The 72089-nt window shown below is 38.8% G+C and overlaps 2 protein-coding genes and 2 long non-coding RNA genes across 5 annotated transcripts; 1 reads left to right on the top strand and 3 right to left on the bottom strand.

Moving 5' to 3' along the window:
• Positions 1 to 9435: 9435 nt before the first annotated feature.
• Positions 9436 to 11412, bottom strand: LOC116800596. The gene is made up of 2 exons (XR_004361499.1): positions 11205 to 11412; positions 9436 to 11053 (listed from the first exon to the last, which is right to left on the bottom strand). It is a non-coding gene; the product is annotated as an uncharacterized LOC116800596 (long non-coding RNA).
• Positions 11413 to 12345: 933 nt separating this feature from the next.
• LOC116800626 lies at positions 12346 to 12891 on the bottom strand. Of its 2 annotated transcripts, none has more exons than XR_004361521.1 (2): positions 12684 to 12891; positions 12346 to 12601 (listed from the first exon to the last, which is right to left on the bottom strand). It is a non-coding gene; the product is annotated as an uncharacterized LOC116800626 (long non-coding RNA). The 2 variants fall into 2 exon arrangements; XR_004361520.1 differs by having other exon boundaries at positions 12346 to 12624.
• A 41038-nt stretch (positions 12892 to 53929) lies between these two features.
• LOC116800432 (asparagine synthetase domain-containing protein CG17486) lies at positions 53930 to 55749 on the bottom strand. Its single transcript, XM_032715362.1, has one exon. It carries the CDS (start codon positions 55680 to 55682, stop codon positions 53988 to 53990), a length of 1695 nt encoding a protein of 564 aa, XP_032571253.1. The 5' UTR covers positions 55683 to 55749; the 3' UTR covers positions 53930 to 53987.
• A 5900-nt stretch (positions 55750 to 61649) lies between these two features.
• Positions 61650 to 62617, top strand: LOC6620707 (craniofacial development protein 1). Its single transcript, XM_002044873.2, has 2 exons — positions 61650 to 62322; positions 62385 to 62617. Exons 1-2 carry the CDS (start codon positions 61688 to 61690, stop codon positions 62473 to 62475), a joined length of 726 nt encoding a protein of 241 aa, XP_002044909.1. The 5' UTR covers positions 61650 to 61687; the 3' UTR covers positions 62476 to 62617.
• The last annotated feature ends 9472 nt before the right edge of the window (positions 62618 to 72089 follow it).

Raw genomic sequence — 72089 nt, forward strand, 5'->3', positions numbered from 1 at the left:
AAGAATATGGATTGGTCTTTTATCGTTATAAATAAAATCCAATCTGGAAAGAATTGCTTGAAAGTTTAAAACGGTACCATGGTTAGTTAGAACAAAGGCACTAGAATAGCAAGATGCGTAACGGCCATACATTGTGGTTTGGCACTATGCAGACACTTTTGGTGACGGTCAAAATTGCTCTTTTTCCGCTCGCTTACGCTGAGAGCGTAAGAAATCTAAAAATAGAATTTGCTTGCTTGTGTGAGTAAAAACAAAAGACGAAAACGTGTATATGTGTGCTTACATGTACAAGAAGACGATTTTTGGGCCGAAACCAATTCTGATCCAAGAAACGAATTTACATGTTTGGAGTTTTGGCCAAATTCGTAGCAATATGATATAATTGCGCGCCTTTTAAAAATTTAAAATTGGAATAGAGCAAAATAAAACTGAAACTGAAAAACAACTGAATATAATGCGCATTTTAAATAATAAAAATGGATCATTTACATCCATCATATTAAGTCAAATGACTTAATAAATATACTAAATAATTAGAGCAAATACAAAGGAAATTATTATAAATACTGTAATTTAAAACATAAATTTTCCAAAAAGAAGACATTACATTGAGAAATAAATATTTCATAAAAATAATACGTAGTAGAAAATAAAAATTGATAAAATAAATAAATATATGAAAACTGTTTATTGCAAAAGTCATATCTCAAGGCGCGAAGTGCGGACACAAGCACTCAACAATCATTGCCTTATTAATTTTTCACACGTCGCAAGCTGAATACTCTTATGACAAATATTCTAATATAAAGTCATTATTGAAATTTTGTTCGTAATATTATGATTCGGCTATTACTATTTCTAAGCTTTATTTAAATAATAATAACGTTAAGGCAATTGATCAAAAATAATATAGATTTAAAGTCTAAGCACTTCTAAGGTGAAGGGCATATTTTGTAAAATTTACAATGCATCACTGTATGGGTAGAAAAGAGCTGTTTGCTGTAGCGCTCTCCGCTCTCTCGCTGTCGAACAAAAACTCTAGAGAGCCTGGAGCCACCTCTAGAGCCACGGCGAAAAAATCGTGTGCCAAAAAATCGTATGGCGTTACGCATCTTGTTATTCTAGTGTCTTTGGTTGGAATACCATGTGCTGCTCCCATGATTTTATTACGTAGAATTGTTAAGGTGATAAAATATAGTTTGCTTTGAATTTTATATAGACTCATGCCAGTTTCTACCTCTTCTCTCCAGCCATCATATAGGGTTATTTCACCTGTGAACTTTGGTAAGGATTTAACTACTTCTAGGGTGGTTTCGCAATTTATGGTTGGGTCAATTGTTTGTATTTTATAATCCTCCACTACATTTCTGCTAGCGTTTAACTGCCCTTCAATCCCTTCCATTTTTCTGGTCACTTCACCCAATTGTACATTTATAAATAGGTTAATTAAGGTTGGTTAAGGTAGACTAGGTTGGTGCTGAACATCCGGTTGCCATTGTTAAATTTAAATTTTCCAAACTATTTATTAACTTTTCCAGATTGTTTTTTTTTAATTGATTTTATAATATTTAAATGTAATCTTTACAGTATTCCCTATATCTGCTCTTATTTTATTAAAAAATTTTGGTTTTAAAGACTTAATATTATGTTCAGCTCATGATAATTTCCGTTGGAGTCTTCCTTCCGTTTAGTTGTGCTTATTACTTTCTGTTGGGATCTTCCTTCAGTTTAATAGTCCTGATTATTTTATTTTGGAGTCTTCCTTCAATTTTTTAGTTTTTAGCTGTAGCGAGGGATTGCCCTCAGCGCTTCCTTCCTTCTTAGTGTTGATTTTGTTTAATATTTTTATATTTTTTTTTGGTTATAGATTTTGGTTTTGTTTCTTGTTGAGTCTGATTTTCATTATTAAAGGTGTCTTGTAAAAGTATTCAGTCCACCTTTTTAAATATTAAATTCTTAATTGGATTATTGCTCTAATTAATTTCCAATTACGTGTTTCGAAGATCACTGTCACAGTAGTTAGATGGCGTTGGAATAATTTTTTTTTAACTTTGTTTTCATTTATTGAATTGTCTTGAATAAGTACTAACAATAAGCTTAAAAGTCTTAACTATTAAAAAATTGTTCTAAACAGTTGTTTTATTTTCTGAGATTAAACGTCTCTAAAAATGGGTTAGTGGTCCTTTCGTCGGAGACGGGAACAACAGCTGAGCTGTGTTAGATTTCTCGTTAGGTGGTTGAGGTGCGAGGAAAGCTTGCTATGCATTCTGATGAAATATTTAAGTCTCTTTGGATGTTTTCGTTGTGAACGTACCACGGTGCCCCAGTGAGGGTTCTCAGAATCTTTGATTGCTGTATGATGACAATATTGCTGTTACTGGAGCTGCCTCATAGCTGTGCGACATAGGTCCAGATGGGTTTCAATACAGAATTATAGAGTAAGACCTTGTGGTCCAGGCTGAGGGGAGAGCCAGCGTTGATGAGTGTAAGTTGTTGGCTTTGAGTTTAATATAGGTTTTTTTAGCTTCAATGTGCCTACGCCATGTGAGTCTTCTGTCAAGGTGTAGGTACGTTACATCATCTGCTTTCGGGAGTGGTATGTTGTTCAACAAAAGTGGTGGGCAATATTGTCTGTTTAGCGTAAATGTCACGTGCTTGCATTTTTTCTCGTTTACTTTTATTCGCCAGTCAGACTTCTCAATGTCTATGAGGTGCAATACCAGCTGAGTTGTAGGTTGAATTGGGGACCTTGAACGGCTAAAGATAGCTGTATCGTCCGCAAACGTGGACACTGTTAGGCGACTGTTTGTAGGAATGTCACCAGTATAGATGACGTATAAAGTAGGCCTAAGACCGCTGGGCGACACCAGCCTTAATTTCGTGGTCAGTGGAGCTGTTAGGTAGCAAACTGCAGAATGATGAATCGATGATCATCTCTCCGGGGTAATAAGGTCGTAGCCGGGGGATTTTTTCGGGCTGAGATTTTCTTGGACGAAACACAATTGGGGTGTGTTGCTGGTGGTAGTTTGCGGTTGAAGAAGGTAGCCCAAATGTGCTAGTAGCCTCTTTTACCGTAAATACATTTTGTAGGTGAGCGGCAAATGTGGTGGCTCTGTCTGCATCAGGACTGCCTTATGGGCAAAATGGTTTCAGTCGGTGAGCGAAGAGTTGGGTGGGCTCTCCACAGTGACTTATGTTTAGTACCTGTTGGTGAAAGTTGCTCTATATATCGGCTCTGAGCGTATTCTTCCTCTTGTTTCAGAGCGTTAGTCAGCTTCCGTGTGGCTATTTTAAGCTTTTGTTTTGCAGATGGTGATCTGCAAAATTGTCATTCTCTACGTAAGCGTCGTTTTGCGTGGACAAGTTGCTCGATTTGTGCGTTAGTCTAATTCGGATTAATTGTAATGTTTGTGATTTTAGGTGTTGCATTACGAGCTGCTTCCGTAAGAATGGATTCCAGTGTACCTGTGCAGCTCTCTATATCAGATTCTGTATTGAGTTTTGGGCTTAGCTCAAGGCGTGAACTAATATATTTCTTATACCTGAGCCAGTTTGTTTTGTGCAGGCGAGTGATCAGATGACAGGTCTGGAAGACATTCAGCTCTAACCAACCTGCGAGAAATATTTTTCGTGACTGTCAATAAAGTCAGTCAGCTTATTGAGGTCTGATGGCCAGTATGTGGACACAGTATGTGTCCCAGGGGATAGATGATCATATACGAATACGGCCGTTAGAGTGAGATGAGTGTTGTCCTCCAGCTGTATATTGATAGATGTGGCCTGAAGATAAATTTAAGCAAACTCTGTATAAAAGTGGTGCTTCATACGGTTCCTAATTCGAATCCCACCGTGTGCTTTACCATCGGGGTGATTTGCACCATTATTTGAAAATTGTATTTGCTTGTAAGTTGAGTTTCCGAAAGAAGCATTACGTCGAGTTGCTTCTCATGTAGGAATTGAGCTACCTCAAGTTTGCACTGTGAAACGCCATTAGCGTTCCACGTAGCTATGCGTAAGGTATCCATTACTTATTTTGATTGTTGGAAAACAAGCATTTGTATTAAAAGGTTTTGATTACGCATCATGTCTTGAATGGTGGTTCGCATAAAGGTCATGAATTCCATAATGCTCTGTTGTAAGGTTTGCATCATAGCTTTAGTTTTCGTTACTTGCTGCTCAGATGGCCTATAGTTTTGTTGTGTGTCCAATTTTATGTGTTCTTCTTGGAGACGGGTTTTCAGCTCTTTGTAGATTGTGTAAAGATTTATAAGGCTAGGGTGGTGTCATGAGATATTCCAGGACGCACGCGCGAAGGTCCAGCTGCTCCTTGTCAGTTATATGGGGTAGTTAGTTGAATCTAAACCTAATTTCTTTCTTCATATCATCAATGTGGTTGCGTGCTACGACAATTAGGAAAAGGGCGGCAAATCGCCATCTACGACACAGACAACGGACAGAAAGATTTTTTACCCTACAAACTTCTGCTCGATCCTCAGGTGTGGTGGAGTATCGTGTTATGCCCGCCCTACCTTGGCCATTCTTTACCAAAAATCACAAATTATTGTCATCCAGAATGTCCCCTTCGATCGCAAAGTTTCGTTTTTTAAAACATTATAAAAAGGAATATATTAGAACGAATAAAATTTCTAACAGCTATCATACATGTTAATTTAGACCTAATATTTACAGTTTTCGATTTCCCTTAAAATAAATACTTAATTTAATGAAATTATTCTAGGGGAAGACACAATTTTGTACCCCAAAAATCAATTAAAAATAAACATATATTTCTTTTCGGACATATGTGCGTGTGCCAAAAATTAAACGGGCCAAAAAGAAACAAAGAATAATACCGCTTTACGCAGACAAATATCAGAGAAAAATTTTGCCCTTGAAAACAAATTCCACCATTTCGGTCTGCTAGAGACCTTGGCCTTGTAAACGATACTGATTCCACTAATAATTGGATAAAAATATTGATGCGCCTTGCGCACCGTGGGACCAGGACCGCTTTTATCTGAATTTAATTTCACTTATTTATCGCATGCTTTTTCTTTAATTAAATAAATCGGTCAAAAAAACTCACCCATTTTTGGGAATTCACCGACGAAAGCGCTTCCGGGTGATTTTCCTGTGGAATTCAAGGTTTATGCAAGTAAAAAGTATAACAATTAAGAAACAAAATAATATGGAGACATGCCGCGCCACTGGCGATCGCAGCTCGATCGCCGTGTTCTCATCCCGAACCGTTTGGAAGCTGGGCTGGAACCGGGAATATCCGCTTCTCTTAAGTTCTCTTAAGCATGTGCAAACTCTTTGCGTTGCATTGAGCCAAAAATTGCGGTAGGTCGCGAATTTTTTTGGCGAACTTCTGAGACCGGCGGTTCGATCGCTATTTCTTTCGAACTTTCTAAAAAAATTTTCTAAAAAAAAAAACAACGGCACATGCCATGCATCACAAATGCATGCCAGTTTTCCGTAATTTCATTTATATTTATAATTTTCATTTTCTCGGGCCGTCCTGGTTTCCCGCAAAAACAGCCGCCGCCCTTCTATTTTCGCTTGGTGATCCACTCCAAACGACTTCGCCTTGCTCACTTCCGAGTCCCAGTTGATCTCGGGCTTAATATTTCGGCAGTGCGTCTGCATTATATTTAAATTATGTTTAAGATATCTGTGGGAACCGGTGCGAGAGGAAGATGAGCGCAACTCACGCTCTCCCGATTAATCTAAAATAAGCAGAGAGACGAGCGATCGGGCTGGAGAGAGAGAGAGGCAGTCGATCAATGGAGTTGAATGCGAACACACGTATTAGAATAACCATTGTAAACTAATAATAAATAATAAAACCAACTGTGAAATAAAGTGTATTGAAACGAAGACTAAACTACTGAATTATTACATTGGCGACGAGGTAAAAAAAAAAAACAACAACTTATAAATTAATTAAAATAAGAAAAATTCAGTGCAAACCGGCATATGCTGAAATTAGCACGCAACAGTCCCGTTAGTTTGTTCTGTTCGTTCCCTGGCGTTCTTCGTATATATTCATATGAACGCGCGGGCAAATGCACGCTGACGAACTAATGTGATGAAGAGAAGAAAGAATGAAGGAAAAGAAATAAAATATAAGAATGCTCCCAGGCATTTCGTATGTAAAAAAAAAAAACACAACAACAATAAAAGAATGAAAAATAAAAGGAAAGAGAAAACAACTGACAAATTACAGTGACAGTGTCAAGAGACACAGATTTCATTATTGTTCTAACTGACTTGGGTCAGGGGCTGTACTAAATGTACAAGCCGAGTAAATAATTTTGAGCTGACTTATGTCAGGGGCTGTACTAGATGTACGAGCCGAACAAATAATGATAAGCTGATTTAAGTCAGGGGCTGTACTAAAGGTACGAGTCGAATAATTAGATATGAGCTGATTTGGATCAGGGGCTGTACTAAAGTATCAGTCGATAGTAGACCTACAAGCAATGGCAGAGAGCGTAATCAGGCCGTTTCTTTGCGAGACGATTGAGAAATCCCTGTTGCATGTGGAATGGGAGAAATGGCTTAGAGCTTTCGAAATATATGTGCAAGCTGAGGAGATCATCAGTTCACCATCCCGGAAAAGAAACAAACTGTTACATCTTGGCGGCCCTCAGTTACAAACGGTAGCATTTTCACTGCCCGGAGCCGTGATAACGGAAACGGCGGCTGGAGACCAGACCGACATATTTCAGACGTTAGTCGATAAGTTGAATGCGTTTTTCTCGTCGAAACAGAACTCAAGCTTCGAGAGACATCTATTTAGGAACCTTTCTCCTGCAGAGGGGGAGACATTTGCGAAGTTTGTATTGAGGCTGAGGTACCAAATTCAAAAACGCGATTTTGGATCCACTAAAGCCGAAATCGAGGAGATCTGTTTAAAGGATAAAATCATCGATAGCTGCGCCAACATAAGCCTAAAACGGAAACTTTTGGAAAAAGAGTAAAATTTATCGGAGATAATAAATCTCTGCCAAATGGAGGAAGAAATCAACAAAGAGTCCGAGATAATGCGACCACAGCTGAATCTGGAGGGAATAAACAGAATACAAACGAATACAAAATCGTCCAACAGGCAGTGGGAGTGCAGCAGATGTGGTCGAAAAGGTCACAACCATAATAGCCCCAATTGTCCAGCCTTAAAACAACAATGCAATAAATGCACACGGTTCGGGCACTTTGCAAACAAGTGCCGAACCAATTTAAAGCGACCAGGAAACCAGAACAACAGCAATGCAAAAAAACGATAACGCTCAAACGTGATCCTGGTAAATGAAGGGGATGAAAAGAAACCGGCAAATAACTGTTTTAAAATTCTAAGTGACGACGAAGACGAAATAATCAAATGCCAAGTGGGTGGCCAAGAAATGCCTTTCATCATCGACTCAGGATCACGTTTCAATCTCATAAGTCCGGAGGATTGGTCAGTTCTACAAGATAAGAAAGCAACAATTTTCAACGTCCAATGGGACTGCTCGAATCATTTTAGAGCATATGCTTCAGACGAATTACTGCAAATAATCTGTTGTTTTGATGCACCTGTATCCATTGGATCTAACCCGGAGGTAATTGCTCCATTTTTTGTAATTAAAAAAGGAAAACAATCACTACTGGGCAAGAAAACGGCGATAAAGCTACAAGTATTACGACTCGGTTTGGGAGTCCACAGTATAGAGAGCGTATCTCCATTTCCAAAATGGAAAGGATTGCCAGTTAAACTATCCATTGACCCAGACATCAAACCAGTTCAACAACCGATGAGGCGGATTCCAATAGCGTTGGAAGAGAAAGTTATTGGAAAACTGGAGGAAGCGTTAGCCCTCGATATCATTGAACCAGTAATGGGACATTCTCAATGGATCTCACCAATGGTCATGACATTCAAAGAAAACGGGGATCTCCGCATCTGGATAGACATGAGACTAGCCAATAAAGCAATTTTAAGGGAGAACTATCCATTGCCTATCTTCGAAACGTTTATGACCAAACTGAGAGGAGCGAAATATTTTTCTCGTCTGGATCTCCAATATGCATATCATCAATTAGAATTGGACGAGGCTAGCAGAGCTATAACAACTTTCATAACTCCTCGTGGGTTGTTCCGGTATAAGCGATTGATGTTCGGGGTTAACTCTGCACCCGAAATTTTTCAAAGAAGACTGGAGGAGCTACTGGCACCGTGCCGAAATGTCCTGAATTATATCGATGATATCATCATATTCGGAACCAATGAAAATGACCATGATAACGCCGTAAAAGAAATAAAGGATATATTGGAGAAAAACAATGTCCTCTTGAATGTGGAGAAATGCATTTGGAAGACGGATAAAGTTAAATTTCTTGGGCATATCCTGTCAGACAGAGGAATTGAAGTTGATCCGGAAAAAGTATCCACAATCCTTTCATTCAGAAGTCCCAAAAATAAGGAGGAGGTCCGCAGTTTTCTGGGCCTTGTCACTTATGTTGGCAAATTCATACCGGATTTAGCAGACCGTATATTTTTTTTTTTTTTGGAGTAACTAATTCTATTTATTAAGATTTCAAAAGGAATCGTTCAGTAATTCCTCTGAACTTAACCTAATGTGTGATAAAGATAAATGAGACCAAGTGGTATCTTAATTATAAAGTACAAAAGAAAATGTAATATGTTATGTTATCCTCCGGGTAAGGAGATCGCTGGGGTGTACCCTCTTCAGTCTTCGGAGAGAGATGGGATCAGCTAGGATAGTTGCTAGTCGGTTCGGGTGGGCCATAAGCCTGTCGGCATAACGGCTGCTGTGGAAATTAATCTGATCCCCAAGAAGGGTAACTTTCAGATCTCTTTCGATGACTATGTTCGTCACGTACCAGGGGAGCCCAGATGCGTGACGTGCAGCTCTTGACTGGACCACACGGAGCCTATTAAGCTGGGATTTGGCGGCAGTTCCCCACACCTGGATGGCATAACTCCACGTTGGAGCGAGAATGGCTTTGATTAAAAGAGCCTTAGAGCTCATTTGAAGTTTGCTGGAGTGGAAGAGCCAGTCGAGCTTTTTTAGCTTCGCCAGTGACTTTGATTTGACCGACGTGATGTGGGCCCCCCAGGTCAGTCTCCGATCTAGATGAACTCCTAGGTAGCAGTGCGATCTAGCATTGGTGATAGGGCTTCCATTGAAGGTCAGACCGTATAGAACCATTAAGACGTTTGCTATGAAAGGATTGCAAATTTAATTGGGATAAAAATGAGGAAAAAGCATACGAGGACCTAAAATCTCATTTGGCCAAGATACCAAACTTGTCCTATTTTGACCCCGATAACACTACACAACTGATAGCCGACGCCAGCCCTGTCGCGCTCGGAGCTGTACTATTACAGTTCACTAGAGACAAGGAACTAAAAATAATTTCGTTTGCTAGGCTGGATTAGAATTCGAGCTGGTGACGGATCACAAACCACTGGAGGCAATATTCAAACCAACTTCGAAGCCTCCAGCGCGAATTGAAAGGTGGCTCTTACGCATACAGGCGTTCAAGTTTAAAGCAATCTACAAGGCGGGAAAAGAGAATATTTCAGACGCTCAGTCTCGACTTTGTGAACTGTCTGCGACGAACTCTTCCTGGCGAAATGATGAATATAATGTCTTTCGGGTCATCGAATACTCTGTTCCTGCAGCGTTACACATATCAGAAATATCCCAAGCAAATAGTATGGATGAGGAAATCATTGACGCCATGTCCTTTTTGGAGACTGACACTTGGGATCCATGTACATCAAACAAATTTTACCCATTTCGATATGAACTTTCGACGCTTGGGAAAATTCTGCTTAGAGCAACACGATTAGTCATTCCGGCAACACTTCGAAATAGAGTATTAGAACTTGCCCATGAAGGTCATCCAGGCGAGTCTGCAATGAAGCGGCGTTTAAGGTCAAAGGTATGGTGGCCACGCATCGACCGAGACGCAGAGAATTTTGTAAAAGCATGTAGAGACTGTTTAGTAGTCTCTCAACCTTTAGGCCCAGCACCATTGCAGAGAACACCATTTCCAACAAGCGCTTGGATGTCGATAGCCAGTGATCTTTTGGGTCCATTGCCGAATGGAAAATATGTCCTGGTCTTTATAGACTATTTTTCAAGATACATGGAGCTAAATATTATGCAATCGATATCCTAAACAGCTATTATTGGGGCAATGAAGGAAATATTCTGCCGATTAGGGTTTCCAAAGTAGCTGCGGACAGATAATGGTAGACAGTACGTTAGTGAGATGTTTGAAAATTATCGCAGTTTGAATGGCATTACCCTAATACGGGCTCCACCATATTGGCCTCAGGCTAATGGTGAGGTGGAGAATATAAACAAGTCCCTAGTAAAAAGACTAAAAATTGCACACTTAAACAAGAAGAACTTGGAGCAGGAAATTCAGGATTTTCTTTTAATGCATAACGTCACCCCTCATGGTACTACTGGAACAGCCCCTTCAGAGTTAATGTTTAATCGTTTGATTCGAGATAAAATTCCTAACATACAAGATGTTGTAGGGGCTTTTAATGACTCGGCTGAAAAAGATAATGACCAGATACAAAAGCATAAAGGTAAAGTAGCTGGGTATAAAAAGAGAGGGGCAAAGGATGTAGACATTCAGGTAGGAGGTCAGGTCACTAATGAAAAACGTAATATTTCCTAGTAAGCTGACACTGAACTTTGACATAACTGAATACCAGGTCTTGGAGCGAGAGGGAAATATTGTTAAAGTCTCAGGGGGTGGTAAGACACGTCTTAGGGACGTTAGCCATCTAAAAAAGATTCTGTCTCCACCACGATGACGTTTCCGGCTTCCACCACGAACTTGGAGAAACACAACCAACACTCGCTGGCCAAATCATCCGAGGAAAACGATACGTCTGCGGGACCTGGGTTGAAGCTCAAGCTGAAAAACATAGGAGGGATGTTGGAACCGGTGCGAGAGGAAGATGAGCGCAACTCACGCTCTCCCGATTAATCTAACATAAGCAGAGAGACGAGCGATCGGGCTGGAGAGAGAGAGGCAATCGATCAATGGAGTTGAATGCGAACACGCGTATTAGAATAACCATTGTAAACTAATAATAAATAATAAAACCAACTGTGAAATAAAGTGTATTGAAACGAAGACTAAACTACTGAAATATTACAATATCTAACCTGAATTTCCCCCGCCACTCGCTTAGCCTTTTTTCGAATCCAGTGCCTCAATGATAATGTGAATCTTATTTTCCCACTTTTTGACGGCCAACCACAAAAAAAACTTTTCACTGCTTCGTCAGACCGTCAGAAATGGAATAAAACTAGAGCTGGAAAACCATCGATACTATCGATGGTTTTAAGTTTTTTCAAACCATCCATGCTTTTCGAAAACAATCGGAGGTTTCTCCGCAGTGGCGTCACTAACACTGTGATACAGAGAGAGAGACATGAGAGACATACAACTGAACATCATTATCCTGATTTAATTCAAATAATAAATATTTGACAACAAGCTAATATGAAAATCTCTCTTGAAAAATCTAAATTCTTTAAATTAGAAACCGCATTTCTTGGTTATATTTTTTCTCACAATGTAATTAAAACAGATCCGGAAAAAATTGTCCACAATTATGAAGTATCCGACTCCACAAAACATTAGAGAGCTTCGAAGTTTTTTAGGCCTCATTGGATATTAACTAAAATTTGTCCGAAATTACGCGAAAATTGCCGAACGTTTAACCAAATACTTAGGTGGAGAAAATGGTAAAATTTCTAGGAGAATGTTTACAAAAATAACAATACAGTTAGATGACCCAGCTGTAAAAGCCTTTCAACCAGATTATAATAAAAAATGCACTGTGACAACAGATGCATCAGATGTAGTTATATGAGCGGTTTTATCACAGGATAATAAACCAATTACTTTCATATATAAAACCTTAAATAAAACTGAATAACTTTATGCCACGAATAAAAAAGAATTGCTTGCGCTCTTGAAAATTTCAGAAACTATTTATATGGAGTAATCGGTATAGGAGTACTAACAGACCTCAATCTTTATTTTTTACAATTTCAGATAAAACCCGAACCTAGAAATGAAAAGATGGCATTCTTTCATAGAAAGTTTCATCCAAAAATAATATATAAGCCCGGAACAACAAATGTAGTAGCTGACGCTTTATCTCGAATAAAAATAAATAATATTAAAAACAGCTGCCATCAACTAGATCAAAAAGGGGAATAAATGAGTTAGGCACTCTTTGGAAATGGTTAGCTGGAACTCCGGATCACGATGACTTCATTAAAATACAGAATAAAATAAATTTTAAAAACATTTTTATTGATCAAGAATTGCCGTTAAAAAAACATTGTTTACGATTGTTAATATTCGACTTTCACATAATAAATAATAATAGGAGGGATGTTGGAACCGGTGCGAGAGGAAGATGAGCGCAACTCACGCTCTCCCGATTAATCTAACATAAGCAGAGAGACGAGCGATCGGGCTGGAGAGAGAGAGGCAATCGATCAATGGAGTTGAATGCGAACACACGTATTAGAATAACCATTGTAAACTAATAATAAATAATAAAACCAACTGTGAAATAAAGTGTATTGAAACGAAGACTAAACTACTGAAATATTACAATATCTAACCTGAATTTCCCCCGCCACTCGCTTAGCCTTTTTTCGAATCCAGTGCCTCAATGATAATGTGAATCTTATTTTCCCACTTTTTGACGGCCAACCACAAAAAAAACTTTTCACTGCTTCGTCAGACCGTCAGAAATGGAATAAAACTAGAGCTGGAAAACCATCGATACTATCGATGGTTTTAAGTTTTTTCAAACCATCCATGCTTTTCGAAAACAATCGGAGGTTTCTCCGCAGTGGCGTCACTAACACTGTGATACAGAGAGAGAGACATGAGAGACATACAACTGAACATCATTATCCTGATTTAATTCAAATAATAAATATTTGACAACAAGCTAATATGAAAATCTCTCTTGAAAAATCTAAATTCTTTAAATTAGAAACCGCATTTCTTGGTTATATTTTTTCTCACAATGTAATTAAAACAGATCCGGAAAAAATTGTCCACAATTATGAAGTATCCGACTCCACAAAACATTAGAGAGCTTCGAAGTTTTTTAGGCCTCATTGGATATTAACTAAAATTTGTCCGAAATTACGCGAAAATTGCCGAACGTTTAACCAAATACTTAGGTGGAGAAAATGGTAAAATTTCTAGGAGAATGTTTACAAAAATAACAATACAGTAAGATGACCCAGCTGTAAAAGCCTTTCAACCAGATTATAATAAAAAATGCACTGTGACAACAGATGCGTCAGATATAGTTATATGAGCGGTTTTATCACAGGATAATAAACCAATTACTTTCATATATAAAACCTTAAATAAAACTGAATAACTTTATGCCACGAATAAAAAAGAATTGCTTGCGCTCTTGAAAATTTCAGAAACTATTTATATGGAGTAATCGGTATAGGAGTACTAACAGACCATCAATCTTTATTTTTTACAATTTCAGATAAAACCCGAACCTAGAAATGAAAAGATGGCATTCTTTCATAGGAAATTTCATCCAAAAATAATATATAAGCCCGGAACAACAAATGTAGTAGCTGACGCTTTATCTCGAATAAAAATAAATAATATTAAAAACAGCTGCCATCAACTAGATCAAAAAGGGGAATAAATGAGTTAGGCACTCTTTGGAAATGGTTAGCTGGAACTCCGGATCACGATGACTTCATTAAAATACAGAATAAAATAAATTTTAAAAACATTTTTATTGATCAAGAATTGCCGTTAAAAAAACATTGTTTACGATTGTTAATATTCGACTTTCACAACATAATTGATACTATTACACTGGCGAAAATTGATGTATTTAACACAAAAATGTTAAATAATGAAGACATTAAAGAAATATTAAATAGCCAACACAAGCCTATAATTATTGCAGTTCTAATGAATATCTTCGTATTCAAAATTGTACTACATAACGAACTCTTTATTATTTATATCAAATACCCTGTAATAGTAAATAGATGCGAAATTTATTATGCCAGATCCTTTTCACATAATAATTGAAAATTACTAATAATTTATCAGGTCGCAAAATGCGAAAATACTTTCTGTGTAATATTTAATTTTAAGAACAAACTTTTTAATAACAATGGTATTTTAAAAAAATGATAATATTGTTTTACCCGCTTACTAAGTGGAGAGAAATCAATTTGCACTAAAAAAAAAAAAAAAAAAAAATAAGAATATATATATCATTCATGAAGGTGCCATTCTTATAAATGGAAATAAAAACGTAAACAATTGTCATTTAGACGGGTCATATTTAATAACATTTAACGGCACAACCACAATAAATAATATTTCATACACTAATTTAAAAAACAAAATACTTTAACACATAACCACTATCCACTTTAAGAATCTGGAAATATCAGATTACATAAAACCCAACAACTCAGAACTTACTCTTGACAAAATTAATATTTTAAACCCATTTATTGAAAATTACAATTGAAAAATATCAATTTCATTTATATTTATTTATTTCATTTATACTACACTAATAATAAAATTCAGTTCTATTATATTATATTTGTAGTTTGGTAATTCCTAAGAATATTTCTCCACCCTGTGATGTTAAGATACGATATTATGATGTACGGACACTTCACTTAATAAATAATAATTCAAAAAAAAAAATTATATTTGTAACCAAACAAAAACAGGCAGAACTAGAAAAACCAAACACTGAGAAAGAATTTTTAACAGAATTAAGAGAGCGTTTAAACGAAATTCATAATGAAGCGGGGCGTGTCATTTTAAAAGGGGCAGAGTTATCCAACCCATAAATATAGCAATCTGCTCCAGTTGATAAACAAATTTCAAACTTCAATCTCAGCAGCATTGCCTTTACGCTTGTCTTTTTCGCCAACACTTAGCCTGCCTTTGCCCTTGCTTTTGTCGCCAACACTTAGCCGACCGATAAATAACCAAAATTAAAGTAAACTCAACATCCACGTGGAGACCAAGCCATGATCAACTTATTGCGCTTCAATCAAACTTCATCAGTCAGGACATTTCAATTTCACAATGCAGTGAAATAACTTCAGCATAAAGCTTTTATCGTAAACATAACTGAAAGTTCAAAAAGTTCGAATGAAAAGCTTCTGGCCGAGGTTGATTGGATTAGAATTAAGAATTAGAAGATCAGTCTGAATCGGGACGAGATCGTTAACAGCTTCAAACCAAAGATAAGCTAGTAATAAAGTGTCTTGTAATAGTATAAGTGAAAAAGTCTATCACCGAATAAATATTAAATAAAACTATAAATAATAATACTATAAATAATAATAATACTAAAAATAATAATAAATAATAATAATAATAAAAAATAAAAACAATTTTTTTTAATAATTATGCTTATGCTTAATCTCAACTCTAGCTTTTATAGTTACTAAGATCTCGAAGTTCATACGGACGGACAGGCCCAAATCGACTCGGCTATTGATCCTGGTCAAGAATATATGTATTTCATTTTTATGGTCGAAAACGCTTCCTTCTACCTGTTACATACTCTCCAACATATCTAGTGTATCCTTTTAATCTACGAGTAATGGGTATTTGTTCCTTATTTTTTTATCCCGCGCAAATGACCTAGGGGCGCTACCATGTATAGTACAGATCGATTCGCGAGAAGATAGACGCGTTATAGAAAAGAGAACAGAGGCGAGGAAACGAACATAATGTTAAATAATAAATAAATATTAGTGTTAGTAGGATCTAATTATGTACTAAATAAATTAAAATTGATTGCGTTAGGAGCGGCAGAGAGTCAAGATTAGGATAAAGTCTATTATAGTCAGAACATAAAACTCTGTAAGCGTCATGCAACTCATAGTTAGATCTACAAGGATTTAAGATACGGGGTATATAGTTTCTAGTTAGTCTCCTTGGAACCGAGAAGTTAAGCCGACTAATCAATCGGGACTCTCAACATCCCCACGAATAAGCTTACAAATAAAGACTGTTCCAAGCATAGTTCTACGGTTAGCTAGGGAAGGTAAATAAATTAAAAGTAGTCTACTGGAATAAGGAGGTAATATACGGTTTGCATCCCAATTTAGGCGCCGCAAGGTAAAAGAAGAAATTTTTTTGGACCGATTGAATGCGGTCCGAGTGGACTACAAACAGGTGATCCATATTCAAGAATCGGACGGACTAACGGAGTAAATAAGGTCTTAGTCATGTAAGGATCATCAAATTCCTTAGACCACCATTTTATAAAAACAAGCAGACCCCTGGCTTTATTGACAATAGTCGATATATGGTCAGAAAACCAAGATCATCAACCCGTGTTATTCTGTCCAAAGGGCACCCACTTAGAGTGTAAGTCGTGCGTATTGGGTTGGCACGACAAAAGGTCATAACTTTACACTTGGAGCCATTTAAGTCTAATATGTTATCACGGCACCATATTTGAAATCGGTCTAGATCGGATTGTAAGTCCAAATGGCAAGAAGTGTCCTTGTACTGGAGGCATAATTTAACATCGTCTGCGTACATAAGTACACGCGAATGTTTTATTACTAAGGGGATGTCGTTAATAAATAAGGTAAAAAGAAGCGGACCAAGGTGGCTCGGAGAATACAATATAGAGAATTTTTAAAGAGGACCTGTTGCATCCTGCCATTCAAATACCTTAAAATCTAATTTAGAAGATCAACAGGGAAACCTAATAGAACAAGTTTCGTTACTAGAAGGTAATGATTAACAGATTCAAATGCTTTACTAAAGTCAGTGTAGAAGACATTTGATTGAAGATTATTTTTGAAGCCCTGTACTACGAAAGAAGTTAGCTTCAAAAGGTTAGTAGTTGTTAGTCTGCGGTTCATAAAACCGTGTTGACACGGTGATATGATTGATCTACAAAGGTGCTGCAAATGAGGAGACTCAATGTGCCCTTGTGGTGGTAAAATAATCGGGACAGGTGGAATCAGTTGTTGGGAAACCAGTGCAGACAATTCGGAATCTTTAGCAATCCCAGGGTGGGCTCCCTGTACAGCGGATTGATCGGATAGGCAGCCTATCACTAGCCGCTTTTTTGCGCTTTGGAGATTCCTCTTATAGCTTAAGGCCATTAAACTGTAAATTTAGCGCGGAAAGAAGATCATCGGCTCGACGAAAAATATCTCTAGCTATGCCAAAACTTTTGATCAGTTCTTTCAAGCCACCTTTAGTTTGGCGCATAAACGATTTCATCTCGTTCGCAACCACAAGGCAAGCATCACAACAGTACTTTAGATTTTGGCCCTTTGCTTTCACTTGTTCGGCCATTAAAGTCAGCGCACTTAGTATGCACCATTCTATCACATAGCCAACAAATCATTTTTGGCTGCTCAGGTTTTAAACCCAACCCCTGGTAGCATTTTTATAAAAGCGGACAACATTTATTGTTTCCATGTTTGTCGAAAATCAGACCACTGTGCAAAACACACAAGATCAAAACATTCAAGCGAGCTGTTAAAAAAACCACAAGAGAACAGTCTGCAGGCACAGAAATTTTAGATTTTGTGTGGGAGAGCGAGAGAGTGGGAGCGAGAGAATAGGTGCACAGTGCAGTTTATTTGCATACAAAAACAACAACACTGCGAACAACAGACGAAAGGGATAGTAAACAAAACATAAAGACAAAAAATGCAAAGTTTAGTTTATTTGTTTAAATTACTGCACAAATCACAAGGAGTCACACGCGAAGAGAACGGATCTTTAATAATTATGTTTTCAATATATGATAATAAAAAAAAATTATTAAAAACGTCGGTTGGTTTGACAAGCACAAAATAAAAATCGGAGCGGAAAAACACGATCGTTCGCAGTAATGGCAGTAAAGACACTAAAGATATTTTTTGTCGCCCAGATCAAATTTTAGATCGGATGATCAAAAAGGCTAGTAGGATATCAGTGAACAAGGAAAGGCTGGACTCGTTAATTGACTTTGCCCTTGAAGTTCGCAAAATCTGTGCTAGTTAGTTGGCCATTTATCTCGACGCCCATTTAAGCAATCCTATGCTTGTAAGGGAGTTAGTCGACAAGCTTCCAAATCAATAAAAGCTGAACTAGGCAATGCGCCCAAAAGATGTAACCGTATCAAGAGTAATGGCGTTTACCGATTGACTGTGTACTATTGGCGAGCAGCCTCTATCGTAGTTTCAACTTCAAATGCAAAGCCAAACAATGTGCACACTCACACCAGCTAAAATAACAGAAATCTTCTTCATTATTTAAACGAAATCGAGCACGTCTTTCCTTGTCTGTCGTACATAGGAAAGGAAACTAATCGTTCGCGATAATCGCTTGTGCTTTAGGGCCCTAAAAACACACCGAAGAAGATGTCTTTCAACTAAGGCCTGTGGAGTTGGAGGATGTGAATCGAGACATCATCCTTTACTTCATAAGGTAACCAAAGTTGTGACTTTTCACCAAGTCAATCCCGCTAATGGTGAATAATATTTTCGGATCGTGCTCATTTCGGTTCGAAATGACCAAATTACCGTCGACTCCTACGCTTTCTTGGACGGTGGTGTGGTGTGCGTATTATATATTTAGAGTACATATTTACATAGAGTACAATGTACTCAGAATACTTGCATAAATCAACAACATAATTACATAGGCATTGGCAGTGCTAGCATAAGCAATAATGTTCAAGTGGAAGCGTTATATGATCGCCTGCTTATGAAGCACACTGCAAGTTAACACAAGCAGTTCTCACGGAGTGAGACTGCCGAATTGCAAGCTGTATCCGGTGGCCTGCACGCGCAGCGAGGATATTGCTGATCGCGCATTCCAAGGGCAATTGCCCGGAGTCCGCACGAAACACTCGCGGGGCGAATGATCGGCCGGATACAGGAGTGCTGACTTAAGCGCTCTGCCGAAAACGCTGCAACAAACCAGAGGCCTGGAGTTGCAGCGAGTTAAGATTTTAAGTTAGTAACAAATTGTACTCCGTAGCTTACGCTACGTACTGTAACAGAAATTATTAAAGACCCTCGCCCTAACGGGAGTGCGGTAATAAAATAATTAAACCTAAACACCGAGACTTATAATTGTCGCCCAACGGCACGAACCCGCCGAGAAGTTCTAATTGGGGATATAAAAAACCTCAAAGTGAAAAATCTAAAACAAGCTCTTAACAGAGTTGGTCAAATTGATAAAAATCATCAAAGTGCAGTGATTTAAAACAAAAAAAAAGAAAACTGAAACGGGAAGAATTTCCCTAAAGCAACAACAGCGGCAGCAACGACAGCGGCAGCAACGACAGCGGCAGCGACGACAGCGGCAGCGACGACAGCGGCAGCGACGATAGCGGCAGCGACGACAGCGGCAGCGACGACAGTACCAGTGGCAAAAAGCCGTCGGCGAATCGCAAAACTCGAAAATTAAAATTAGGAACATGTGAGTAGGCTTTTTGTTCTAAGTTTTCGTGAATCAAAACATATCCAGTGAATAAATTTTTTCGATTAAAAAAAGGAAAAAATACTGAAAAAAAATATAACATCCAAGCAATTTTGGACTCGAATTTCTCATGTGAAAATAAATATTATTAAAATATTTTTCTCGTGTGTGTTTTAAATAAAAGGCAACCGATTCGATATGAAATAAATAATAGCCAACAAATTTTTTGCTTGTGTTTCAAATAAAAGGCAACCGATTTGATATGAAATAAAAAATAGTTAACAAATTTTTTGCTTGTGTTTCAAATAAAAGGCAACTGATCTGATATGAAATAAAAATATTCCATAAACATTCCCCAAATATTTTACAAATATTTTACAGGGTTTTGACCAAATTTTACAGTATTCTTATTGTGAAAATAAATGATATTCAATTTATTCTTGTGTTTGTGTTCATAATAAAAGGCAACTGATTTAATACGTATTACAAATATTTTGCAAATGTTCTATAGAGTTCTTGATCGAATTTTATAATACCCAATTTTTTATTATTACAAATACAGACCCACCTTTTGCTTTTAATAAAGAACAAAGTAATTAGATTTCCGTCGACACCGAAAACAAAATATTCTGGGAATTTTTTTTTTTAATTGGTATCACCTGATAATTTTTATTATTCGGTCACATGTCGCCGACACTGAAAACAAAATATTCTCCAATATTTTTTTAAAATTCATAACACCAAATTTTTTTTATTAATTCCGACATATGTATAGAAATACCGATACCGTCGAATCAGACGACGAAGTTTTGGAGGAGTACAGGAAACTTTTAGAAACAAGGGTCATAAGGCAAACGCCAGTGGAAAATCAAACCCAACCGTCAAGCAGTAGGGCACCTCTCATTCGAAACAGCGCTCTCGACCTTGAAAATCAAAAAATCCAACAGGCAGCCGAAATGCAGGCAGATCAAATTGCGAGTATGGAGGCCGCCATAGCCGGCGCACTCCAGAGGCAAGAAGAAATTTTCGAAGCAAAACTATCCAAGATTATGGGGGAGCTAAGCTTACTCAAGGGTAAAACCCCAAGTATCCAGACATTCCAAGAGATCGAGTATAAACCAGAAGAGGTTCCGTGTAACGAGCCCCTCGATATGGTAAAGTCTGTTCCAGAATTCGACGGAAAACAAGAAAATTACGTCTCCTGGAGACAGGCTGCTACCGCGGCTTACAAGATATTTGCGACCTACCCGGGTAGCAGTCGGCATTACCAGGCAGTAGGGATTCTAAAGAATAAAGTCAGAGGCCCAGCAGCATCTGTATTAGCCTCGTTCAACACTCCTTTAAATTTTCACGCCATACTGGCGCGTCTCGATTTTACATATGCGGACAAAACTCCGACACATGTGATCAAGCAGGAGTTAAGCCTATCAAGACAGGGAGAATTACCCCTGCTTAAATACTACGACGAGATAGAAAGGAAGCTAACGCTCCTCACTAATAAAACGATTATGACCCACGACGAAGCCGCAGCGGCCGTCCTCAATGAGCAGCACAGAGAAGACGCTTTACACGCGTTTGTATCTGGGCTAAAAAAATCGTTAAAAATTGCCGTTTTTCCGGCACAACCTCGAGACTTACCCTCAGCTTTGGCATTAGCCCAAGAAGCTGAGTCGAGTAATGAGAGAAGTGTATTTGCGGCCACCTTCGCCCGGCACAATGAAGAAAAAACCTATAGGTCAAACAACCAGCAAAAAGCGGGTTGGAAAAATTCATACTACGAGCAAAATCAAAATTCGGGGGCAATAAAAAAGAACCCTCATTTTGTCAGAACTCCAAAAGGAGCAAACCAAGGTGGTTCCTTTAAACAAAGGCCAACCAACAGCGCAGGGAATGGCCAAGGCCAACCAGCGCCAGAACCGATGGAGGTCGACACCTCCTCCCGATTCAAGCAACCCTCGGCGTGGCAAAGAGGCCAGTCGTCTCGGTCCCGCCAAAAAATTAACTTCATGCCGGAAGAAATCTCCGACGAAGAAGACTATGACACTCAAGTGTCTGTATTTCTATGGCACTTGCTCAAGCAAGTGCCATAGAAATACAGGACGACCTGGATGCAGAAGACTCCTGCAATTTTTTAGGGTAAAATCCCTCCTCCCCTACATTACTCGTAAGGTAGCAGGAGGAGAGATCAAATTACTACTAGATACAGGTACCTCTAAGAGTTATATTACTCAACTCCCGGGGCTGAAAGGCGTCGTGGCAGCGTAGAAACCCTTTACAGTAAAGTCAATCCATGGCTCTACTAGGATAGATAAAAAATGCATCGTTTCAGTGTTTAACGTAAAAACGCCCTTCTTTATTTTAAACAATCTCAAGGACTTTCACGGTATAATCGGACTCGACTTGCTTAAACAAGTGAATGCGAAGCTCGACTTTACCAGAAATGTTCTAAATACTAATAATGGAACTGAAAAGATCCAATTTAGTAAAGCAGCAAACGTGAACTTCATAAAAATTGACGATGAAGACGTCCCTCCTGCAATCAAGGATACTTTTGACAAAATGATCGTAAAAAATCATAGAGCCTTCGCTGATCCAGACGAGGCACTACCATTTAATATAAATACTATCGCCACGATCAAAACAGATGGGGAGCCGGTATATTCAAAATCATACCCGCATCCCATGGGTGTGACTGAATTCGTCAATGCAGAGGTTAAACAACTTCTTGCAGACGGCGTAATAAGGCCATCCAAGTCTCCCTACAACAACCCGACCTGGGTTGTAGATAAAAAGGGAACAGATCAAAACGGGGTGAAAAAGAAGCGACTAGTTATCGACTTTAGGAAACTAAATCAGAAAACAGTCGATGATAAATACCCTATCCCAACAATTTCGACAATACTGTCGAATATGGGTGAATCAAATTTTTTTACGACACTTGATCTTAAGTCAGGTTTTCACCAGATAGAACTGGCAGAAAAAGACAGAGAAAAAACTGCATTCTCAATAAACAATGGTAAATACGAATTTTGTAGATTACCATTTGGTCTTAAAAATGCCCCAAGCATTTTCCAAAGGGCCATCGACGATGTCCTGCGGGATGGAATTTCGAAGATATGCTACATGTATGTCGACGACGTCATAATTTTCTCCAAAACAAAAGAGGACCACGTTAAAGACGTGGACTGGGTTTTAAAAAAAACTATTGGAGGCAGGCATGAGAGTATCCCAAGAAAAATCAAAGTTCTTCAAAAAGAGCGTGGAGTACCTGGGGTTCATAGTGTCACAAGGGGGGCTACGAACGTCACCTGAACGTCAAAGCCATAAAACAATTCCCCTTACCTAAAACGCTTTTCGAACTCAGATCATTTCTAGGGTTAGCAAGCTACTATAGGTGCTTTATAAAAGACTTTGCGACGATCGCAAGGCCTCTTACGAGTATCCTAAAAGGAGACAACGGAAAAGCAAATATCAGTCAAGGAAAATTGACATTGACATGACTAAAGAACAGAAAGAAGCGTTTGACAGGCTGAGAGAAATCTTAGCATCGGAGGACGTTTTACTTTCATACCCAGATTTTAAGAGACCATTCGATCTAACGACGGATGCGTCAGGCTTCGGTTTAGGAGCAGTACTATCCCAAGATGGCCGCCCGATCACAATGATATCACGCGCCCTGCGGGATAGTGAAAAAAATTATGCAACCAACGAGCGAGAGCTCCTCGCCATAGTTTGGGCATTAAAAAACCTACGGAACTACTTGTACGGTGTAAAAGGCTTGCAGATCTTTACCGATCATCAGCCTCTTACCTTTGCCGTCTCAGACAAAAACCCTAACGCGAAACTAAAACGCTGGAAGGGAATTATCGACGATCACGGCGCTAAATTGGTCTACAAACCAGGGAAAGAAAATCTTGTGGCAGACGCGCTCTCCCGCCAGAACATAAACGCCTTGGAAGACGAACAAGATTCGGATGCAGCAACCATACATAGCGAACAATCACTGACATATACCCTAGACACAACAGAAAACCAGAAAACAACAGTAAACTGTTTCAGGAATCAAATAATAATCGAGGAAGGAAACAGCTTTTCGGTAGACACATTCATCTTGTTTAAAAGCAAGGTGAGGCATATTATAAAAATCCCCGACCGAACAAATCTGGTTAGCACATTACAGGACGTAGTCAATGCCGAGGTGGTTAACGCAATACATTGCTCTCTACCAATCCTGGCATTTATCCAACACAGACCAGTCGAACTGTTCCCAGGTACCTCCTTCAAATACACGAAAAGCTTCGTCCAAGATATTACAGATGCAACCGAGCAAGGGGAAATCGTTATAACAGAGCACAACAGGGCCCACCGGGCAGCACAAGAAAATGTAAAACAAATCTTGAGGGACTACTTTTTCCCTAAAATGCTTCGGCTGGCAACAGAAACAAAGTTAAGTTGCAAGACCTGTTCAATGGCGAAATACAAACGTCATCCATCGAAACAAGCGGTAGCAAAAACACCGATACCGTCCTTTGTGGGAGAAATCCTACACATTGACATTTTTTCAACAGATGGAACTCTTTTTCTCACTTGCATCGATAAATTCTCGAAGTTCGCCACGGTGCAAGCCATCGCATCGAGGGCTATTGTGGACATAAAATCTCCCTTACTACACATAATTAACTTTTTTCCAAAAATAAAAACAATCTATTGCGATAACGAGCGATCGCTAAACTCCGAAACCATTAAATCAATTCTGTTTAACCATTTCAATATTACTATTTCAAACGCTCCACCTCTACATAGCACCTCAAATGGTCAAGTAGAGAGGTTTCATAGTACCTTGGCAGAAATAGCCAGATGCTTGAGACTAGAAACCAACCTAGATGACACGACCGAATTAATTCTTTTGGCAACTAATAAATATAACAATTCAATCCACTCAGTAACGAACAAAAAACCAATAGAAATTATCCACGTAAGGCCCATAGAATTCGAAAGTGGAATTAGCAAGAAAATCAAACAGGCTCAGGAAAAAACCTTTGACCAAGTAAATAAAAATATGACCTATAAGGACTATCAAGTTGGTGAAAAGGTATTCCTAAAGACAAACAAACGCCTGGGTAACAAGCTTTCTCCACTATGTTCTGAGGAAACCGTTGAAGCAGACCTGGGGACCACGGTCTTAATAAAGGGGAGGGTGGTCCACAAAGACAGTTTACGCTAACCATCGCGAGACTCTGACCCCTTTTCCTATCTTTTTTATATTTCTTTTAGGTTACGTCATTATATCCTAGTTCTTATACTAACGATCGGAAGGACAAACGCGACGGTACGACTTAACGACTATACGAACGCGGAATACATCCCAATAGAAGACAATGAAATTGTCATCTGGGAATCGTACGAATACCTACAACATTCAACGAACATGACAACGTACGAAGACTACGCCGACCAGACAGAGACAATGACAAAGACATTTACAGACGACCACAGGACACCGGTAATCATGACGGACTTGACCCACATTCGCAAGTTAGTAGCCACTTTAAAGACCCACCATAGGGCTACTAGGAGTATCAACTTAATCGGAACAGCACTTAAAGTTATCGCCGGTACCCCCGACTTTAACGATTGGGAACAGATAAAATTTAATCAAGAACAGTTAGCAAGATCAGAGGAAGCCCAGACAGAATTAAATATTAAATTTCAAAATCGCCTAAATGAACTCACAACTGCAATGAACCAAATACAAAAATTCAAACCAAATCAAGAAACTCACCTTTTAGAAATTATTTTAGCAAAAAATAGAATCGTTATCACAGACCTCGAAAACATTGTAATGGGCTTAAGCCTAGCAAAATTAAATATTGTAAGTCCAGCGATTTTGGACAACTCCGATATTGGCGAATTCAAGGACAGACAGCTTATTGACGTTAGTTTAATAGAACTATTAGAAGTATCTAGTATAAGCGTTTTTCAAAATTTCGAAATCATACATTTTCTAATTAAACTCCCTAACCCTAAGGTTATATGTAAGAAAATTACTGTCTTTCCGGTCCAACGTAATAACAAGATCCTGAACTTCGAGGACGGAGACAGAGTGGCCGAATGCAAATCCCGGAACATCAACATCGGGTACTGCAGGACGACAGTCGGTGCCACCTTTTGCAAAGAACTGCAGAACGGCACTTGCGCTCAGCAGATAATTTCCGGATCTATCGCGCATTGCTCCACACTTCCGGGACACCTGGATCCAGTGACCATTGTTGACCACGGCACGCTTATCGTGAACAACGCCAATGTAACCATAACCGACGACCATGGCTGTTGTAAACGTCACGGCTCATCACAACCGATTAAGCCTCCCACTCCTTCATGAGTTGAGTTTGAGGAATCTCCATCATATCGGGGCCCTTAAGGAAAGACTTACCTTGGGGTCCCTCCTCAGCAACTCCTTCGCCATACTTGCCGTCCTACTACTCTGCTCTACCATTTGGTTTGGCTACCACCACGTGAAAGCCAAAAGCCGCGCAGAGCCAGGAGTTAACACCGACGTAGAGCAAGCGGGTCCCCGAGACGGCGACCACTTAAGAGAGGGAGGAGTTAACACAAGCAGTTCTCACGGAGTGAGACTGCCGAATTGCAAGCTGTATCCGGTGGCCTGCACGCGCAGCGAGGATATTGTTGATCGCGCATTCCAAGGGCAATTGCCCGGAGTCCGCCCGAAACACTCGCGGAGCGAATGATCGGCCGGATACAGGAGTGCTGACTTAAGCGCTCTGCCGAAAACGCTGCAACAAACCAGAGGCCTGGAGTTGCAGCGAGTTAAGATTTTAAGTTAGTAACAAATTGTACTCCGTAGCTTACGCTACGTACTGTAACAGAAATTATTAAAGACCCTCGCCCTAACGGGAGTGCGGTAATAAAATAATTAAACCTAAACACCGAGACTTATAATTTGCACAAATGCATGGTCAGCATTCCCACGCTAACCAAATGCAGCTATATACATACTGTGCGCACATAGAATTTTCGCTCAACTCTTTTAACATACATATATAATAGCCGCTTCTGTAACGTGTAACGAAATAAAGGGATGGAAGACGAGAGTAACTGTACTTACGGGTGAACGCTTTAGAGGCCGACTCTAGCTCATGGCGTTGGGTGTGGTGGTCTTGCTTGTACAGATATCTTTTCGTTACATACATTAATGAATAAGATCAAGAAATTGAGCGTGCTTACAACAACAACATGGAGGAGCTAGTATACAAAATCGAAGGAAGCAAATTAATACCTTCGGAAGGGGACAGTTCTAGAACAGGAGGAAAATCTTGAGAATTTTGTCGCCTGCGAAACACCAGTGGAATCGTGTTCGCGGATTGCCCTACCCTACCTATGACCACTTTCCTTAAGAGCATGGCTCTAGTGGTCCCTTCAGTACCCTACGTCTGGAGAAACATCAGCCGAGTCAGAGTTCAAGTTTTTAGAAATTGATATTTTCAGTATTCATCGTTGATTAATAATTAATAACAATATTTATAACTAAAAATAGGTACGTAATAAAATTAGTAGATAGATAAATACGAACTAAAGTAAGTAGAAGGAATCTAAGGCAAAGGGTTTTTTTTTTGTTTTTGTTGCGAATTCAGAAAACAAGATTTATGCCGTTATTCAAGAATGTTATAATTAAGGGTTAAATTGTACTGGTTGTAAACATAAATTTAAGAGAAGGAACAAAGCCTTTATTTAAATTCCCCCATAATTTCCAGTTCATTTTCCTATATAATCTTGTTCCATCATTATTGTCACTATGGTAATGAATTATTAAAGAGAGAAGGAAAAAATAAAAAAAAAGTGTAAGAGAGGGTAGCGAGTAAATTCGGTTGGATTCTCTATTTATATTCAATCGGCTACTGCCGCCTCTCCATTAGGAACAAATAATTTATTCGCAGTGTGTTCATTAGAATTCTTTCTTTTCTTGTAATACATGGAGAAAAAAATTCAAAAATACTTAAAAAAAAAATCAAAATTTATTTACTTTTACTAATTGGCTTCCATGAAATTTTTTTTTGGTGTATGATAAAAAATGCAATTTTGTACACCATCAAAATGATGACCTCCCATAAAATTTTCTTATGGAATATTTTCAATAAACATTTTTCGTAAATAAAACTCACTCAATTTTTCACTCCTCGGCGAAAGATCGATCTCCCGGCGCAGATGAGCTGAAATGAAAGCGTGGCATGTTCCACAAATACTTAGAGAAGGTATACACTCACGGATACTCTCACTCGAATTTCGAATTAAACGACTGCAAGCAAACTTTTATATATTCTTACTCGAAAATTTACACGCGCACTCTCTGAAAATGAACTCATCTTAGAAAAATAATTAGCTTACATTGTTTAGCTATTGAGCTTTTTCAATAGCTGTTGCGAATAATAAAAAACCGAAGAAAGTTTGTTTTTATTACGACAGTTTTTATTTTGCGAATTGTTATTCTTTTACGATAGCGATAATTGAATGCGTAAGTTTGGTCTTTTCCGAAACACGAAGAATTGGCAACTGGCGGGCAGGCAGCCGAAATGCAGCGCCCAAGCTTAACGTAGGTAGCTAAAAACAACAAACAAGGGATGAGCGCCGTACAGATAAATGCGTGCGAGAGCAGCGGTTTGCACTATGGGCATCGCAACTGCTACCACTGACTAATTTGGCTTAAATATTAACAAGTATGAGATTAGTCTACTGCACCGTTTTGGCGGCTGCATGACCCAACATCCTCCCCCCGTTGGAAGCTTGGCTTCCAACAGAGTCCTTAAGGGGAAGCAGACACAGCTTGTTCACTGCCCGCCTTATTACTCCAGACGCGGTCCTCAATTCTGCAACTCGAGCGACGCCGTCTCTGCCAGGAATCAACTGCATGACTCTCGCCAAAGGCCATCTCATTGGGGGTAGATTCTCGTCCTTAACAAGAACGACGTTGCCCACGGCTACGCCAGGCTTTGGGGTGCGCAACTTGGAGCGCTGCAGAAGTGAATCAAGATCAACATCAATGCTGTTTCCCTTGCTGGCTGAAGAAGAAACGCGTGAAGCTATTAAGGCGCTACCGCAAGGGCGCGCGCAGTCTCCAGACACGACCCAGCCCAGACGAGTATTTTGAAGCAGGGGCAGTCCTGGCAACAACTTTATCTGACCTACGCACAGCAGCTCATAAAACAGGCTAGCTCCTATTAACAGGTCAACACGCTGAGCTTTATGAAATTCCGGGTCGGCGATCTGCACGTTTTCTGGAATCTTCCAGTCCCCAATGTCCACATTAATCCTTGGCTGGCGATCCGTGATATTGGGAGCGATAACTGCTATTATGCTCGTTGAGAAATCCGAAGTGACAGACCGAATCGAAATTCCTACCGAGAATCCATCAGTCGCGAAATTGGAATCCCCGATTCCAGTGACGGAGCCGGACGACCTCGACCTCTTAAGTTGCAGTTGATTTGCAAACCGAGAGGTGATCAAGTGCCGTTGAGAGCCAGAATCTAACAAGGCCCTGCAGGGAACGAACAGTCCCGACCGATTCTGCACTAGAACGGTTGCAGTGGCTAGCAGCACAGGGTCACTACCGAGATCCTGGGCAATTATAACAGAAGAAGTCGAAAGCGGGGCAGAAGGCTCAGTGTGGGAGCTTGAACACACCGGAACATGTGGCTGCGAGGAAGGCGGATCATCTAGATGGAGCAGCGTATGATGCCTGATTCCACAGGTGCAGCAGCGGCTCGAGCTGCATTGCCGTAGCTGATGACCTGCCTTTAGGCAATTTAGGCAAAGTGCTAGTCTCTTTGCCTCGCGCAGCCGATCTCCTGGCGATAAGGCTCTAAATTGCGGGCAATAATATATGGCATGCTCTGCACTATGGCAAAGCATGCAACCAAGAGAATTTTGGGTGGTAAACTAGCGTCGAACGATTTCTGCCCACCTGAACGCCATGACGCAATACACGGCCTCCAAAGTCCTACATCGCTGTTCCAGGAATGCAGCCATCGATTCCCACGACGGAATAAGGTTGGCAAAGACCGGATCCTCCAGGCGCTCCTCCCACTTAGCTTGGCTCGCCGCATCCAGCTTTTGCAGCAGCACTTGCACTATGATGCAGCCAGCGATTTGCTCAGTGGTGCCCAAACCCTTCAACGCACGAATGTGAGCGTTAAACTTGTCCGAAAATTCCCGAAGCGATGCCACTGACCCATTCCGTACTACCTTTAAGCCCAGAATCTCGGTGATGTGCGCCTGAAAAACGAGACGCCGGTTATCAAACCTTTTTTGAAGCAACTCTAAAGCCGCTTCGTAATTGCTGTTTGAAATCTCCAATGATCGGATTGTTTCCAGCGCTGAATCCCTCAAACATGACCGCAGATGTTGAAATTTCTCAATGTTGGAGAGGTCCGGATGGCTGTCGATTATGTTCGTGAACACGGAGTAAAAATCCGCCCAGTTTGCGTAGCCTCCGCCAGACGTCGGCAGCTGGACAGGCGGCAACGGCATCGGCCTCGGCCGCGGCTGCGTTTGAGGACCACTACACTGGTGGGGCACAATACCTTCCGCAAGCGTTGAGTGCGGCGCGAAATGCACATTGCGTTTGGCTATTTCCGCGCGCACACTAGCCTTGAATTCAACGATGAATTCATCGAAAGACTCGCTTATTTCACTGCCAATTTCGTCGAAGTCCAATTCCTCCAGTTCTGTATGCAGAACATTGAAGGCACTTTGCAGCTCTGTGGAGCTTTGCAGTGGATTCGTCGTATCCGCTAAGCGTCTCATTAGACAGCGACGTTTGCAGCCTCTGCAACCTGCTGAACAGCGCATTGGCTTTGCGCTTTAAAAAGGTCACCCTGTTTTTTTTTACTTTCAGCGGGCATAGCAACAAATCGCCTTTAATTCGACTCAGCGGGAAGATGAGCACAAAATAGATGCCGAAAATGCAAGCGGGGTCAATGCACGTAACGATATATGTAGCAATGTATGTATATATGCAATGCTAGCTCGCTTAAACACAGCCACTATCACCGAAATCTCCACTCACTTGTCCAACCGATTGCGATTTAATGTATTTATATTTATTTATAAACGGGATAAGTGCATTAATTAATGCATGCAAATTAACACGATCACGTCGGGGTCACCAATGTTTAGCTATTGAGCTTTTTTAAATAGCTGTTGCGAATAATAAAAAACCGAAGAAAGTTTGTTTTTATTACGACAGTTTTTATTTTGCGAATTGTTATTCTTTTACGATAGCGATAATTGAATGCGTAATTTGGTCTTTTCCGAAACACGAAGAATTGGCAACTGGCGGGCAGGCAGCCGAAATGCAGCGCCCAAGCTTAACGTAGGTAGCTAACAACAACAAACAAGGGATGAGAGCCGTACAGATAAATGCGTGCGAGAGAAGCGGTTTGCACTATGGGCATCGCAACTGCTACCACTGACTAATTTGGCTTAAATATTAACAAGTATGAGATCAGTCTACTGCACCGTTTTGGCGGCTGCATGACCCAACATACATAATATACAAAAATATTAAATACTAAAAGGAATTCAATTTAAATGCAACTAAAAATACAAAAGTGATATAACTAACTCTCCAACTCGGGTACACATTTTCCTTTTTTTTTAGCTTATTGTTAAAACTTTAAATACATCATTTAAAAATTCAACTTATTTTCTCTCAGTTCAAAAATGGCGGATCTGGGATTAATAAATTTGTGTAAAGGTTTGGTCAGACATTTACCATTTTTACATATAATTTAAACTTTTTTTTATAAATTTAGATTTTGTGAATTAAAATTTTATTTGATATTCGCTTCGTCAGGAACTGGCACTGTGCATTCTGGACTAAGTCCCGCTAAATTTTCCGCGCCTTTAACCTCACTTTCGGAGTTGTTGCCTTTTGGCTATTAAATTAAAAAATCATCCTAGGTTCCCGGTTTATCGCCGGTTGCGGTCCCGCTTCTGCTGCTTATCCTCTTCCGCTGCTCGCTGGGAAGGCGCTCCACTAGACGACCTGATTAGGTTGTTTCTTCTCCTTCTGCCCGGCTGTGGCTGCCCCAGTCGACCCTTGGGGTCACGGCAGGGATGCTGATGCGCGATGGCTACGCCAAGCGAAGATTTTTCCGCCTTCAATTTCTGCTCTAAATATTTTCAGCATCATCCAACAGTTCATCTTTTCTCCGAAATTTACTAACCCGCGGCTGCCCCAGTCGAACCTTGGGGTCTGGATGGCAATGCTGCTGCGCTATGGCCGCTCCAAGCTTAAATCTATGCCTGGAAAACACACGTAACCTTAACCCGCGCACCGATAATGTCCAGGAAAACTGACTCTAATACTATTTCCGCAGGTTACGATTCTTTTTCAGACACGAACTTTCTACAACTTGACTCGTCGACTGTTTTATTAGAAAGAAAATCATCCGGAAACTCAAGCTTAAGAATCAGTCGAGTTTTACCACTGACACGAATCTAACTATAAAATAAACGAAGCTATGCTCCTTAAAGAAACATTCAAAGGATTTTCAAATTACATGGCGACCGTGACAGAACCAGGATCTAAGGCCTAAGGACAAAGGGCCTAAGGACTACAAACGATTAAGGACTACTACAATCACTATCAAATCAAAAATTATATTGGACTGGACTGGAGACACGGATTGATTTCTTACAACAAGAATTAAAAAAAAGCGCCAATAAAAACCCAAAGACCAACTCTCTCATTCATCAAAACCACAAATAATAAAAAAATGAAATCTGCAACACCACCACCCAGAGCCAGCATACCAGTTTACAAGAAACAAGGCCCGTTGAAGGACCATGGAGCGCCTATTGCAATTACACTTGCAAACATTGTAAGGACATCAACCAGCAGAAGGAAGCCTGTGCGACAACCAGAACCGGCACCGCTTAACGCGTCAAGTTAAACCAGCGAGGAAACCGACAGCGCTTCCGAGACCGCAATTTTTTTGTCGATAGAACTGCGTTGCTAAATTTTTTCGCAGTGTCTATAGTGACAAACAGAATATATAAGGAAAAATTAATGCTAAATAACAATAATTCTGTTAGCAATTTTTAAACTAATGATAATACAGGCACTTATAAAAGTGTACAAACTCCACAATAAATGTTTAAAGAAACGATATAATAGCAGGACCTAAAAACAATTTAATTTTGAAATAATGGTCATTAATGAAATAAAAATAATAATAAAATTAAAAAACAAATCTTTCTTCTAAATACTTAAAAATGTCTCAAAGAAATTATGGATTGGCAAAATTTAACAGCCATCTTAAATGAAATATAAGAAAAATTTGATAAGTCATATGTTTGTCTTAGAATAGAACAATCCAAAAATAAACTGCTAGTAAGCATATAACCATTCTAGTAGAATCATTTAATCCCGTGTACATGACCAAAGAGGTAAACTAGACAAAAAACAGTGGACAACAGGGTCCAAATTTTTGATTAGACTAAAAATAATCTAATAAATATCAAAGAAAGGTTCGATCTAAACATATCGATACCAACAATTCTTATTCCCCTTTGACTCTAAGTGAAGAAAAAACATAATCACTCAATTATTCTGACTCGGAACTAGAAATCAAAGAAGAAGATTTGAAAAAGATTGATTGGCACAACTCTGAACCTGGTACTGAGCGAATCTACAATTGAAGCAATAATTAACAAACTGCAAACTTCAATTTTTTGGGAGACATCCCAAAACATCAAGCCAAAATTATCCACTGTACAACAAAAAGGCAAAAAGGCTACACAGTTCAAAATCGAAGTTGATAGTTTACGTAAGCTCTTAGAAGCCTCGTATATCGATTAAGGTTTACACAGTGAGCAAGCCAATAGATTGAGTACTAGGGATGCCATCCATGTGATGATCAAAAAGACCGAACACGAAAGTGTGAAAACTGTGCTAGAATCAGGTACGTGCACAACTATGGATGCTGCCATAGCACTAGAGTAACTGGAAATGTGAATCATGTAATGTATTCAAAAGGAGTTCTGTTACAGGGCCAAGGTTATTGAGGTAATAGAGTGAGAGTAACCCAAAATAGTTCGGGAAACTTACAGCAACCCTCAGATATTAAGCAATAAATAAAGCTCATGTACAAGTTATCCAACCCATGAACATAGCTCCCTTCCACAGTTTATAAACAAATTTCAATTCTCAATCTCGTCGGCATTTCCTTTGTCTTTGTTTTTGTCCTTGCCTTTGCCAGCACTCAGCTACCCGCTAACATAAGCAACCCAAACTTAACGTAAACACAGCTTCCGCTTGGAGACCAAACCACGGCCAACTTATTGCGCATCAATCAAAAACTGCATCGATCAGCATAATTGAATTTCACAATGCAGTGGAATAATTTCAGCATAAAGCTTTTATCGAAAGTTTGGTAATTTTCCAAAAGAAAAGCTTCTGGCCGAGGTTGATTGGATTAGGACTTAGAATTTGAAGATCAGTCTGAATCGGGACGAGATCGTCAACAGCTCGAAGCTAAAGATAAGCTACCAACAAAGTGTCTCGTAATAGTATAAGTGAAAAGGTTTTTCACCGAATAAAAGTTAAATAATAAAAATAAAATTTATTTTTTTAAATAAATAAAGAGTAACAATTTAAATTGGCGCCCAACGTGGGGCCGCGTATTTAAAAGTTCTAAATAAATATTAACGATAATAAGTTAAATATAAAACGGAACTCTCGCCGCCAACAATCCACATTTTTAGTGGAAAAATTAAAACATTCACAACAATCCATCTAACTACTGTGACAGTGATCGTGGAAAAACTTAATTGGAAATCAATTAATGGATTATTGCATTTATTATTGCAATTAAGAATTTAATATAAAAAGGTGGACTGAATACTTAATACAAATTACGAGAACACAATAATAATAAAAATTCAGAACTCAACTACGAACCCAAAGAAATTCAAACAAATTTAAAAAAAAAGGCTTTATAAAAAATTGAAGGAAGACCCCAATAAATAATAATCAAGACGACCCAATTGAAGGAAGACTCCAACAAAGAATTGTTAAGACCAACCAATTGAAGGAAGACCCCTACCCTCCACCAACTACACTGAAGGAAGAACTCCCACGGAAAGTATCGTGAGCAGATAAAAACAACACTAAGTCTTTAAAAAAAATTTTTAAAAAAAATTAAGATTAAGATACAGAGAATACTACATTAAAATTAAATATTACAATATCAATTAAATTAAAACAATCTGGAAGATTTGATAAATAGTTTTGATAATTTAAATATAACAATGGCAACCGGAGGTTCAGTATCAAACATTTCATCATGGGAGCACCACACGATGCTCTACCCAACCATGGTACCGTTTTAAACTTTCAAGCAATTCTTTCCAGATTGGATTTTATTTATAACGATAAAAGACCAATCCATATACTCGAATCAGAATTAAGCATCTTAAGACAGGGACGCATGACCATTACAGAATTCTACAACGAAGTAAACAAGAAAATGACGTTACAAATAAACAAAACTATAATGACTTATGGAAAGGACAGCCTTATAACCAAGGAAAGAAATAAAACAATTAGGAGCAACGCTCTAAGAATTTTTATTTCTGGATTAAACGGTTCAATCTCAGAAACACTCTTCTCTCTTAACCCACCAGACTTGCCAAATGCTTTGGTGTTAGAGTGTTTCTGTTCTCTAACAACTTTAGAGCTCAATTTGCAAATAGGTATAATGGATTTAGGAATGAAAATAAAAATCAAGGAAACAACCTTAGATTTGCCTCTAGACAGATTAATAATACACCAAATAGGATAAATAATAATTGGCCGCAAAACGGGAACTTCGGAGCGAATAACAATTGGAATTTTAATAATAATTCCAAAGATCAACCACCACCAGAACCTATGGAAGTAGACGGCTCCATAAGAGTTCAAAATCGTCTGATAAAAATTATAATCATCCTAGGAATAATAACAACCAGTGGAATTATAATAATAACCGACACAATTTTAATAATAATTTCCAAAGAAATAATTATAACCAATACCCAGCGCAAAAACACAAAACAAGCGCAGGTCATGTAAATCAGTCCGAAACACACCCACCGATAAAACGGGAATCAACGGGAACAGTCAACCAGCCAGCTCAAAAAACAATGAGGGTAAATAATATCAACGAGAGCCATTTTTTAGATCAGCACCTTACAGAGGAATGCCCCATATAACAAGGGTAGACAGAAAAACTAAAAGACAACTCAAAATATTAATAGACACAGGAGCCACCGCGTGCTATATAAAAAAGGGTATTTATGAGAATAAAAGGGAATTATCAATACACAAAAGAGTATATACAGTTCATGGATATTCAATCATAAAATATTATCATTTGATAAATATATTTGGGGAACAACATTTATTCTATGAAATTGAGGGTTTAGAATCTGATCTATTAATTGGATTCAATCTGTTAAGAAAGATTGGAGCTAAATTGGATATCGAGAAAGGAATCATGGAGTATAAGGGAAATAAAGAGAAACTCGAATATTTTGACGAGGATAAAAACGATTTGTGTTTAATTGAGGAAAAAAATATTCTTCCATTAAAAGAATATATTATTAAAAAATATTTAGATGAGCAAAAGGTATATAAAACCGAAACGGTAATTGCTGAAGGCAGTTTATACGTTGAATTATCCGACATTAATAAAACTAACAGCTTGGGATCTAAGAATCCTGAGCACGCCAGCGTAGATTTATCCGCATATAAACAATATATCAGTTCGGGATTGAAAAATCCTGAACAAGACGACGATGTTAATTCCGTCAGTATTAAATCGAATAGTTTAGAATCCACAAATCCCGAGCACGCCGTCGTTGAGTTTTCCGACAAAGAAAAAATTCATAACCTAAATATAATTTCAAATCAAATAAAAGATTTTGAAAATAAAGTTATGAATAAAATTCAAAAAGAGCATTCTAAAATAAATACGCAAATTCCTTTTCGTACCGATATTCGAGGAGAAATAAATACAGTCAATGACAGAGCAATTTATAGCAAACAATATCCTTATGCCATGTCGGTCTCAGATTTCGTTAATAATGAAATCGATAGAATGCTAAAAGAACAAATTATAAGACCAAGTAGAAGCCCCTACAATTCACCAGTCTTAGTAGTGCCCAAAAAAGTTCAAACCGAAGATGGATCTCCAAAACATCGATTAGTTATTGACTATAAAAAATTAAATGAAAGCACAATACCTGACAGATACCCGATGCAAGATCCGTCTGTAATATTATCTAACTTAGGGAAGTCAAAATATTTCTCAACAATTGATCTGGAATCAGGATTCCACAAAATTTTAATGAAAAATTCAGATATTGAAAAAACAGCTTTCTCTATAAATAACGGAAAATTTGAATTCTTACGTATGCCATTTGGGTTAACAAACGCCCCTAGAATATTTCAAAGAGCAATGGATGACATATTGAGAGAACAAGTCGGAAAAACTTGTCATCTTTATATGGATGATATAATAATCTTTTCTAATACAATTGAACAACATTATACTGATTTAATTCAAAAAATTAATATTTTACAACAAGCAAATATGAAAATTTCTCTAGAAAAATCTAAATTCTTTAAATTAGAAACAGCATTTCTAGGTTATATAGTATCTCACAATGTAATTAAAACAGATCCTGAGAAAATCTCCACAATTATGAAGTATCCGATTCCACAAAACATTAGAGAGCTTCGAAGTTTTCTAGGCCTCACCGGCTACTACCGTAAATTTGTCCGAAATTGTGCAAAAATTGGCAAACCTTTAACCAAATACGTAGGAGGAGATAATGGAAAAATTTCTAGGAGAATGTCTACAAAAATTACGATACAGTTAGACGACCCAGCTGTTAAAGCTTTTAAAGAACTTAAAGATAATTTAATAGCACAAGTGGAATTAGTTCAACCAGATTATAACAAAAAATTCACTTTAACGACAGACGCATCAGATGTAGCTATCGGAGCAGTTTTATCACAGGATAATAAACCAATTACTTTCATATCCAAAACTTTAAATAAAACCGAACAGCTTTATGCCACAAATAAAAAAGAATTGTTGGCAATTGTTCACGCCAGAAGGGCGCAAACAGTTGAGCGGCAGTGTAAGCGGCCAATGCTTGTACTCAAAGCTCCTCCACGGCTCGCAAGCACCGCTGCTCGCGCTCTCCTTCTCTCCTCTCGCTCTCCTCCCTTTCCGCAAGGTATTCACCACTCCGCGCTCCCGCGGTATTTCCATTGTTAGTTTTAAGAGAGGCTTAATTTACAAGTGCGAGAATAAAGTGCAAAATTTTAAGTCGATCCCGGGCGTTTAATTTCTGGAGGAATCAGCCGTAGCAGCCGCAACAACAAGCATTTCCGCCCACTTCATTTCATGGTCCTTTGAGCCGGATTACTTCCTGATCCTGCCAGCGCTCCTTGCGGAAAAATCAAGATAAGTACGGCTTAAAATCCTATTCCGTCCGTGGTCGCCATTTTCATTCTTTCCGTCCGTCCATCCGTATCAAGTGAAAAGTGAAAATATATAAGTACATGCGCCCAGCCACAGTGATTACTTCTTTTTTTTTAATTGCATAAACAAGCACTTTGCCAATACCGGCCCCCTAATTCGTCTCACGGTGATCCGCTGGTATCCAAGCGCATATACATATATATATATATATATATACATTTTGTTTTTTTTAAAACACTGTCCAAAATTCACTATTATCGTCCGCTGCTAAACTGGTGTTTTCTTGCCTCAATAAAATATACAAACCACAAATTCAACTAAATTAAATCAAATATACATATACATATATTCAGCAAAATTTTACATACACATAAATATACATATCCATACATATCCATTGACATACATATATTCCAATAAAATTCACATCTACACACATATAATACACAAATAAAATATATTACCAAAAATAATAAATAATATCGAACCCGAACTAAGAACAAATTTTATCTCTTGGCTCAAAATAAAACACAAATCTCGACATACAGAATAAAATAAAACCTGACTTTTTTCTTCCGGGATTACATTACATAGATATGTTTCTCCATACATAAATACATATTGCAAGTCCCCTATTAAACTCCAAATAATACATACATACATACACACAGTCGCGACTTACATAGGCTTGCCAAGTGCAATTTCTTTCGTCTCCTCTTTGTTCTTTATTGCCCTGACAAAAAACCGGCGCATAGCGATGAGAGAATACCCTAGAATCGAAACATAAAATAAAATAAATAAGTCCGACGACAAAATTTAAGAGAAAAAAAAAACTGACGCGATTATTTAATAATTATTTAACCCAAATAATAATTTTTTACAAGCTATTTCTGGCTCCTATTTCTGGTTCGTAAATTAAAATAATAAAATTGTCGCGATTTTTTCGTTGTGGACCTAAATCCGGTAGCTATTTTTTTATAAATTCAAGTTTATAGCTATTTTCTATATATTAGTTTTTTTTTTTCGGGATTTCCAGTCGGTAGCGATTTTTTATAAATCCTTGGCTATTATCCAGACTCCAGCTGGTAGCTATTTTTTAGCTATTTTTCCAGAAATTGCAATTCATAGTTTTTTTTATAAATTTGAGCTATTGTTTTTCTAGACTCCAATATAGCTATATCTTCTTGTGGACTTCACTCTAGCTGTTGTTTTTTTTGTGAATCCTCCTAGCTATTTTTTCACACTGAATTTTAGCTATATTGTGCTTCATTTAAGCTTTTTTCCAGTTGATTGAAGATCTATTGGGCCTTTTTTTCACAAAAATTGGGATTTTTTTCTTTCGTGCTCCAATCTCCAGATCCCAATTGCAACTTTCTCCCGAATTCCGACGGGATCCTTTGTCCATCCAGATTTGGGTGCCCTCTGTGTCTGGTTCTTTTTCAATTCCACATTTTTTGCGGCGTGCAGGCCTTATTGACTTCCTTCTCCTAGGGCATAGCTGAGCATGCCCCTAGAGGGAGACAAGAAAAAGACACCCGCACGATGGAAAAGAACAAAAGTTCAACCCACAATCTCCGCTATTCACTCGCGGTAAGCCAGCACCCAAGTCCGTTAGTCCCAGGGTCAAAACCGCGACTCCCACTCCGAAAGCAAAGGTTTTGCCATCGACCAGTTCGAAGACAACTCCTAGGTTGGTCGTTTCCCGACCAGTGACGCGAGCGTCTAGTGAGTCTTCTCTATCGAGAAAATCCGAGAGTCCCTCCGCTGTCGGGACTGATTTCCTCCGCGTCACACGCTCTACCACAAAGAAAATGGCATCCTCTGAGCAGCCAACGCCCGCAAACGCAGCGTTGCATAAATTCATCGCCGTCAGTGATCGCGTAATCCTTTTCGAAGCGAAGATCAACACTCCTGATCAAGCCTCTCCGTCCCTACACAAGTTACAAGTCCGTCTGCAACAGGTGCGAGCCTTATGGGACAAAGTGGAAAGAGAGTACGAAACATGCTCTGACCTAATGGCCCAAGAAGGATCCCTCGACACAGCTGCCGCTTACCTCCATGCGACACGGAAGTCTTCGATGGCGACTACCTCCGATGGCCCACTTTCCGGGACCTATTCACGGCAATTTACGTAAACAACCCCAGTCTGACTCCGGTCGAGAAGCTATTCCATCTCCTTACGAAAACAAGTGGCGAAGCAAAAGCCATCGTGCCGAAATCTCCTCTCACGAATGATGGTTTTGCTTCGGCGTGGGAGGCGCTGCGAGATCGGTTCCAAAACAAGCGACTTTTAGTCAACAGCCAGCTCAAGCTCCTTTTTAACTTGAGTTCAATTTCGCAAGAATCTGGTCATGCTCTAAAAGAGCTACAATCCACGATTCAGGGGTGTTTAACAGCACTAGCGCATTCCTAGGTATCCACAGAAAACTGGGATTGTCTCTTGGTTTTCCTTTGCGCGAGCAAACTGCCCAAGCAGACCCTGTCCTTATGGGAACAGTTGCTAACTGCCAAATCCGAGATCACAGCTTGGGAAGAAATGAATGCCTTCCTGAGCAAAAGGTATCGGACATTGGAAGCCATCGAAGATATGAAACCGACTCAGGCAGTTCCAAAAATGCTTCAATCCTTCGAGACAAAGGTCAGCACCAAACAGAAAGGGTGTGACTTTTGTTATAAGGGGAACCATCCGGTAAGATTGTGACCGCGTTTTCTTCAAATGTCTGTTGACTCGCGCTCCGGCTATATAAAAAAGAAGCAGCTATGTCTGAATTGTTTTGCCAGAGGTCACCAGCTACGTGACTGCACAAGCACACACAGCTGCTTTACATGTAAGGGCAGGCACCATACGCTGCCGCATCGCAGCCCCCCAAATTCCGAAAATGCGAGTTCCTCAACCTCGCCCCCTACACAGCAACCTCCGAGACCCTCTAGCAGAAATGCATCGGCAAGCACCTCAGCGGTGCAAACTTTTTTCGCGTCCGGCACTTCAGTCGTCCTACTGAGCACAGCGATGATTGACGTGTGCCATTTGGGGACGAACTACCGAGCCCGAGCCTTAACCGACTCGGGATCCGAGGCGACGTTCATTTCAGAACGTCTGTTCAACCTCATCAAGTTGCCATTCCGCAACACCCAGACCCAAGTCTCCGGGTTAAATCATTCGGTCTCCGCGAAATCCTCGAAGCTGTGTCACTTCGGGATTCGCTCTTCTACTAAGCCAGGTCTACAGTTAGACACTGAAGCGTACGTCCTTCCGGAGCTCTCAGGCAAACTGGCCTCCTATCCGATACCTCGGAATTCTTTGAAGGACCTGCCCGCACTCCGCTGGGCAGATCCTACCTTTTTTGAGAGCTCTCAAATTGATGTACTGATCGGGGATGACATTCTACCATCCATAATGATGGATGGCACCCGACAAAATATTTGCGGCTCGCTCCTGGGCCAAGAAACTATTTTCGGGTGGGTGCTAACGGGGCCGATTTCCAAGGGTAAGCCGAAACGGGTCGCATCCTTCACGACCCAGGTGCACCAAATAGGCGACCCTGATTCGCTCGACACGCTTCTCAGCAAGTTCTGGGAGGTGGAGGATCTACCAGTAAGGATGGTAAAAGAGTCGGACTCCTATTGTGAAAGGAACTTCCTCCAAACAACAACAAAAGACGCAAGCGGGAGGTACGTGGTGACGCTCCCGTTCCGGGACCCCGAGAATACCAGATCCGATTTAGGATATCGTTTCTTAGAAACGAAAATCGTTTAAAAAGAGACTTTCCCTTAAAAGAGCAATATGACAGCGTGATCCAGGAGTACCTGGTTCTGGGTCATATGAAAGAAGTTCCGCCGACGCACAATTCTCCCTCGTATCATCTTCCTCATCACGCGGTAGTTAAGCCCGAAAGCACCACTACAAAGCTTCGCGTTGTATTCAACGCTTCAAGTCCGTCGGCAAATGGGACCAGCTTAAATGATATCCTTCATGCTGGTCCAGTCCTACAATCCGATCTAACGATCCAGGTCCTGAAATGGCGTTATTTTCAATACGTCTTCAGTGCAGACATTACGGAAATGTATCGTCAGATCTGGGTCGATCCAAAACATACCCCGTTTCAAAGAATTCTGTTCCGAAACAAGGAAGGAGATATCCGAGACTTTGAACTAAAAACAGTTACCTTCGGGGTCAACTGCGCCCCCTTCCTCGCCATTCGAGTCTTGCAACAGCTGGCAGAGGATATACAAGTGCCATTTCCAAATTACAGCCGCATCATCCAGCAGCACATGTACGTCGACGACGTTCTGGCAGGGGCGAATTCCGTAAACGAAGCCCAAAGTTCAATTCGAGAGTTGCAAGCAGCCCTAAGTGCCTCCGGGATTCCGCTAAGAAAGTGGACCTCGAACAACAAAAGCGTCCTTAAAGACGTCCCGGCCGAACACCTCCTTCGTAGCGAGTTCCTCGACATCGATGCCGAAAGCACGGCCAAGAAGCTCGGTATCCGGTGGAGGGCAAAGTCCGACGAATTCTATTTCGTTCCCCCCGACATAGTTGTGGAACCCTCCTATACAAAGCGAGAAGTTTTGTCCCAAATCGCTAGGTTGTTCGATCCTGCCGGGTGGCTCGCGCCGTTCAAAATCCGTTCAAAAATGTTCATGCAGGAGATTTGGTTGCAAAACTTAGGCTGGGACGATAAGCTTCCCACTGAAATGAGTCAGCGGTGGCAATCGTTTTTAGACGAGTATTCCGACCTCAACCAGAGCCGCGTTCCGAGATGGATCTGGTACCAGCCTGAGGTAATCATAGAGCACCACGGTTTCTGTGACGCGTCTCAGAGAGCCTATGGAGCGGCAGATGGGGCAAAAGATCCTGACTCGCCTGCTTACAGCCAAAACACGAGTGGCCCCGGTAAAAACCGTCTCCCTTCCTCGGCTAGAGCTCTGTGGTGCCGTGCTGTTAACCGAAATGGTGACAGCAATCCTTCGGCACATGCCCTCCGCCAGTTCAGATATCCGCTGCTGGACAGATTCCACAATCGTCTTAGCCTGGCTACGAAAGCCTGCGTACAACTGGACCACATTTGTGGCCAACAGAGTTGCCAAGATCACGCAGGCGACGCCAGTCGACTGTTGGGCACACGTTCGCTCAGAACAAAACTCCGCCGATCTAGCCAGTCGAGGCGTATCCCTACATGAATTGGCAGAAAACCATCTCTGGTGGCACGGACCAGAGTGGCCGCAAGGGCTATGGCCAGCACAAAGCGACACTCTTCCAGTGACAGAGCTAGAGCAGCGCGCGGTCAAAGTGCATTTTGTCAAGGCCCCGTCCATCGACTTTCTCAAACGTTTCTCCAAATTGGACAAGGCCCTGCGAGTTCTGGTCTATGTTCAACGCTTTCTTAAACGCTGCCGCAAAGGTTCGTTCTTGCCCAATTCACGCCCTACAAGTGAAGAGATCCGAGAGGCAGAACGAACTCTGACCTCCATTGCGCAGCGCAGAGCATATGGCCAAGAGCTTCAGCATCTGACCGAGAAAAGGCCTCTTCCAGTGTCAAGTCCTTTGGTGAATTTGTTCCCGTTCATTGACCAACACGGCCTTTTAAGGGCGTGCGGCCGTCTCACTGCCTCCAAAACCCTGCAATATGATGAACGTCATCCGATTATTCTCCCCTATGACTGTAGACTGTCGAGCCTCATCGTCAAATTTACTCACCAGATTACTCTTCATGGCGGTAGTCAATTGATCGTACGCCTGATCCGATCGAAGTATTGGATTCCTAAAATCAAGAATCTGGTGAAGGCTGTGGTCAATCCGTGTAAGATTTGCACGATTTACAAGAAGAGACTCCAAACACAGCTGATGGGCGATTTCCCGACAGATAGAGTCTCGAGAGTTCGAAATAAAAAATTATACAGGGAGAGCGTGTCTCATAACGAAGGGATATGTTTGTGTGCTTGTGTGCTTTTCCACGAAGGCTATCCATTTGGAACCCACTTCCGATCTAACAACCGAGAAATTTCTAGCGGCCTTTGCTCGTTTCGTAGCGAGGCGCGGTTGTCCTTAGCGGGTCCATTCGGATAATGGTAAGACCTTTGTGGGGGCGGCAACTTTGATTTCCAGGGACTTTCTCCAAGCTATCAAAGAGTCCGTGACTGATGCATATAGCCATCAGGGACTCGTATGGCGGTTCATCCCACCAGGGGCTCCACATATGGGGGGTTTGTGGGAAGCAGGTGTGAAAAGCTTCAAAACCCTGTTCCTTAAATCGATGTGGTTTAACTCTACATTTCGCAGACCCCAGACTCAGTACCTCGAACGGACAAGTTGAAAGGGCACATTCAACATTAACAGAATTAGCTCGTTGCATAAAAGAAGAATTAAATCTCATTGACTATTCAGAAATAATTATTACAGCCGCAAAAGAATCCAATCAGAGCATTCATTCTACAACAAATCAAAAACCTTTCGATATTCTCTATAATAAAATTGATCACGAAAACATTTCAAGAATTCTAAAGAACACATAAGAAAAAATCTTAGTAACACACAATGAAGGTCGTTAAGAAAAAGAATATCATGTATGTCAAGTTGTTTATGAGAAGAAACACGGAGAAAGAAATAAGCTAAAAACTAGATACAAAAAACAGGTTGTTAAGGAAAACTTACCTAACAAAGTTATAATCAATAATAGAAACCGGACTATTCACAAAGACAACATTAGGTTTTAACAAATACCATATTTTTTTGTCCTTACCTATGAATCATATGCCGACTTATTCCACGTAACTAACTTAAGTTTTTATAAAGAAATAATCAATCTAGAATCAGGATATGTAAGAAAAGATAAAAATATACGGACACAATGGGAAATTACTTACGAAATACAGATAATAGAATTAATTTTGTCACAACTGATACTAACTAGATCAAAAAGGGGAATAAATGAGTTAGGCACTCTTTGGAAATGGTTAGCTGGAACTCCGGATCACGATGATTTCATTAAAATACAGAATGAAATAAATGATTTAATTGAAAACAATAACCAACAATTTATTATTAATTCCAAATTGTTTAAAGAGATAAAATCACTTTCCGATCATTTTAAAAACATTTTTATTGATCAAGAATTGCCATTACGAAAACATCGTTTACGTTTATTAACATTTGACTTACAAAACATTATTGATACTATCACACTGGCCAAAATTGATTTATTCAACACAAAAATTTTAAATAATGAAGACATTAAAGAAATATTAGATCACGAACAACAGCCTGTACTTATTGCAGACTTAATGGACATCGCCATATTCAAAATTGTATTGCATAGAGAACTCTTAATAATATATATAAAATACCCCGTTCTAACAAACAGATGCGAAATTTACTATGCCAGATCCATTTCGCACAATGATGGAAAATTACTAATAAGTAATCAGGTCGCAAAATGCGAAAATACCTTTTATGAAATATCTAATTTTCAGAACGAACTTTTTAACAATTATTGTATTATAAGTAAAGATAAGACTTTTTTTACCCGCTTACTAAATGGAGAAAAATCAATTTGCACTAAAATTCTAAAAAAAAAATAAGAATATAGATATAATTCAAGAAGGTGCCATTCTAATAAATGGAAATAATATTGTGAACGATTCTCATTTAAACGGGTCATATTTAATAACATTTAACAGCACAACTACAATAAATAATATTTCATAAACCAATTCAGAAAACAAAATACTTGAGTACATAACTACCAACCACTTTAAAAACTTAGAAATATGAGAATATATAAAATCAAACAATTCAGAACTTTCTCTTGGCAACATTAATATTTTAAGCCCATTTATTGAAATTTACAAATGGAAAATTTCAATTTCATTTATATTATTAATTTTGATCATTTTGTATTTCATTACTATATTAATAATAAAATTCAGATATTATATATTTGTAACCAAACAAAAACGGCCAGAACCAGAAAAACCAAATAATGATGTAGAATTTTTAACAGAATTAAATGAGCGTTTGAACGAAATTAATAATGAAGCGGGACGCGTCATTTTAGAAGTGGGAGAGTTATCCAACCCATAAACATAGCTCTCTTCCACAGTTTATAAACAAATTTCAATTCTCAATCTCGTCGTCATTTCCTTTGTCTTTGTTTTCGTCCTTGCCTTTGCCAGCACTCAGCTACCCGCTGTGTGTAAACACAGCTTCCGCTTGGAGACCAAACCATAAAGCTTTTATAGTTTGGTAATTTTCCAAAAGAAAAGCTTCTGGCCGAGGTTGATTGGATTAGGACTTAGAATTTGAAGATCAGTCTGAATCGGGACGAGATCGTCAACAGCTCGAAGCTAAAGATAAGCTACCAACAAAGTGTCTCGTAATAGTATAAGTGAAAAGGTTTATCACCGAATAAAAGTTAAATAATAAAAATAAAATTTATTTTTTTAAATAAATAAAGAGTAACAATTTTAATTTACATTCAATCAATCCACTAAGTATGACCACGTGACAACAGGAAAGATATTAACTTTCTTAGTTGACACAGGTGCAGATATTTCAATACTAAAAGAAGAAGCCGACTACTTCAATAATATACAAGATAACAGTATAGTAAACATTCAAGGCATAAGCCCAGAGATTATTGAATCCTCAATAGAGCTACAAACAGATAAATATATAATTCCTCACAATTTTCATATTGTTAATCAACAATTTCCCATACCATATGATGGAATTATTGGCATTGATTTTATACTTCTTCAAACCAAAAGAATATTGGTTTATAATCAGACCCAATAATTTAAAATTTCCGATTTATGTTCCAATAACATACAATATTATTTCCAGCGAGATAACAAGTTTTCCGAAAAATGAATATAACTTCAATTGAAGATACAAATATATTGATCCCAAACCATGAAATAGAAACAGGTATTTATGTAGCGAATACCATTTCAACATCAAACGATGTTTATGTCCAAATATTAAATACGCACCATACTGATAAACTAGTAGATGGAAGCAACTAAAAGAACAAGCTGTCATGCCTCAGTTGTCAAAAACTTTCCACCACAATTCAGAACCCAACTGAAAAAGCTTTGTAGTAGATATACAGATACAATATATCTAATATGCCTAACTGCAGAACCAATATCGGCTAATAATTTATACAAACAAAGATTGAGATTGAAAGATGATGAGCCAGTGTATATTAAAAATTATATAAATACTCATAGTGAAAAAAACGAAATTCAAGAACAAGTACAAAAATTGATCAATGATAAAATAGTCGAACCATCAGTATCAGAATACAATAGTCAATAACTATTAGTCCCAAAAAAATATCTTCCAGACTCAGATAAAAAGAAATGGAGATTAGTAATTGACTATCGTCAGATTAATAAAAAACTGTTGTCTGATAAATTTCCACTCCCCAGAATTGATGACATTTTGGATCAACTAGGTCGGTTCAATAACAAACGGTTCATATCGTTTTACGCGATTACCATTTGGATTGAAAATAGCGCGAAATTCTTTTCAAAGAATGATGACTATTGCATTTTCTGGCCTTGAGCCAACGCAAGCATTTATCTTATGGATGATTTGATAGTGATAGGCTCTTCCGAAAAGCATATGATTAAAAATGTATCATATTTTTTAGATAAATGCAGGAAATACAATCTAAAACTACATCCAGAGAAATGTCCATTCTTTATGCGTGAACTCACCTTTTTGGGACATACTGCCAGATGACAAGAAGTATGATGTCATCAAAAATTACCCTATACCTCATGATGCAAATAGCGCAAGGCGTTTCTTTGCATTTTGTAACTATTATAGAAGATTCATTAAAAACTTCGCCGACTATTCACGGCACACCACTAGATTATGTAAAAGGAATGTTTCTTTTGAATGGACAGAAGACTGTCAAAAAGCATTTTTTCATGTAAAGACGAAACTGATAGAACCTTCTCTCTTACAATACCCCGACTTTAGCAAAGAATTTTGTATTACAACAGATGGTAGCAAAATGGCATGTGGCGCAGTTTTATCTCAAGACCACAATGGCCACCAACTTCCAGTTGCAGCAAGATCATTTACTAAGGGCGAGAGTAATAAAATAACTACTGAGCAGGAATTAGCATCAATACATTGGGCAATAACCTACATATATGGTGAACATTTTACAATCAAAACTGATCATAGACCACTAACCTTTTTATTTTCAATGACTAATCCTGGCTCAAAATTGACTCGTATGAGACTTCAATTGGAGGAATATGATTTTACAGTAGAGTATCTGAGGGGTAAAGACAACTATGTAGCTGATGCGTTATCAAGAATAACCATAAAAGAATTGAAAGATATAACCGGAAATATTAAGAAAGTCACTACAATATTACAAGGTAGACAAAAATCCTGCGCAGGAGAAACAAACAAATCTAAATTGCATACGCAATCAATAGAAAAAGCTTCAATGCCCCACGTATACCAAGTCATCAATAATGACGAGGTACGTAAAGTAGAGACCTTGCAAGTAAAAAATATGATATGTTTCTTTAAGCATGGAAAAAGGATTACTGCAAGATATGATATCGATGATTTCTATACAAATGGAGTTCTTGATTTAGATCCATTTTTCCGAAGGCTTGAAATGCAGGCACAGTGGGAAAATATCTTTAAATACGTTTCAATAGATAATTTTAAGCAAAAGGGCAATAAAATTTTAACATAATTAAGAGTACTCAACCCGGTGACTTTAACAAACAATGAAAAAGAAAAATAACTAATTTTGTCTACACTACATGACGATCCATTACAAGGAGGTCATACAGGCATTGCAAAAACCTTGGTCAAGGTCAAAAGACATTATTTTTTTAAAGGTATGTCTAAACAAATAACAGATAACAAATAAATAACAAATACATTAAAAAATGTCAAAAATGCCAAAAAGCACGCATACAAAGACCCCAATGACTTTAACTGAAACCCCTGATCATGCTTTCGACAGAGTGATAGTGGACATTATAGGTCATCTACCAAGGTCGGAAAATGGCAACGAATATGCAGTCACTCTCATTTGTGACTTAACTAAATATTTAGTTGCAATACCCATACCGAACAAAAGAGCAACATTGATTTGCTAAAGCAATTTTCGAATATTATATTCTTACTTATGGTCCAATAAAGACGTTCATTACGGACATGGGTACAGAGTATAAGAATTCAATCATTACAGATCTTTGCAAATACCTAAAAATTAAAAATATAACGCCTACCGCTCACCACCATCAAACAGTAGGTGTAGTCGAAAGAAGTCATAGAACTCTAAATGAATACATACGATCTTACATATCGGTTGATAAAACTGATTGGGATGTATGGCTTCATTATTTCGTCTATTGTTTTAATACAACCCCTTCTATGGTACATAATTATTGTCTATATGAACTTGTTTTTGGTATAACAAATAATTTACCCAGAAATTTCACTAATATAACGAGCATAGAACCAATATACAATATAGATGATTCTTAGCATAAAGTAATATAGATTAGAAGTAGCATATAAAAGAGCTAGAACTATGCTTGAAGAGCATAAAAGAAAAAGTAAGGAAAATTATGATTTACAAACAAGAAATATAATTTAAATTTTAAATTTAAAAAAATTTTTAAATTTTAAAAGTTTTTTATTCATAAATGACGTCATGATTTAATACAAAAAGCATTATAATAATGGAAATATACAATTGAAGATGTCAAAACAAAAAAAAAAAAATAATAATAATAATAGAATAAAATAACTAGACTATGTTACGTTATTTTTAAAAGGAGGGAAATGTGGTATGGGTACATATATATTTAGAGTTTATATTTAGAGTTCATATTTACATAGAACACAATGTACTCAGAATACTTGCATAAATCAATAACATAATTACATAGGCATTGGCAGTGCTAGCATAAGCAATAATGTTCAAGTGGAAGCGTTATATGATCGCCTGCTTATGAAACACACTGCACAAATGCATGGTCAGAATTTCCACGCTAACCAAATGCAGCTATATACATACTGTGCGCACATAGCATTTTTGCTCAACTCTTTTAACATACATATATAATACATATACATTCACCAGGCAGCGAAGGCGCACTTCATAGCCTAAGAAGAATATTGTATTAGCTTTAAGAATCAGTCGAGTTTTACCATTGACACGAGTCTAACTATAAAATAAACGGAGCTATGCTCCATAAAGAAACATTCAAAGGATTTTCAATATTAGAGTGGATCCTCGGAGACACTCATAGGCTACGTGCTCTTTAAGCGTTTAAGTATTATCCATTATGCATGCAGTGGACTTATCAAAGCCAGGATGGAAAGAAACTCAGTTCGTTTCAATATTTAAGTCTCTGGGGCAGACGAAACAAAATTTTACTGGCAAAATGACGTTCACACCGTCAAGAACTTGGGTTTAGCAGGTCGTCAACGTAAATGTGCTGATCACCAAATAACAACATTTAAATGGAATTCCTTTGAAATCCTATTGGAATGCTGAACCAATGCTCTTGATTGGTACGAATAACTGGAAGCTAGACGTAGCTCGAAAAATAGAAGAAGGAAAGTGGTACGAGCCAATCGCTTCAAAGTGCATGCTTGGCTGGGGACAACAAGGCTCCATCAGACCCAAAGTCGCATATTCCATCCATCACTGTCAGTGCATTTAAAACAATTAATAAAGCCATAAAACGATCTATAACGTGGACTCTGTTTTATTTTCGTTCCGGAAAGCTGTAACACCGCTTTGAGTAAACTGTCTAAAAACAAAAGTCAGCTAAGAAACTGACTTATACACTAAGATTGAGCTACAAATGAACAACTGCTAGAGAAAGGCTATGTAGTCGAGTTTTCCAGTGACATGATTGTAAAAAATGAGCGCATTTGGTACTTCCCAATATTTTTTATTTTTTTTTTTGTTAAATAAGGAAACAAAAGCAAAAAAAAATATTTGTGATAAAATAAATTACCTTCGAAATATCCTGTTCTCCATGTATTGCACACTTTGTTCGATATGAGAATGCGAAGGAACACAAACTAGAGAGCCCACGAGTATTTGACGAAATTACAGAAGCACAGTACGGCGATGACAACAAAGACAGCCTAGCAACCAAAGTAGAAGCGATCGTTTTAACCGTCAAACTCCGAGACATAAACTCTGACGTTGGCTTTCATATAGGGAACTGGGCGTCTAACTAACTCGAAGCCTTGAAACAAATACAGGATTCTTCGCCAGATACGCAAACACTCAAGGAGCTCGAAGTCATACAGAAAGTTCTCGGTATGTTTTGGTAACCGAAAACTCGCAAGTTTAAATATTTTTTCACATCTGAGCGAATAAAAAAACACGTTCTCTCCGAATCAGCACACCCAACAAAACGAGAGGTTCTGCAAATCTAGATGTCAATATTTGACCCTTAGGATGCTTGTCTTGCTTCACATACCAGCGATTCAATTAAACGTCGAGCGACCGTTACGTTCCTCCTATATGTAGCCATCCTCCGAGCTAGATGCAAAGGGCATACAGTTCAGGGAAGCTCCAAGAGATACCTTTAAATCAGAAATCGACATACTTCAGTGAAACGTAGTCATACAAATGCCAAGCTGTTTAATCGGACTAAACGTTTACATCGACGATTTCGGAACCAAGGCCGGTCAGATTCCAATAACCAAAAATTGTTTTGCCAAAGCTCCATCACATCACGTTTCTTATAGTAAAGGACTTCCACGAAAGTGGAATCATCACATGCTCCACAAAGGGACCATTAATCAAATACGAAGCCATTGTTTTATTCCTCAATTGCGTGTCGTATTGCGGTCCGAAAATGTTGTAAGAGATCTAAAACCAATTACGCCGTCCCGAAACCACCTGCCGAAATGGCATCATTGCCACCTGGCAGGGTCGCCATATGTGAGAGGCCATTTACCCACACCGGGGTACAATTTTCGGACCTATACTAGTGACCGGGGTAAATCGTTGGGCATATAGAAATAGCCTACAGCTTGGATACCAGCTCTTGTGCGATGTGTCTTACTAACTTCATGTCCCGACGAAAGAACACCGAGGAAAATATTCTCAGATAATGGCACAAATTTCAAGGCAACAGAGAAGGTGGGGAAGGAAGAACTAAAAAAGGTGGACTTCGGAAAACTTGTTGTTAAATATGACCAGACCAAGTGGCGCTCAAATCCCCATATGGGCGGAGCGTGGGAGTGCTTGATTCGATCCATTACACCTAACTCCAACTACAACGACGAGACACTTAGGAATGTTTGATGAGTGCAGAGTCCATAATAAACTAACGCCCCTTAACTTTTGTATCCATTGAGGCAGAGGACGATGACGCGCTGACGCCCAATCACCTACAACTTGAATCTACAGATGGCTACAAGCCACTGGTTACAAGTGAGTCAAACGCAACACAACGTTGGTATCAGATTAAGGAATAACCAGACCAGTTTTGAAAGAGATGGGTAAAGGAGTAAACGCCAATCATCACCAGACGGTTCAAATGATTTTTAAAACGACCACCACTATACGTCGGAGACATAGTAATTATAGTGGATGATAATCTCCCAAGGAACCTGTGTCCCAAAGGAAGAATTGTGGAAGTCTGAACAGCAAAAGATGTTCAGATACGATAAATAGCTCTACTGCATTGTATTGCAGATATCTAAGTAAACCGCTGTAGCTGCTTACTTGGGGGAAATGTTACCACCACGGTTCAGCAATTTTCTTTATTTTGTATCTTTTTGTATTTTTTTATATTTGGTAATCTCATGTGTATATCGATCACATATCGGCTTGCCTGGTTCGTGACTACGCCAATGCATTGGCATTGCAATGGACGGCCACCACTACATTTCAATATGAATCAATAAGAGAGTTTTAATGCGATCCTAACGGAAAGCTTTTTTAAAGCTCTAAAAAATGTTGCTTGTAAAAATAAAAAATTCATTATAAAAGAGTATAAAATAACAATTTTTGTTAAAAGCTTGTTATTTAACGGTTTGCTGCTACATCTCACTTAAAATACTTTCAATACAAAATCAAGTTTTCGACCTTGGTGCGAATTTTTTCTGAATTTTTCTTGAGGATCACCGATCAGCTCTAACCTCACATTAAGAAAGTAATCGTTCGCTATTATATATTACAGTCGCCTTCCATTTTAAAAATTGCAGTATGTCAAATGTAACAAGGTACTAACAACAAACTGGCGCAAATTAGGGGCAAAAGTCTGTTAGTTACCTATATCCGCGATCAAATATAACTATATATGCAATCTTGTATGGTAAATAAACCTTATTTGAAATTTTCATTGCACGTTGTTTAAAAATTGTCTTCAAGACTTTGTAGCCTAGCCAACGCGCTCTGTAGCTACAGCGATTTAATAAAATTTCAAATTTTAAATAAATTTGTTTGATTTGCGCAAATTACCTAAGCTTATTAAATTGCGATTTTAAATAACACGGCAATTATGATCGAAGTCTATTTTCTGTTTGCTACAGTGATAATTGAGCATAGATGTGCGTAAGCAGTATGCATATGTTACAAAAGTGAACTATACAACTCTTTATTGCAGAATGCCACGCCAAAGTGCAGGCGTAAGAGTGCAAGAGAGAGAAAAAGAGGACCTTAAAGGCTCCCGCTGCTTATGATGCTTATGATCGCCCACTCGTGGAGCGCACTGCATTCCCGCGTTAGCCAAATGCCGCTACGTACATAATGTGCGCACATAGCATTCTTTCTCACCCCACCATATTGGGCTGGAATCGTCGAAAATGATTGTGGAATCGGTTAAACTTTTTATTGACTGAAAAGATGAATCGTTTACAAGCTTAAGTTAAAGATAATCAGATTGATGAGCGCCATTTTGTTTTTTGTTTGCAATCCGGGACCCAAATTGAATAGCCCTTTTCTTTAGGAACACAACATCTCGCAAACCGATTTGATAGCCATACAGTCTCAGAAGTAATTTATCGCCGACTCCTTCGGGGAAACCAAAGCAACATTTTTGATACACTTCTAACGATCTTATAAATTTTACAAAGTTCTCTTCGATGAATGGAGATCTTGCTGTTTTACCAGTATCTGCAATAATGCGGTCGTCTCTGGATAAATTACGGGCCGAAATACGTTGCCAGTCCCTTTCAAGTTCGTTTTGCACAGCAAGTTGGTGCTCCAGATCGTTGCCCAGACAACGCTTAAAACTATTGCGATAGCGGGTATACCCACCAAATAGTTCATCTGCCCCACTTCCGATAAGGGCGACTCTAGCAGTAGAGTGAGTGCAATGCGAAGCAAACCAGAAGGCACATCCAAGGCTCTCATCTAATACCGTATTTAGCGGATATATCAGATGCTTTATACGTGATATTAGGTGCTGCTGCAATTCAAGTCTTGTTACATTCACTTCCAGTAGATCCCAGCACCTCTCCGGACAAAGCTGTTTTAGTTCATTGACAGATACTAATGACGTTTTTCTATCTGGTACATCCCATAGCTTCTCCGATATATTTTGGCCCTTAACGCTTTCGAAAGCAACATTGATAAGTTCGATGGGTTCATTTACTGGTACGAATTGGTTGGCCAGCAAGGCCAAAATTGTACAGTCAAGGCCACCCGAAAATAAAATACACAATTTTGCGTGTCTGCATGGAGGCGATATATTTAATTTTGGCATGCAGAGTCTGCAAAATGGAGCCATGTTTCTAACACGATTTTTTATCGAATCGGATAGCAGTGTATGGATTATAGAAAGAGTATCCTTAATTTCTGGCTGATCTATTAAGTTTTTAAAAAGGTTTACGTCATTTTTGATGTATTGAAAGTCATAGAAGTTATAACTAAATGCGGGGTTGCAATTTAATATCCAATCTGGCGACATTGGACTCTCTACTGCAGTTTTCCACCCAATCGCAAGATCAAGATTGCGTAAAAGCTGAGCAGAATAATCATTGAGGGGCTGCCATGGATACAATACGCATGAATTCAGATCATTTAGTTTAACTCGAAAAAGACCCAAAGGGGGCAATTCCAGTGAAATTTTTTTATCTTCAATATGTGATGTGCTCAATAATTGAAAGCCATTACGTGTGCGTTCAATTAATAGTGAATTTCTTCCAAGTGCGTCGCGACTAAAGTAAAGGATTTGTTCTCGTTTGTCATAAATTATTAAACAATGTGGTCCCTCCAATCGCTTAAGTGTCTTCAAAATATTTTGTTCTTCACAACGGCATTCAGCTAGTCTTTCCGCTATCCAAGACGTGTCAGACATATATTCAGGCTTTGATGTATTGTAAATGTCTCCATTGAAAAGAAATATAAAATCGTCCTCCACCACTGGTTGCTTTTGCACACTTTCCCCTTGTTGCCATAATACGAAGCCCGCAAATAAAATTTTTCCAAAACCATAATCTATAACCACCTCGTCTTGCACATCAGGACCACGATTTTTCAGAATTACTTTCAGAGCGCTCGGAATATTGAAGGAGTTTAAAGGAACATTGTTCCCGACTGAGCAAAATATTCCACACATTGTTACGTTTGAATAGGAAAGATATCAAAAAAATATATTTGGTAGTACTATCAGGCATACACATATATTTGACCATAAACAATTTAAGTGTGCGCGTCAAGCTAGCGTCAACATTGTGGCGTTTGAGGAATATTGAAATAAGAAATATGGAACATTAATAATTAGGGACGAAATCAAAAACAAGAGAGAATGCTATATTCTAGTTCCCCGACTAGAGAGTGGGCGTGGTAAAATTTTTGTTGGCAAGTCGATAGAAATTGACAAGACTTATAATATTATGAAAAAATATCCAAACCAATGTATGGCCGAACGCATCTTGTTATTCTAATGTCTTTGGTCGTATAAACATAGAAAGTTCACTCCTATCTTTTGATAAATGCGTTGATATTTTTTCATATTTTTATAAATCTTGTAAGTTTCTATCGATTTACAAAAAATAAATTTTGCCATGCTTACTCTAACGCCCTACAACCGCCCAAAACTGCCACGCCCACATTTTTGAAAATTGTTTAGATATTTTTTCATAATTATATTAAATTCGCACGGGTCCCACGGATATATATATAGATAAGGTTTTAGTCAAGTAAGGATCATCAACCTTTTTATAAAACCAAGCACACCCCTGGCCTTATTGACAATAGACGAAATATGGTCAGAAAATTTTAGTTTTGGGTCCAGAAGAACACCAAGATCATCAACTCGTGTTATTCTGTCCAAAGGGCACCCACTTAGAGTGTAAGTCGTGCGTATTGGGTTGGCACGACAAAAGGTCATAACTTTACACTTGGAGCCATTTAAGTCTAATATGTTATCACGGCACCAAATTTGAAATCGGTCTAGATGGGATTGTAAGTCCAAATGGCAAGACGTGTCCTTGTACTGGAGGCATAATTTAACATCCTCTGCGTACATAAGTACACGCGAATGTTTTATTATTAAGGGGAGGTCGTTAATGAATAAGGTAAAAAGAAGCGGACCAAGATGGCTCCCTTGTGGGACACCGGATGTGACTCGGAGAATAGAAGATAAAGAATTTTTAAAGAGGACTTGTTGTGTCCTGCCATTCAGATAGCTTGAAATCCAATTAAGAAGATCAACAGGGAAACCTAATAGATCAAGTTTCCTTACTAGAAGGTAATGATTAACAGAGTCAAATGCTTTACTAAAATCAGTGTAGATGACATCTGTTTGAAGATTATTTTTGAAACCCTGTATTACGACAGAAGTTAGCTCCAAGAGGTTAGTGGTTGTAGATCTGTGTTTCATAAAACCGTGTTGACACGGTGATATGATTGATCTACAAAGGTGCTGCAAATGTGGAGTGATAACATTTTCGAAAAGTTTTGGGATAGCCGACAATTTAGAGATTCCTCTGTAATTGCTTGCATCCAGTTTGCTACCTTTTTTGTGAAGAAGAGGAATCACAAAGGACTCCTTCCATATATGAGGGAATTGTGAAGATTCCAAAGATAAGGTAAACAGTTTCAGTAGAGGCTTGCACAAGGCTTCCGCACAGAATCTGAGCACTCAGCCAGGGATTCCATCGGGACCTGGCAAATAGACAGTTTTAACACGCTGAAGGTCGTTAAGCAGTGAGCTTTCATTTATAATGGGGCAAAACATTAGATTCGACTTAGATACCGCATAAGAGTATGAAGAGTATGGCTGTTCGGAATGAGGTAAAGTTGAATATGTTGTTTGAAAAAACTTGGCGAATAGATCGGCTATTGCCTGATCCGATGTAACCGTAGTGTGAAATATGAATAATAGTAGTAGTAGTAATAGTAATAATATGAATAATAATAGTGATTTTGAAAACTTCATGAAAGCACAGCAATATATAAGCACCATAAGATCGAAGCAAAATTACAGTGCCGACCAGAGGGTATAAAAGTAATGGAAAATACTGCTCAAGAGCTATTACAAAATCTCCATGTCCCCATCGATCCATAAAGCACTGGTCCATGGATTTCAAATCAATAATTCGGCGTTGGTTCCACTTGGATGCCTAGGAGAAAATGCGAAAGAAGCTCGAAATAAACTTTACAAAAGGGACCGATATTTGAGTGATATTTTCCACAGAGCGATTGATTCCTCGGACCCACTATTATCAACAATTATAAAAAAAAATATAGAGAGTGAAAAAATAGGAAAACCATTTCCGAAGGCAGTATAAGTCTGTTGAAAATACACTCTAATTTTAAACCTGATCCATCAGACAAAATATTGGATTCACATTCTGACTCCGATTCGAACTAGAACTAGAAGAAGAAGAGGGCGATTATTAATAAAACAATATATCTATACACATTTATTATATTTAAAGAAACAATAAAATTTCGTTGACTACTGAGTCATACTAGTAGTTAATATGGGAGGCAAAAGATGGCGTGGTCGTACGGACTTCAAATTGTGTGCAAACTATTTGTGATTTAACAACAATATGTACAAAGTTTCAAGTCTGTAGCTTAATTTTTAGACTTTATGCCAAAAAAATCGAATTCTGGACCACAGTGCAGTGTAAGCAAGACGTCGAGCATGTTTAAACACTGGCGATTTTCATCTCGACCGGATAACGAACGTTTCTTTTCGGCTTGTACTGTTCTATCATACGTTCTACAACACTTCGACTCGATTGTGGCAAATGCGACAATTCTAAGTCAGGCTTGCTTTACAGATATCATGCGAAAGCTCTGAAAACTCCATGCATGATCTTTGGTTCTTCTATAATATAATTCTAATAACCGAGGAATTTGCCAAAACAAAAATAGTAGCCAAGGTAATTATAACAAATATAATAATAGTTATTATGGAGCCAGGGGGCTATCGCGGGGGATATAGACGACGCGGCGGTAACCAAACTTCAATTAGGAACAAGTTCCTATAGAGGATACCAAAACGAATAGAACAGAAATAACGTCAGAAATATTCTGACGGACAACTGGGAGTCCTCCTTGAGTACAGACCACCAATAAAAATGTAAATCAATCTTAATTTCAGCATTATTGATAAATTTAAAAATATAAGTACCAATTCAGAGGTAACTTTATTAATAGACACATGTGCAGATATTTCACTGCTAAAGTGCAGAAATAATCAATTAAATACTGTAAACTTGCGGAAAATTACAAACATAAAAGGCATAGGGCAGTCCCTAGATACAATCAAAGTAGATATTTTTAGGTTGCAAACGCAGCCATATACGAAAAAAAAGAACAAATAAAGACGCTTTTATAGACAGCGCAGATATAAAAAGCGAATCACTGCACAAGTCGTCGAGTGTCGAGTGTATGATGGTTATAATGCATATTAAAAAAACCCGCAAATAACTTCAGAAGTATTAAAGCTTCTTAAATTTCCATCGTTATTTAAAAAAGACTTGACTAAATTATGCACCGAGTATGGCGATATTTTTGGACTCGAAGATGATATAGCGGTTATGGTTAGTTAATAATTTTTTATATACCAAAATTTAGATACTTTAAAAGCGACATGAGCCGCTTTTCTCCACGACACATATGTTTCACTTTTGCCCTCAAAATCTGGCAGAGATTTAACTATATCTAGAGGCTCGTTACAGACAACACCTGGTCTAATTTCAGCATCTACATAAGTTTCCACCTCTGGGGTGCTCACTGTTAATTTCCCGATTCGCTCATTCATCTCCTTCAATTGATTTTCAAATGATTTTTTTTGGACTGCGAGCGCGCCGGCAACAGCACTCTCTACGATCGCTTTTAACTGAGCTCCAAATTCCATTTCTCTAGTTGTATTTGTTTTCAACCACCAATTATCTGATGACTTATTATTTTTTGCACTGTTTTGCCTACTTGCCTGGTGCGCTGACCATTTATCTAAGCTTGACACGAGGTTGTCTAAAAGGTTATCACTGTCACTCATGTATTTTTATTATCAATACTCTTTGCATAAGTTGTGTAATAAAAAGGTATTGATATTTTTAATTCGTTCAATAAGCGTTATACTTACAATATAATAATAGTGCTTAACAAACAATTTTAAAGTAAATGGTCTTAGTAATTAATATTATATTCTATGTAATCAGGAAATTTTATTTTTTAGGTTAGAGTTGATTATCCAATGCCGCTGGTTTTGTCTCCGGATCCTCCTTTTGTTATTTATTTATAATTATTCAGTTATCGTAGGTTTTATATCCGTTTGGGCGGCAATTATCGTTTTGTAGATTTTCAATATATTTATTAGTGTAGGTTTATTAATTATAATAGGGCTTGCGCGGTCTGCACTTAATGAGACGAATTGTAAGTACGTGGCGATGACCGACGCTACTCATCTCCCAATATCGACTGACTTAAGTATATCAAAAGCTCTTATCTCTAAAGCTTAACAAGGTACCGTTTCTTATAGGTAAAGCTCGATCTAAACACTTGAGGCTTACAACTATATTTCGTCTGTTTGGTGATTGTGTTAACTTATACATAAGCCAATAAAAATCATTCATTCATTCATCGAGAGTAACAGTGTTTTTAATTAATAGTTTCGCAGACAAGATATGTAATATGTTGAAACATTGTTACCCTCTAAGTCACGGTTGGTAACTCGGGCGTCCAGGTTTGTCCGTGCGAATAAGTTCAGGTTTGACAGGACCAACTCGTTTTCCATTGTGGGAGTTGTCTTCATCTCAGCTGTCACCGTTTTCTGTACTTATAAAATTGATCACAACGCTGTGATCATTCTTTATGCCGAAATTGTCTTGGTCGTATAAGCCCGAATAAGCCGGGCGAACCGGGGTAGACTTTGCCATCTGAGTTAACGTCGTTGCTGCAGTTGTCTCTCTCATCCTCCAGCTGGTCGCATGAAACACCACCGCGGTGCACAGCATTGTGGTGAACGCTACGAATCCAGCAACATATGCCATGTTATCAGCTCGCTCGTCTAAAAGTAAGTCGCTATTTTCGATAACTGCGCTCTGGTCGTTAATACCTTGATATGGCCATTTCGCGCGAAGGCGACGTGAACTGGCCACCCAGATTGTGCGATTTGATTCTGCAGGATTTTTTTTTTGTGGGGTTTTCTTAAGTCGCAGGTCTATGCCAACAAGCCACAAAACACCGATGCCCTCGAAGTTAACATACGCCACGCCATCGATCAAATACACCCTAATTTGTGAGCCCGAGTCATCGAAAATTTGACCTTTCGTGTGTGCGCCACCAACCGAAGCCGTGGCGGTCATTCCATAAATAATGGGTGGATGGACCTTTTAAATAAAAAGAATATTTCGCAGATATCTCACCTACATGTATTTTTTATATATTTCATTTCAAAGATCTAGCGACTCCAATTAAAACCCCTTTAGTTTGCAATTGCAGGTCAATTCTCGAAAGGAAAGTAAGACAGATATCCTAAGAAAGAGTGGATCGGGGAGCCCATACCCTCTCAGGTGGGAGTAATGCTAATGAGAGTTTTTCCAAGACAAAAAATAATTCCTTACTTGCATTTGCAAGTTTTCGAAATTCGCCATCGATCAGCTTGTGTCCTCAAAAACTATTTAGGATCTAAAACCGGTCTATCAACATATCATGAATGTCTGTCCAAATGCCAAAGCAATCTACTGCGATTCGGAAACATCGTTGAATGCTCTGTTTCTTTAAGCGGTAAATGACAAAAATTTGTTTAACTTATCGATAAAAACGGCTGGGCAAATAATAAAATAAAAATATTCAAATAAATTTTTTCAAAGGTTTTGCAGTTTTTGGAGCCTTTTGGGCATTCAAGTGAGGTTGTTCAAACCGTGATTAAAATGCAAAATCTGTTTAAGAAGACAATAAAAATCATTTTAATCCAACCCCTTGTAGCTAAACGTATATATTTTCCGGATATCCTTGAGAGTATAGCATAAAGCGAAAATGTGTCGTAGTGGAGTCCAGACATAAGAGTTCATCAAATTATAGAGGAATAGATTTTACATTTCTTAAAATCGGGTCATATTTTTTGGATATTAAAAACTGATTTTTTGAAAGCACGACACAATGAACTTACAAGAAGAATACGTATCGGACTGCGAAAGCGATGAGGATTATTATGTCGATTTGTTGACTTCAGGCAAGGGTAGTGATGAGAGTGAAAGTGATATGTCGAACAAGTCTGAAAAATACCCAGTCCTAAAATCAAAGCATACTGCAAAGGCATTGCGGAAAACAAGGCATTCTGACGGAGATAATAAGGAATACAGGTCTAAGGAGTGTGACGACCTTCATTCCGAAGAGGAGTCTGAAAAATCGCGGTCGGATGCTTTATGGGCCGATTTTCTTGGCGACGTGGTTACTAAAAGCGTAATCAACAAAAAAACAGATTATACGGGGGGAAATTCGGCAAGTGCCACCAATACTTCGCATGAGACTTGTAATAAATATGATAAAAACGCTACGGCAATAATAAAAACTACACATCAATACGGTACCAAAACCACTACGCCTTCTTCAGTTTCCAGACTCGGAAAAATTAAACGACTGTCCTCTGAAAAAGGTATCGGTACCATGATAAATAAATTTGAAAAGAAAAAGAAATTGACAGTGCTTGAAAGGTCACAATTGGATTGGAAAAACTTTAAACAAGACGAAGGCATAGACGAACTTCTGTGCTCGCATAACAAAGGCAAGGACGGGTGAGTTTGGAACAAGACTGTATTTAAATAGATAAACTTGAATTTATTACCCAACGATTTAGGTATTTGGACCGTCAAGACTTTTTGGAGAGAACCGATCTTCGGCAGTTTGAAATTGAAAAGAAGTTGCGGCTGTCTCGCAGGCCATACTAACGGCTTAACCAACGTCGACTTGTGTTTATAAACTGGCAAATTAGACGCTTTCGGAGCGCTCACTTCTTTAAATAACGAAAATACATTAAATTATGTTCAATAACAAAATAAAAAAATGGTTCTTTCACCAATTCAATCAAAATACGCCATTTATGACATTAAAAGAAAATTTTTTTCTTGGACTATACTAGTACATTTTAGGAATTTTTAATAACATATCAAATAGGTAAACCAACTAATATGTGTACACCTTCTTGTCGTTGTTTAATATTTCCATTGGTAGGTTACAGATTTAGAACTTAAGTATTGATTTTTATAAACTAAGAAAATATGATTTTGCCGTTTACTTATCGAGGCTACGTGAAATGTGTTGTTATTGATTATGGGCAAAGTTCCTAGCTAGATGTACCTGTTAGGGCGTTAGAGTAAGCGTGCCAAATTTTTTTTTGGTAAATCGATAGAAATTTACAAGACTAATACAATTATGAAAAAATATCCAACATTTTTACAAAAATGTGCGTGGCAAACATTTTTTTTGGAAGTCGATAGAAATTTACAAGACTCAAAACATTTTTTAAAAGATTGGGGCTGTCAGTTTTGGGCGGTTTCTGTGCGTGGAAGCATGGGTCAAATAACTTGCACTGCGTCTATGTCTCTAGAATATGTACAGCTGCGGCTAAAATAATAGCACTACCGCAGGTGGAAAGTTGATTTCCTAAAAAAATTATTGAATGTTTTTTTTTTAAGTCAGATTGCATGAATAATAAGTACCATATGTTGCCACGCAAATATTAAGATTCTTTAAACATAGTTCTTAAGATATAATCCATTTGTTGAACTCCTATTTTATTTTTTTATTTAGTTTTAGCAAACTACGAGAAACAGTGCTATTTTTTTTACCGCCTAAATTTGAAGGTTTTTTTTGTTTTTCCAATTATTTTTAAAATATCCATTAGATCTGTTACTAATTTCATTTCGATTGAAAATCATTGTAGTATTTAAGTTTAGTGCGTAAAATGATAAAAAAGTGTCCGAAAATACAGAAACGCTGGGACAAACACGAAATGTGCTTATGGTGCTATTGTTGTTACCGCAACTGTACATAGGTATGTCTAGAATATGTATATCTCAACCATCTAGCTTTTATAGTTCCTGAGATCGCGACCTTCTAGCTTTTTTATTGTTCCTGAGATCTCAACGTTCCTACGGACGGCGGGAAGACAGGGTCAGGTCGACTAGGCTATTGATACAGAACAAGAATATATATATTTTATATGGTCGGAAACGCTTACTTCTGCCTTTTACATACTTTTCAACGATTCTAGTATACCCTCATACTCTACGAGTAACGGGTAAAATAACTAACGTTTCTTTCATATTTTAGTATTATATCGGTTTTTGCCTTTTCTGACATACTTTTAGCCATTCCTTAAGTTATTTCAAAACTTATCTTTACTTCTTTATAGTAATTATTCAAATTATATAAAAGTTCTGTTTTACACTATTTCATATGGACAACATTCGTGAACTACTGAGGATGTTGTGTTGAAGAAATAAGTAACATATCGAATCCATATATCCCAATCATTTCTACAGAAATGTACCAGCATACACATAAATGTTCTGTGACTGCGTTCAATTGTACCTAAAGTCTGGTGGTGGTGTGCAGTTAAGGTAATGTTTGAAATTTTAATATACTTGCACAAATCGTTTATTATTAGATTTTTAGACTTGGTTCCCATGTCCGTAATGATTGTTATCATTGGGTCGTACTATAGTATACATTTATCGAAAATAAATTTAGCAACTGATTTTTCACTTTTGTTTGGTATGGGTACCGTAACCAAATACTTAGTTAACTCGCAACTAATAGTGATAGCATATTCATTTCCATATTCTGTTCTAGGAAGTGGACCAATGGTATCTATCAGAACTATTCCAAATGCTGTTGCTGGTGTTTCTGTAATAGTCATTCGCATTTTCGTATTCTTTAATATCTTGACATTTTGATACCTCTTAACATATTTAGTAATTGGTTTGGGAAGTAATACAAGTGTTATCTTTATCAGGGTTCTAGAAATTCCTGGGAGGCCTTGTTCTGACGGATCATCATGATATTAATAAAGAATTGCATTAATTTCAACCTCTTCATTTTTATCTATCTTTGTAACCTTTTTTAATAGCGCTAATTTCACTTTTTTCGGTATTTTATTGCCCTTTTCTTTAAAATTCGTAAGTTATAAATTCGAAGATTTGTCGCTCGGTGGCAGTTGTGTTTGATTGATTTTAGTTATTCTTGATTCTTCATTACAATAGAACTTTGTCTTATCAAATTATTAATATCCTATAGCCTATTAATATCCTTAAGCTATGGGATAGTTATTCCAATTATTATTATTATTATTATTATAGTTATTTTTCCCCTTGAGGTACTCTAGGTACTCAAGACGCATTCTTGTTAATTTGAAACTATTATATATATATATATATATATATATATGGTCTGAAGTAAATAATTGCCGAATGTATAGCTGATAATCGTTGTGGACTTATTGTATTCGCCTTTTGTCAAGGCTCTCGAAGCGTATGCCACTGGTAGCAGTTGACCGTTATGGTCTTACTAGCATACTTACCAGCATTTGTGGTTATGCAAAAGTGTTTGCTGAAACCGGGAACTGAAGAAGTGCTAGTTTCACTGAGCTCCTTTTTAAATATTCGAATGCTACATTGCAATCACTGTCCATTCAAATGGAACATTCATTTTACAAAGCTTGCTTACGCCACTTAAGTACCTTCATAAATTTTTTATAAGTCTTCTGTAATAATTGCAAAATTCTACGAATAGCTTAGCTTTGTCGTCCGCATTTGCTGGCTGATTTTTGATTACCTCATTTTTAGAACCATTTGGTAATAGGCATTTATCAGTACATTTATGACCTAAATAAGTAACTTCCTTTATAAGGAAAGTACACTTTTTGGATGCAGTTTTAAGTTATGTTGTCTACATCATTTAAAGACATCGGTTAAATTCTCATGCATATGCCTTTCCGAACAATCGACTACAACTAAATCATCCATATACAGAAACGCTTGCGAAGGCTGTAAGCCTGTGAATGCAATTGTTTTCATTCTCTGGAATGAGTTGGCTATTGTAACCGAAATGGTAATAACGCTTAGCGATACGAACCTGTCCAAGTTGAGAATGATGTTATATTTCTAGACCTTTCGACTAGTTCAATTTGATGAAATCCTGGCATTAGGTCTAGGCACGAGAAATATTTTTGCTCTTCCTAACTCATCAAGAATATCTTCTATTCTTGGAAGAGGGAGTTTTTCAACTAAAAGTTTCTTGTTGATTTGACGATAGTCAACTACTAATCGGAAAAGAGATTTTCCGCCGAGTTAGACAGTGATTGGATTATCAAAATCTAGACCATCATCTATGTACCATATATAGGCTGCTTCAAGCGGCCTACGTGGGTTTTCGATATCCATTGCGCTGCAGTTTTCCCGCCCTGTTTTCTATTAAGCATCTTAGCCTTAATGACATCAGGCGATTTGCTTTTAATTTTTGCCTCTCCTTTTGTGAGGTCTGTGAAACGCATAGCAGTGAGGCATCGAGTAAAATTTACATTCTTGCCGTTAAACTCAAGAATTTTGGAAGAAATTTGTCACACATATTCCCTTGTGGTTGCAGCTGATTCGGTCATTGTCTTTCGGTTTTCTACAGTATTGGAATCTAGGATGGTTGCAGCTGATTCGGTCATTGTCTTTCGGTTTTCTACAGTATTGGAATCTAGGATTGTACAACTTATCGAAAATAGTTTTTATTGTTCCTAAAATTCATGTACGCTAATAAGCGTACGAAATTTGTTCAAGGTCTGTAGTGATCTTAACAAAAACAATGGTTCCCTTCATTATGTGCTCTCCACTATTTCCTTCATACCTCTTAATAAGTTTTTATTTTCCTTATTCGCTTTGTTTTTACTTAATTTCTTTGTGTTCGCTTTACGTTTTTATTTGGTTCGATTTAATAATTCATATTATATATTTTGAGTTATATTTGTTTTTTAATTTGTTTTTGTAATTAATATTATAAAAATTTGGAAATTTAATTTTTAAATCTTATCGCCTGTTGTTGTTTTGGTAGAGTTTCGTGGAAACGAAGTAAGGATAATGAAATAATTAAGTGAAGTTGAAGAATAGAAGAAAAGAATCGAGAGGGCGACGCTTGAGTGAATTAGTCTGGTTTGAACGATCGAAGGGACAACACGCAGGCGACTTGCTGTGCTGGACAATATGGACGATGAAGTGAATGAAAAATCGCGCTCGGCGTCTCTGACATATATATATATATAGTGAAATGTTTTTATTTTATACAGTCGAACTAATGTCCCGTCAGTTGACAAAGGACAACTATACAAAAAAAAAAAAAAAAAAAAAAAAGATCTCAGCTTAAGACTAAATGTTAGTGATAAAAATCTATCGTAGACTGCCCTTTTGTTTACATTCTTTCTACCCACTATTTATGACAACCCGATCGGACCTCACTCAGCTGCAGAGGCTGTTCGTGCCTCTGCCGCAGCGCTCGACAGAATTTTACCGCAATATTACAATTTCATCAGAATATGAAATCACAGAAGGAATTTCTGGAATGCGAAGCGTCGCGCTCCGACACGGCCTTCCTGACCTTTCACACGTCCTCGTGTGTCTAATCCACCAATCAAATCCAAGTCACACAACTTCGTCAACTTAACTCCAATTTATTTAACAAACTCAAATATCTTTCTCTCTTACATTTATTAACTTATATTGCCGCTTACACAAACCTTAATTGAAAATTCATCTCATGATTTATTCTTCTTTTACAGACTTAGTTACAAAGACATCTCCAATTTACATGTCAAAACTTCAAACCATTTACATTTTCCATAACTTTAATTTCTCATATTAACATTGGCGTGTCTTATCTCACACACAATATCTTGACCCTCGCGATAACACTTCTCGTCCCTGCGAGTTAGCTGTTATAGTGCAGTCATCCATCATCCATCATTAATCTTTTCTTTTAACGCAAGCTCGTGCCATTCGCCAAATTTTTCCTTTCTTGGGACAAAGATGCACTATCGCTAGTGCCATCTTTTAACTCTTCTCCCTCTTGGGAGTCATCATTACATTCTCCTGTAAATTGTCTGTCTGGTAGGGCTCTTAGCCATTCATGGGAATATTTATACGTTCGCTTATTAGCTAACGACTTCACTTCACAATCACTTGAAATGGACCCTTAAATTTCGGGTCAAGCTTCGTTTGATGACGCTCCTCGCTTTTTAGTAACACATGTAGGTAGACTTTTCGTAATTGCGCGGGCGCGACCGGGCGTATGTTTATTCAGCGTGGTTAGTTTTGACACTGGTGCTTATTCTAATTAGTTAGGCTCTCCCAAGCGCAGCGGAGACTCCTTGGAGACTCTGTGGTGAAGAGCGGGAGAGCGTAAAAGGGGGCGGAGAGCGGAAGAGGGAGCGGAGAGCGGGTGACAGTCCAAACCCCGTAACTTGAACACTATCAAAGGCTTGTTGTATATCCATGAATACAGCTGTTGTATACATCTTGTCCGAAGAGTCAATGTCAGATCACAGAATTATTCGTTTTAACATAGGGCAATCCCAGGGATTCGAACTGGGAAGGGTTCAATGCCTCCTTAATGCGTAATCCAGCTTCTGGGGTAACCGCGAAACTCCGTACCACTCTAGAACTGGAGGCCGCCGTAGAAGATATTAACTCGTGTCTTACTAACGCGTTTAGAGAAAATTGCTCCCTTGGTCGAGCCAAGAGGGAAAAAAGATGCTCCATGGTGGAACGACCAATTGGAGAACTTACGAAAAGCGACCAGGCATCTCTTTAACAAAGCAAAAAGAGAAGGGAACTGGGATGCCTACCGGAATAAACTAATTATGTATAACCATGAGATCAGGAAAGCCAAACGAAGGAACTATAGAACCTTCTGTGAGTCAATAATAAACACATGTGAAGGCGCAAGACTTCACAGAGCAATCTCCAAAGGAGTGCCAGAATCAAATCAGGCACTACGTACGGAGGATAACTCCTATACTATAGGAAGTAAGGAGAAATATGAGCTACTACTGGCAACTCACTTTCCAGGAAGCACGCTTCAAACGGATGGGAATACCCCGGTAACGGCTCAAAGTAGACCGTGTGCTACTGATTGGGCCAAAGCAAAATCAATAGTAACAACGGAGAGATTAAGATAAGCAATTGGTACATTCTAGCCCTACAAATCTCCTGGTCCAGATGGCATTCAGCCAATCCTGCTACAACGAGCGCTAAATCAGCTCGCAGTGCCGATCAGGAAAATACTGATCAGCAGCCTAGCTTTAGGACACATACCTACTGCCTGGAGTATAGCGAAAGTGGTCTTCATTCCAAAAGCTGGAAAGAAAGAAAAGAAATATAGAATGCAGCGAGAGGAGGCGCAATCCCAGGAATACGAACTGTGAAGGGTTCAATGCCTCCTTACTGCGGAATCCAGCTTCTGGGGTAACCGGGAAACTGCGTACCACTCTAGAACTGGAGGCCGCCGTAGAAGACATTAACTCGTGTCTTATAAACGCGTTTAGAGGAAACTGCGACCTTGGCATGGTGGAACGACCAATTGGAGAAGTTTCGGAAAGCGACCAGGCGCCAAAAACCGGCGGCGCAAGTTGCACCTTGTCAGTGGCTATTGGTGTTAGCGGGAAGTGGGCAAGGCTAGATTTGATCAAGATAGCTGCCACGCCTTTGGCGTTGCCACCACTCGGATCATTGGCTGTGTAAGCTACAAAGCCGAATAGCTTAGGCATCTCTGTTCCCTTGCAGTGTGTCTCGCTGAGCAGTAACACATCGATTTCGTGACGTCGCACGAAGCACTCTACTTCAGGCAACTTCGTGGATACGCTTCCACACTAGGATGCGCAGCGGCATCATTATGGCGCTTGACGCGCTTGGAGAGCAGTAAGCAGCTTGATAATCTGCCCCTGCTGCTGTGACTGTTGTTGCTGTTGCTTCATCATCATCATCATTAATTCCATCTGCTTCTCTTGAACCGAGCGCAAAGAATTAATGTTTTCATTTAGCGTCTGCAGGATGGCTTCAATGCTGCTGCTAGCATCCGTCGAGCGCTGAAGTGCACCCCTAGATGCCCTTATCCGACTGCGGCTCCTTTGGCGACTGGGACTTGCATCATTGGGCTGTTGCTGTTGCTTCTGTTGTTGGTTCGTCAGGCTCAGTGGTTGCTTGCGGTGAAGGAACCATTTAGCCACATCTACATAAGATTTTCCGCCTCGAGAAGAGGGAATCTCATTACCTCCAGCTAAGCCTCGTGAAGTTGGTCGCTCGCTTACCTCGGTTCTTCCAGCAACTCCACTTCTGTGTCTGGATCGCTGCATGAACGCTTGTAGTTTGCTGCAACCTTTATAGTTTGCAGGATGCTGACCACCACAGTTGTAGCAAGTGCACAGCTCGATGCGTGGCCTAGTACACTCCTTGGCTGGGTGTTCGCCGGCACATTTCACACAAATGTGGGCCTTACGGCAGTATTTGGCTGTGTGGCCAAACTACTGACAACGATGGCACTGGACAATAGCGTTACGCTTGCGGAAAGGCTCAATAAGTACTCTCATACGACATAGTGCATTTAGCGCCAGGATCTCCTTATTGTTTGTCGCAGCAGCAATGTTTAGGATGAACATGTTGACTGGCGACGCTTTTGACCTGGTTCGTTTCGCCTTAGCGGTGTATGTATATCGAGAACCTTGTGCCCGATCTTTTCCAGCTCATCCTTGATTTGGTGATGTAGCGTACTGTGGTGCAGGCCTTTCACGCATACCCTGTAAGGCCTGTCCTCATTAAGCTGCTAGCAGTGGAACTCATACTCTTCGATCTCGCGCCAGTTCACTATGGTGCAAAATGTATTAGCGTAAGCCGCGTAAAGCCTTAGGACACCGCTCACTGACGCCCTAGCCTCAACCTTTTCTAGGTCCACTATATTTTCGATGCTCTGCATCATGAGGCATACGTCGTCCACTCCCTCCATTACTACAGGAAGTAGTTTGAACTGCGCCTTGTTGAGTGAGCTAGTTTTACCAACGGAGGCTGCATCCCGCTTAGCGGCAGCAATAGCAGCTTCATGACTGGTACTGGGGTGGTCGTACTGATCGCCGATGTCATTGCCTACTTGTTTGTCGGCTGTGAGATGCGCAAGTAAACCAAATCGGTTTGAGTTGCCGCCATAGCTAGGTTCTGTAGACGAAGGGTTTTCCCCTTGTTTGCCGATGCTTGATTTGGATTTTTTCCTTTCAGTCTCCGGAGAAACACGAGACTTTCGCTTTATTTTTTGAAAGCGCTGCGGGGCAGCACATTGGGGGCTCGAGAGAAACGCAGTATCCAATGATTCATCAGCCGCAGCGGTTTCATTCAAAGAGTTCATACTGAAGTGTGCACCAAATCACCAGGGTTCTAGCCAAAACTTGAACCCTGGGATAGAAAAGCTTTAAGCTCGCAAACAGCTGTTTGTGCGTTCGCGTGGCAGCTGGGCAGCGGAGCCCCAATTCGAGTAAATTAACTTTGTATTTTTGAATGAAAATGTTTTACTTTCACTATTATTTCACTGTTAGTGACTTGGGGGGTCACTATTTGCGATATGTGCCAGTATTCTGGACTTGTCCATAAGTTTATTACCGCGAAAACTAATTACACGTTATCCACTTTGTCAGGTGCGTGTTGTTAGACACGAACCTTTTCACAGACTCCCCTGTGAAATTGAGAGTTTATTATTTTTCTTTTGTTTTTTTAATTGTTTTTTGTAGTAGTGCGTAACTCTATTTCTATAAGTGATTTTTTAATGGTCAGGGTCTGTCTGTTCTACATTTTTGGTTGGTTTAAATGGATTTTCTAATTAGCCTTTCTGTAGTGGACCTTTTCTGTAATTAGTGTCAATGTTAAATTCCTGTCTGTCTTCATTTATTTTGTATATTTTCTTTTCTTTAATTTTTTGAGTGTCTAATATTGGATGCCCAACGTATAAGAAAATTTGAGCAGGTCCAGTAGTGTCATGTTTAATTTTTTGGTTGTTTGTGTAGAGGATTGTTTCTATCTTCCTTAATTTGACTTCTTCATCATCAGATGAATTGATTATACGAATTTTTTCATTTATTGTTTTGTGTAATCTTTCGACGTCTGCTACCCCGTTTTTTGCTGTATTGAGCTGTAATTCGACTACTTGTTGTTGTTTTCTCGAAGGCTGTCACATATGCCTGTAGGCCCCTGGTTGCATAACTTATGCTTGTACTCCTGACCATTACTGCGGTGTCATCCGCGTAGGTTGCAATAAGAACGTTTTCGTCTTCAACTTATGTACAGCACCAGAAATCCGGCATATCAGAAGTATACAGCGATTAAAGAGTCGGGCCTAAAACACTGCCTTGGGGTACGCCTGCTGAGATTGTACGCGTAGACGATTTGTCGCCATCGACAACCAAATTGAACTGTCTTCGATAGAAAGCTTTTGATAAGAAGAAATAGCTGTGGCGTCAAAAGGGTCTTAAGCTTACTTAGAAGAC

Source organism: Drosophila sechellia, chromosome 2R (genome assembly GCF_004382195.2).
Source record: "Drosophila sechellia strain sech25 chromosome 2R, ASM438219v1, whole genome shotgun sequence".
Classification (NCBI taxonomy): Eukaryota; Metazoa; Arthropoda; class Insecta; order Diptera; family Drosophilidae; genus Drosophila; species Drosophila sechellia.

Bases quoted from the DNA above. Each gene is read 5' to 3' on its own strand.
- LOC6620707 (XM_002044873.2), top strand. From the start codon at position 61,688: ATGAACTTACAAGAAGAATACGTATCGGACTGCGAAAGCGATGAGGAT. The intron at 62,323-62,384 runs GTGAGTTTGGAA...CCAACGATTTAG, and splicing joins CATAACAAAGGCAAGGACGG to GTATTTGGACCGTCAAGACT.
- LOC116800432 (XM_032715362.1), bottom strand. From the start codon at position 55,682: ATGTGTGGAATATTTTGCTCAGTCGGGAACAATGTTCCTTTAAACTCC.